The following is a 72,089-nucleotide window of genomic DNA, read 5'->3' on the forward strand; positions in this document are numbered from 1 at the left end:
TCTCTTAGCATCCTCCTCACAACTCACAATGCCACCCAGCTTAGTGTCATCTGCAAACTTGGAGATATTGCATTCAATTCCTTCGTCCAAATCATTAATATATATTGTAAATAGCTGGGGTCCCAGCACTGAACTTTGCGGCACCCCACTTGTAATTGCCTGCCATTCTGAAAAGGACCTGTTTATTCCCACTCTTTGCTTCCTGTCTGCCAACCAGTTCTTTATCCACGTCAATACATTACCCCCAATATCATGTGTCTTAATTTTGCACACTAATCTCTTGTGTGGGACCTTGTCAAAAGCCTTTTGAAAGTCCAAATACACCACATCCACTGGTTCTCCCTTATCCACTCTACTAGTTACATCCTCAAAAAACTAGAAGATTTGTCAAGCATGATTTCCCTTTCATAAATCCATGCTGACTTGGACCGATCCTGTCACTGTTTTCCAAATGTGCTGCTATTACATCATTAGTAACTGATTCCAGCATTTTCCCCACCACCGATGTCAGGCTGACTGGTGTATAATTCCCTGTTTTCTCTCTCCCTCCTTTTTTAAAAGGTGGGGTTACATTAGCTACCCTCCAATCCATAGGTACTGATCCAGAGTCCATGGAATTTTGGAAAATTACCACCAATGCATCTACTATTTCTAGGGCTACTTCCTTAAGTACTCTGGAATGCAAACTATCTGGCCATGGGGATTTATCGGCCTTCAGTCCCATCAGTTTCCCTAACACAATTTCCTGGCTAATAAGGATTTCCCTCAGCTCCTCCTTTTCGCTGGACCCTAGTATTTCTGGAAGGCTATTTGTGTCTTCCTTAGTAAAGACAGAACCAAAGTATTTGTTCAATTAGTCTGTCATTTCCTTGTTCCCCATTATGAATTGACCTGATTCTGACTGCAAGGGACCTACATTAGTCTTCACGAATCTTTTTCTCTTCACATATCTATAGAAGCTTTTGCAGTCAGTTTTTATGTTCCCTGCAAGCTTACTCTCGTACTCCATTTTCCCCTTCTAATTAAACCCTTAGCCCTCCTCTGCTGAATTCTAAATTTCTCCCAGTACTCAGGTTTGCTGCTTTTTCTGGCCAATTTATATGTCTCTTCCTTGGATTTAACACTATCCCTAATTTCCCTTGTTAGCCACGGTTGAGCCACCTTTCCTGTTTTATTTTTACGCCAGACAGGGATGTACAATAGTTGTAACTCATCCATGTGATCTTTAAATGTCTGCCATTGCTTATCCACCGTCAAACCTTTAAATATCATTCGCCAGTCTATCCTAGCCAAATCACGCCTCATACCATCGATGTTTCCTTTCTTAACTGTGTCGCTCTGCATCTTAATGAAGAATTCTACCATATTATGGACACTCTTCCCCAAGGGGCCACGCATGACCAGATTGCTAATTAATCCTCTCTCGTTACACAAGACCCAGTCTAGGATAGCTTGCTCTCTAGTTGGTTCCTCGACATATTGGTCTAGGAAACTATCCCTTATACACTCCAGGAAATCCTCCTCCACAGTATTGCTATCAGTTTGGTTAGCCCAAACAATAGGTAGGTTAAAGTCACCCATGATAACTGCTGTACCTTTATTGCATGCGTCCCTAATTTCCTGTTTGATGCCATCCCCAACCTCTCTACTATTATTTGATGGTCTGTGCACAACTCCCACTAACATTTTCTGTCCTTTGGTGTTTTGTAGCTCTACCCATATAGATTCCACATCATGCAAGCTAATGTCCTTACTTACGATTGTGTTAACCTCCTCTTTAACCATTAACACTACCCCACCTCCTTTTCCTTCCTGTCTATCCTTCCTGAATATTGAGTTCCCAGCCTTGGTTATCCTGGAGCCATGTCTCTGTAATCCCGTTAACTGCTATCTGCGCAGTTAATTCGGCCACCTTATTACGAATGCTTCTCGCATTGAGACTCAGAGCCTTCAGGCTTGATTTTTTAACACTCTTTGTCCTTTTAGAATTATGTTGTAATGTGGCACATTTTGATTTTTGCCCTTGATTTCTCTGCCCTCCACTCTTGCTTTTCTCCTTCTTACCTTTTGCTTCTGCCCCCTTTTTACTTCGCTCTGCCTCCCTGCATAGGTTCCCATCCCCCTGCCATATTAGTTTAACGTCGCCCTAACAGCACTAGCAAATACTCCACCAAGGACATAGGTTCTGGTCCTGCCCAGGTGCAGACCATCCGGTTTGTACTGGTCCCACCTCCCCCAGAACTGGTTCCAATGCCCCAGGAATTTGAATCCCTCCCTCTTGCATCATTCCTCAAACCACGTATTCATCTGAACTATCCTGCAATTCTACTCTGACTAGCACGTGGCACTGGTAGCAATCCTGAGATTACTACCTTTGAGGTCCTACTTTTTAATTAAACTCCTAGCTCCCTAAATTTTGTTTGTAGGACCTCATCTCATTTTTTACCTATATCATTGGTACCTATATGCACCATGACACCTGGCTGTTCACCCTCCTCCTCCAGAATGCCCTGCAGCCACACCAAGACCTCCTTGCCCCTTGTACCAGGGAGGCAACATACCATCCTGGAGTCTCGATTGCAGCCACAGAAACGCCTATCTAGTCCCCTTACAATAGAATCCCCTACAACTATAGCTCTCCCACTCTTATTCCTGCCCTCCTGTGTAGCAGAGCCACCCATGGTGCCATGAACTTGGCTGCTGCTGCCTTCCCCTGATGAGCCATCTCCCCCAATAGTACCCAAAACAGTATATCTGTTTTGGAGGGAGATGACCGCAGGGGACCCCTGCACTACCTTCCTTCCATTGCCCTGCCTGATGGTCAACCATTCCCTATCTGCCTTTGTAACCTTTACCTGCGGTGTGACCAACTTACTAAGCGTGCTATTCACGACATCCTCAGCATCGCTGATGCTCCAGAGTCCGGAGTGAATCCATGCACAGCTCCAGTTTGCAATGCGGTCTGTCAGGAGCTGCAGCTGGACACACTTTCTGCACATAAAGTAGGCAGGGACACTGGTAGCGTCCCTGACTTCCCACATAGCACAGGAGGAGCATGACACAGGTCTGGGCTCTCCTGTCTTGATTTAACCCTTAGATTAACTTAATTTGGCAACAATGCCAAAGGTTTCTTACTGATAAGAAAAGAAAAAGATCGCGAAAAAATAAAAACTACTCACCAATCAACCAGCCAATCACTTACCCGCTTGGCTGTGACATCACACTTCGATTTATTTTTATTTTTTTGTTTTACCTTCAGCCTTGATCTCCCGACTGCCGCCGCCGCTCCTCCTCCCGAAATCTGCGCCCTTTTTATGGGCCTCGATCTCCTGACTGCCACCGCCAGGAGCAATGCTCAAATGTGACATTTATACCATGCGCAGCACACCCACTCAACCTTGTGGGGAAAAACAGTGCCGAATGCAGCCCAGTGATCATCAGATTTTTTGACATTGTACAAAAGTTGGACACTTTTCTCTCTGAATCGACATATCGCTGGCGACTGCTTTATGAAAAACTAAAGCCTTTAGGTCTGTCTATCGTAAAACAGCTTTCTGCTACTCGATGGTCAGCAAGGTATGAAGCAGTGTCAACCCCTGCTCAAAGGTTACACTCCCATATGTGAAGTGTTGGAATCCCTGGCAACTGACGTGGAACAGAAAGTTGAATGCCGAAATGAAGCTCAATTGATCCTTCAAATTGGGCAAGCTGGATTCAGCTATTCGCATTGTTATTTGGAACACAGACTTGAAGCACTTTCAGCTGACCAATCTCTCGCCTCAAGAGACCGGCTTGGATTTGAATGTCATGGGGCCCGAACTTGGTCGACTCTAAGGCCCGCCCATTTCTCGGCGGTCTCCAGGCGGCACATACCATTTTTCCACCCGCTGCCGCTGGGGCCAGTCGGGAGCGAGTTTCGCCGCAGTTGTGTCGGCGGCAGCGACAAGCAATGGGAATCGGCGGCCGAGAGCGGGCATCAACACGTGGTGGCAGCAATGAGCAGTTTGTGCAGCCCTCTCAAATTGGATGACTTCGGAGGCCGTGTACCGCGCATGCACAAGACTTGTTGTTTTTTGTAGTTTCATTTGCAATCTGATGTCATTGTTGAGGCGAATCAGGCTGATGGGACATCTGCACGTGCGCTTAAATGCAGCTCACTCCTTTGCACCTGCCAGTTGGAGAGGGGAGAGTGTTGGAAATAGAGAGTAACAAAGTATTCAGCAGCCATCCATCTATGGAATTAAAATGAGTGGACAAAAAGCTTCAAGGAAGACTGTTAAAACCAAGCCCAGAGCTCCCTGGTTTAATGATGAAGAACTGGAGGAGCTTGTGTCAGAGGTGGAGCACAGGTATAAAGACCTCACCCGGGAGGGTTGTGGAAAGCCTCCACCACCCCAATACAGACACATCTGGAGTGAGATTGGTGAGGCAGTGCCATCAATGGGCAACATTTCATGGGATGGAGACCAGTGTAGAAAATGCTGGAACGATGCGTTGACGGCAGCAAGAGTGAGTTACCATTTACTGAAGCCCTCCCGTACAACTCCAAATGGTTCTGTGCCAGATGTGTGTGAGTGTGTGTGGGGCATGAGCAAAAGAGGTCAAGGTTGCAACGTTTCTTTGCACAGAAGAAAAAGATATCCAAGACAGCAAGCCTGAGAGCCACAGGTGGGCAGGTGGGGGCCCAGCAGAGGTCATAGAGTCAAGCAGCCTGGAGGAGCGTGCCTTGGCTTTGGTGAGTGAGCAATGCCGTGCAATCACAAAGGGTCATGCAGATCCCATGATAGAGCATGGTAAGCTTATACTAATCTCCGGTGTGCGTGAAGCTCATGTCATGAAAGATCATGCAATCTTAAGTCAAAAGCGTTTTCACGCACACTGTTTCGGCCATTCTTGATGTGCCCATGTAGCAATGGAACTCCTTGATGACACAATGTGAGATTTGATGGCTCACCTGTCATCCTGACCAACCCCACCCCCAGCTATGGAATGAAATGTTGTCCTCTACTTGCAGATGGTGAGTCGGACAGCAACGAACAATGCACACCATCCATCTCTGGCACACAAAGGAGAAGTGTTATCCCAAGTTCTCCCACCCCGACGTTGTCACCAGCCCAAGACAGCGGCTCCTTCATTCAACCACCCCTGCCACCCCTCCAAGATCACCCACGTCCACCGTACCCACCTCCGCCACCCAGAGTCAGGAAGGCCAGGAGGGAGAGGAGGGAGAAGGGCCCATGGTGGAGCCAATTGAGCTCGAGGGGCTGCAAGAGGAAGACCTGTGTGTCACCTGTCCGGAGAGCCTTGGCATCAGGATCCGAATTCATGGGGTTCGAACTGGACAAATTCGGAACAAGTGCTGATAGGCGCAGAGGCTGTGGTATTAAACCAACCACGCCGCATTCACCCACACAGACAATCACCTGAAGATGCAGGACGGCTCGTGACCATTAACGAGATAATCCAGCTATCGAAGACGAACGCCGAGCTAGGTCGCGATCTGCTGCAGACCATGGCTGGGATAGCTGCCAGCATCGCGACCTTTGCTCAACACCATACTGACAGCATGGAGCGGCTCATTAGTGCGGTGGAGCGCAACACCGAGTCTGTTGAGGCGATGAGGCAAGCGATGGCTTCTGACCAGGTCGTGTAAGCCCCCGTGCCGGCTCCATCAATCATTCCCTCTACCTTCTCACCAAAATGGACATGCCTACAGAGATTCAGCTGCCCTCCTGCACAAGCTGATCAAGCAGAGGTGGTGAGGGGCAGGGGTGCGGCATGCTGTGTTGAAGGCAGCGCAAAGAAGAGGATGTTGGGCCTCACATCGAGGGGGGGGATGGGGAGAGAGGTGCTGGTGGCAGGTAGAGGGGTGGATGTTGGTGGTGTATACGCTCATTAATGTTATGATGTTCTGTCACTTTTGGAATGCTGCACTTCTCAATAAATTCACACTGTTCACCCACTCTTGGTCAGTGTCTCAAATTTACATAATGTGTGGTGCCTTCTGAGAAAAACACAGCTCTCTCTCTGGTGTTCTGCTGTATGAGGGATATCTTGCCCTCCACCTATGATTCTACTGTATAATGGGGCCTGCCATCAGGACATCTCGCCACGACAAGGGTCACCAATGCAGGAAGGCTTCAATTCAATGAGAGTCAGTTGAACTACCTGCAGGGCACACATTAAGGCTTGCACTTCACCCAACTTGTTTCTCACGCCAAGCATCCCTGAGATGACATGTGCATCAGTGAAATTGCAATCCATTATATGTATTTTTCCATCTTCCATACCTAATGTCATCACTATCACATACCGAGACCTGCCAGAACTTTACATCTTCTAACGCTTGCCTATTTTCTCTGACATAAGATCATACATACCATCTGCGCAGTCACAATCTGTCACTAAATATCTTCTGCCTGAAATGGTTTCAAGACTCTTGTACAGCATCTCCATTGAGACTTTATCATCGTTCAACACTCATTGCCACTTCCTCTACCACACCTTCCATTCAACGGTGTAATCTGGATTTACATATCGCAACTCTTTCTGTGCGGTTTGATGTCCATCACATTACTATTTCTGTGCCACTGTAAATGCTGCTGCATGTGCACGATACCCGGGAAGTGAAGCGCTGCAGCACTCTGAGCGATTTTCCCTGCTGCCCGACTCACAGCCAGCTCAGACCAGCTTTTTGCTAGCGGTCCTTCTGGTGGGCGGCAGGGCGATCTTAGTCTATGGTTCCTGAAGAAAATCCCAGATTTCCAGCCTCCGGCATGGACAGGCAGAGTTTGCAGCTAGGGCCCTTCCCTTTAATTAAGCGCCATGCGGCCCAGTGTGTAGCGCTGCGCCCCACTCCCGACACGTCCGCCCCAGAAAGGAAATGGTGCACTTCGTTTAGCGCTCCAGTTCCTTTCGGGGTCGGTAGCCCCAATTTCTTGCAAGAAGCGAAAATTCTGCGCCTGCCACAAAGTCTCACGCCTCGCGATTGGTACCGTCCAAGGTCAAGGAAGGTGGTGGTAAAGGGGAAAAACTATCATAAATATATAAAATATGAATTAATAGGGGTAAACAGAACTGTCATTTCAGAATGTATCAAGAGAGTAGCGCCAGAGTCCAGAAATTAAATAGAAGTTAAAAGTAAAAAGATTTACATTTTTACAGCACTGTTCACAACCTCAGGATGTCACAAGGCACTTTACAACTGATTAAGTTCTTTTTGAAGTATAGTCACTGGAATAAAGTAGGAAACATAACAGCCAATTTGCACACAGCAAGGTCCCACAAACAGCAATGTGATAATGACCAGATAATCTCTTCTAGTGATGTTGGTTTTGAAATAAATATTGACCAGGACACCGGGAGAATTCCCTGCTCCTCGAAATACTACCAAGTCTCTGGAGTGGGACTTCAACCCACAACCTTCTAACTCAGGGGTGAGAGTGCGACCACTAAGCCATGGCTGATACCTTGTGGAAAAGTGAAAATTTATCAGGAAAAGTTTGTTTATTGAAACAGTAATAAATGTTTGGAATAATCTACCAAGCAAAGAAACGGGCAAAATCCTTGGGTAGAATTAGATGTCACAATGGAAGAATGAATGGGATGCATTTTATTCCCTGCTGTTCCTTATTATCTTATGTTTACCATTGCAGAAATCACAATGGCCTGGATTTTGCGGTCAGTGGTGAATGAATGGTGCCAAAGTGCTCTCCAGAAGAATGGTCGTAGTGAAGTGTGGCTGGCTCATGAAAGGAATGATGGCGAAAGGGGACATGAAAGTCGGAACTCCACTTAAAGTGCTTCCACTTCACACACATTGCTTTCCCCTCCTCAGTCGAAAGCCCACATGCTGCTTCATCCCCCGATGGCTAAAACTGCCCCTGCAAAGGTGCAGGTGGAGCAGTCTTTGTCGGGGTCCTCACAGGGACCAAAACTCACAGGTTGTCAGCCAAGTGCATTTCAGTATTCGGATGAGGGATCTGACCAGCCTGCTTCTACTTCTGCTCATGCCACATTGGTGGCACCACGTAGGAACGTAAGGAAAATGAAGACTAAAGCTTTGTAGTTACACAAAGGTATGCAGATAGGTGTATGAGAAAATGTTATGCTGTGAAGTTTCTGTTCTTTAGTAGAATCACATAAATGTTATTAGTTTGCACCACTTTCCCGTCTTGCCCATTCTTGATTGCTGGGTGGAAAATCACCTTTTAACTTGCTTGATGGTGAATGTGAAGGCATGAATTAACGGGACCAATGGGGCAATATGCAAGGGGTGGTTTTTTGTTTGCAAGACTGCTTTATATCTGCGGTATTGGCAGGAGACGGAAAACGTGGCTGTTGCACGTACTTGTGACACGGGTCCACTGGTGCAACTGAAGTGAACCTTGCATTAATAAGGGCATTCCTGGCATCCGGGACATAATGTGAGCAGCTGGTGCTGCATTTCCCTTATCAGCTTCTTCCTCCTCGTCTTCTTCCTCCTCCTCCTCCTCCTTCTCCTCCTTGGAATCGTCTGGAGGTCATATGGCATTCATTGTAGAGCTATTGAGTTTCATTGGTCACCTTTCTGATGGGTGGCAGCAGCCAAATTTGAAGTGGGTATGCCTTGTTCCCTAGCAGCCACCCCTTAAATGTGTGTGCAAATCTAAAAGTGTCAGAGAATTAGGACTGCCGCAGGATGAAAGCATGACAGCTCCCGAGAACCTTGCACACACCTGCAGAAATATCTTTCTGTGATTGCACACCAGCTGCACATTGATGGAGAGAAATCCTTTGCAGTTCACAAATACTCCTGGTTGATCTGGGGGTGCCCGGATTGACACGTATGTGGAGTCGATGACCCCTTCCACCTGTGGGAACCAGCCTGAGATGCAAACCCAAGCGCAGCACCCCTCTGCTGGCCTCCCCTCTGCTGTCCAGCTGCAGGTCTCTAAACAGGAGGCTTGTGCTGGTGCTGGTCAAATTGCTCCTCATCCAAGATCCAATCGCAGGCAGCCAAGGCTCCACCCATCCTGAAGTGATTCAGAAAACCTTCAAAGTGTAGTATGTAAACTCTCAGCAAAAACTGTGACCAAACCCTTTCCCACTAGCATATAAGAAAGCAGCTGTGAGTATTGAGTAATTATTGCAGTTTTTCTACAGCTGCCGTTGTGTTCCCGCCTTACCTTCAATGGCGAGTTCAGGAAGCTCTGCACTGGGTGAGCAAATTCCTAAAGCAATCCTTATCTTATCCTCAATTCTTTCCTATATTACAACAGTGACTACACTCCAAAAGTAATTAACTGGGTGTAAAGCGCTTTGAGATGTCCGGTGGTCGTGAAAGGCGCTATGTCAATCCAAGTCTTTCTTACTTGTTTCTTACAATAGAACTGAGAGATTCTATAATATACCTATTAGGAAATATTGAACAGGTGCTAGAAAAGAGAAGGATGATTGGTGACCTGATTTAAGATAAATTTTTAAGATTATGATGGGATTTGCTAGGGGAGAGGTAGAGAAAATGTTTCCACTTGTGGGGAGATCAAAACTCGTGGTCATAAATATAAGATAGTCACTAATAATTCCAATAATGAATTCAGGAGAAACTTCTTTACCCAGAGAGTGCTGAAGTAAAAGCCACCACAAAAGAAACATTCCAATCCAACTTTGTACGTTAATCCATCCAATATTACATAGCAAAGTCAGCTACTCATTCCCTTAATGCTTGTCTTCCATGCGCCTTTCTCTGTCTTAGTGCTCCTACGAAGAGCTCCCCCAGTGGCTGCAGCAGTGGCTGTGGAAGGCTGCTGACTTTCAGTGGGGGAGAATGCAGATGGTCTTGCAGGATGACCGTGACCACTTCTGGGCCTCGATGGCCTGTCTGCACCACCTCAGCATGGGCGGCAGCAATCTGGATAGGCTGGCTGACAGACAACAACAAGGGCACCGGCTGAGTGGCAGTAGTGGGAAGACAAAGGCTGTCATTCTGTGAGAGGACAGCAAGTTTGTGCTCTACGGACCCACTGCCACTCCCCCAAGTGGCACCTCAGCATTACTAGTAATCTGTTGGAGGACAGATTGATGGACTGCTGTGACACCCTTCAAGCTCCTTTCCACACTGGTAAATGCAGCAAAGATGGAAGCAGTCTGAGCTTGCATTGCAGCAGTCTGAGCTTGCATGACAAAAGTCTGAGTGTCCACTACAGCACTCAGACGTTGGGTGGCTTGTGCTTGTGCTACAATACAAGCTGAGACATCGGCCATCAGAAGCTGCATCATGGTTGGGTCCACAAGTGCTTTAATTGAACAAAAGAACATAAAAAATTAGGAGGAGGAGTAGGCCATTCGGCCCCTCGAGCCGACTCCGCCATTCAATGAGATCATGGCTGATCTTCTACCTCATCTCCACTTTCCTGCACTATCCCCATATCCCTTGATTCCCTTAATATCTAAAAACCTATCGATCTCTGTCTTGAATATACTCAAAGACTGAGCCTCCACAGCCCTCTGTGGTAGAGAATTCCAAAGATTCACCACCCTCTGAATGAAGAGGTTTCTCCTCATCTCAGTCCTAAATGGCCGACCCCTTATTCTGAGACTGTGACCCCTGGTTCTAGATTCCCCAGCCAGGGGAAACATCCTCCCTGCATCTACCCTGTCAAGCCCTTTAAGACTTTTTTTCATCTTTCAATGAGATCACCTCTCACTCTTCTAAAATCTAGAGAATTGAGTCTACTCAATCTCTCCTCATAGGACAATCCCCCCCATCCTAGAAATCAGTCTAGTGAACCTTCGTTGCATGCCCTCAATTGCAAGTATATCCTTCCTTAGGTCCAGGAGACCAAAATGATACACAATACTCCAGATGCGGTCTCACCAGGGCCCAATATAATTGCAGTAAGTATAGGATTTGGCCGGTACCAACATCAATGTGCATATGGGTCAGATGGACTTTTGGACTTTTAAAATGGATCTGCACCCTTTTAAAATGGAGACGCACATGGGCTGCGTTTCAAAATGGAGTTTGAACATTTGGACTTTAAAAAGGATTGGTCCCATAGCAAGTTGCCATGGGGCCAGTCTCAGCAAACGCTGACGCCATGAAAGGCAAAGGCCTTTTCCTTTGGAACTTTGTGTGATTTGTGGAAAAACACTTTTGTCCATGAAGCCAGTATGTCTGGATGAACAATGAGGTTTGCAGGCCAAATGTAACACCTCTGGACTCTTTCATTGAAGGAGCAGTCAAGAACTCAACAAACAGTTAGCACTTCGAAAACTGCTCATCTACAGAAATGGCCTACCATTGTTTCATCAAGTTAACCAATCCAGGACAGAGACGTCACCAGGAATACCAACTAGCATCTCTGCGACCATGGTAACCAGGAATCGCCAGCCAGTTTTGTGTATTATACGGGGTATAAAGATGCTGAACTTTGGGGGATTCAGGGCTTACTTTCTTCCACCATCTGGAACGGGGTTCCCTGCATGGCTACGCGTCCATCAACTCTCCAGGAACGCCCGAAGTGAGTGCCTCACCGTACCACCTGAACATAACTCTCTAGGCCTCATCGCATGCCTCGGTTAGGCATGGTTTTGTCTTTAGAGTCGAACGGACCCGGGATCGTGTGAATCAATGACAAGGGCTGGAATTATATCCAACATACACCTCTGGAAATCCCCAAGACCACCAGCGTGTTCAGCTGCTAAGGAACTGCAAGTGTCCAAGATGCAGGTGTGTGTGTGAGGAGGCTTCTAAGTGTGGGTTCTGACCAAGCGGGAGAGGGATTTAGTTAGAAGGGTTTCCATTATCTAGGCTTAGATTCTGGGAAGGGGGTTGGTTCGGCGTAACCGACAGGGTGGGTATTTAGTCTAAGGTTTTAAGCTGGTGTCTACAGTCACCAAGCTTTAAGCCGTAAGCGAGGGGATTAGGGGTTGTCATTTTGTGAGTGTAATAAAAGGAATCGCTCTTTGACCAATCTGAACCGTTTTGTTTTCTCTGAGTCAATTATAATCTATCCATAGTAACTCTCGGTTGGGTTACACAGTAATCCTGCTGGGGACGCTGCGCATCGGGCATAGGAGAAGACCTATATGTCCTTGGTCTCTCTCTCTCTCTCTGTGATTACCCACTAATCGACGGGCTAGACAGGAACTATTGGCAAAAGCTCCTGCCGTGCAAAGGGAAACAACCCGAACCGGGGAGTTTTAAAGCACAGGTGGACTCAAGGGAGAATCATAGAGACACGGGGCACACAAAACACCTACATAAGACATACTCTTATACTCAAATCCTCTTGTAATAAACACCAACATACCATTTGCTTTCTTAATTTCTTGCTGTACCTGCATGTTAACTTTCAGTGATGTGTACAAGGACACCCAGGTCCCTCTGAACACAACATTTCCCAATCTCTCACCATTTAAAAAATACACTGCTTTTCTATTTTACCTACCAAAGTGAATACCTTCACATTTCTCCACATTATATTCCATTTGCCATGTTCTTGCCCACTCACTTAGCCTGTCTATATCCCCTTGAAGTCTCTTTGCATCCTCCTCACAACTTACATTCCCACCTAGCTTTGTATCATCAGCAAACTTGTATATATTACATTTGGTCCTCTCATCTAAATCATTGATATAGATTGTGAATAGCTGGAGCCCAAGCACCAATCCTTGCGGCACCTCACTAGTTATAGCTTGCCAACCTAAAAATGACCCGTTTATTCCTATTCTCTGTTTTCTGTCCATTAACCAATCCTCAATCCAAGCTAGTATATTACCTTCAATTCCTTGAGTCCTAATTTTGTTTAATAACCTCTTGTGTGGCACCTTATTACATGCCTTCTGAAAAACCAAATACACCACATCCACTGGTCCCCCCTTATCTATTCTGCTAGTTACAACCTCAAAAAACTCTAATAGATTTGTCAAACCTGAGTTGGCCATCACTTCCAGGCTGGAAAACATGGGCTTCAAGCTCTGTGCAAAGCCCTGTGCAAGATTGGTGCCAGACTCCGCCATGCTCCTTGACATTGCACTCAGGCTTTCTGGAAGGCCTGCCAATATACCATGCATTTCATTATGCATACCCATCAACGTTCCTCTGTAGGCTGCCCCATCAAAGTCTTCATCTAAGTCCTCTGCAGCAGAACTCTTGTACGACCTTGACCTCTGGGGAACTGGCACCTGCGCATCCCTTTCCCTCTGCCCTGGCTGCAGGCCACTCATGCCCGGTGACTCACCACATGCAGATACCACCTCATATCTATCTTTTAAAATAAGTGGGGTGTCATCATTTGAGCTGATGACTGTGAGGGTGAAATCGAGTGACAGTGCTGTATCTTCAACATCAGTGCCTTGGTGTTCTTCTATTGCATACTTCTTTATTTGTGCCGATAGCAGGTGTCAGTTCTTGGCTATCTGAAAGGAGAAAGGCACAAGGGTAAGGTTGTGGTCAGGTGACAGGTAGCGAGGATGGGGGAGGGGCGGGTGGTGGGGGAAGCAAGAGGTGCAAGCTTACACAAGGTGCAGCTTGTAAATCAGAAGAGATTGTGGGATGAGGTGGAAGTGGGATGTGATAAGGAGGAGTTATGTGTGAGGATAACTGCATCTTGTATTCTTTTAGCCCCACCACTGAAGGTGAGGTGAAGGTATAATTGTGAGGTATGAGTCGTGTTTGGTAGAGATTGTTGGTAGGTGAGTGATAGGGGTGGGTTCATTGAGCAGTGTGTGAGGCTATTGGTGCAGATAGTGGGATATGGCATGTAAAGATGAATTCACTGACCATGAACATTCATGAGCAGTGCAAGGAAGGTAGTGCAGGGGTCCCCTGTGGCCATCCCCCTGCAAAACAGATACACTGCTTTGGGCACTGTTGGGGGGGATGACTCATCAGGGGAGGGCTGCAGCAGCCAAGTTCATGGCACCGTGGCTGGCTCTGTTGCACAGGAGCGCAGGAAAAATAGTGGGAGAGCGATAGTGATAGGGGATTCAATTGTAAGGGGAATAGATCGGCGTTTCTGCGGCCACAACCGAGACTCCAGGATGGTATGTTGCCTCCCTGGTGCAAGGGTCAAGGATGTCTCGGAGCGGGTGCAGGACATTCTAAAAATGGAGGGAGAACAGCCAGTTGTCGTGGTGCACATTGGTACCAACGACATAGGTAAAAAAAAGGGATGAGGTCCTACGAAACGAATTTAAGGAGCTAGGAGCTAAATTAAAAAATAGGACCTCAAAAGTAGTAATCTTGGGATTGCTACCAGTGCCACGAGCTAGTCAGAGTAGGAATCGCAGGATAGCGCAGATGAATACGTGGCTTGAGCAGTGGTGCAGCAGGGAGGGATTCAAATTCCTGGGGCATTGGAACCGGTTCTGGGAGAGGTGGGACCAGTACAAACCGGACGGTCTGCACCTGGACAGGACCGGAACCAATGTCCTAGGGGGAGTGTTTGCTAGTGCTGTTGGGGAGGAGTTAAACTAATATGGCAGGGGGATGGAAACCAATGCAGGGAGACAGAGGGAAACAAAAAGGAGACAAAAGCAAAAGACAGAAAGGAGATGAGAAAAAGTGGAGGGCAGAGAAACCCAAGGCAAAGAACAAAAAGGGCCACTGGACAGCAAAATTCTAAAAGGACAAAGAGAGTTAAAAAAACAAGCCTGAAGGGTTTGTGTCTTAATGCAAGGAGTATCCGTAATAAAGTGGATGAATTAACTGTGCAAATAGATGTTAACAAATATGATGTGATTGGGATTACAGAGACGTGACTCCAGGATGATCAGGGCTGGGAACTCAACATCCAGGGGTATTCAACATTCAGGAAGGATAGAATAAAAGGAAAAGGAGGTGGGGTAGCATTGCTGGTTAAGGAGGAGATTAATGCAACAGTTAGGAAGGACATTAGCTTGGATGATGTGGAATCTATATGGGTAGAGCTGCAGAACACCAAAGGGCAAAAAACGTTAGTGTGAGTTGTGTACAGACCTCCAAACAATAGTAGTGATGTTGGGGAGGGCATCAAACAGGAAATTAGGGGTGCATGCAATAAAGGTGCAGCAGTTATAATGGGTGACTTTAATATGCACATAGATTGGGCTAACCAAACTGGAAGCAATACGGTGGAGGAGGATTTCCTGGAGTGCATAAGGGATGGTTTTCTACACCAATATGTCGAGGAACCAACTAGGGGGGAGGCCATCTTAGACTGGGTGTTGTGTAATGAGAGAGGATTAATTAGCAATCTCATTGTGCGAGGCCCCTTGGGGAAGAGTGACCATAATATGGTGGAATTCTGCATTAGGATGGAGAATGAAACAGTTAATTCAGAGACCATGGTCCAGAACTTAAAGAAGGGTAACTTTGAAGGTATGAGGCGTGAATTGGCTAGGATAGATTGGTGAATGATACTTAAGGGGTTGACTGTGGATGGGCAATGGCAGACATTTAGAGACCGCATGGATGAACTACAACAATTGTACATTCCTGTCTGGCGTAAAAATAAAAAAGGAAAGGTGGCTCAACCGTGGCTATCAAGGGAAATCAGGGATAGTATTAAAGCCAAGGAAGTGGCATACAAATTGGCCAAAAAAATAGCAGCGAACCCGGGGACTGGGAGAAATTTAGAACTCAGCAGAGGAGGACAAAGGGTTTGATTAGGGCAGGGAAAATGGAGTACGAGAAAAAGCTTGCAGGGAACATTAAGACGGATTGCAAAAGTTTCTATAGATATGTAAAGAGAAAAAGGTTAGTAAAGACAAACGTAGGTCCCCTGCAGTCAGAATCAGGGGAAGTCATAACGGGGAACAAAGAAATGGCAGACCAATTGAACAAGTACTTTGGTTCGGTATTCACTAAGGAGGACACAAACAACCTTCCGGATATAAAAGGGGTCAGAGGGTCTAGTAAGGAGGAGGAACTGAGGGAAATCCTTATTAGTCGGGAAATTGTGTTGGGGAAATTGATGGGATTGAAGGCCGATAAATCCCCAGGACCTGATGGACTGCATCCCAGAGTACTTAAGGAGGTGGCCTTGGAAATAACGGATGCATTGACAGTCATTTTCCAACATTCCATTGACTCTGGATCAGTTCCTATGGAGTGGAGGGTAGCCAATGTAACCCCACTTTTTAAAAAAGGAGGGAGAGAGAAAACAGGGAATTATAGACCGGTCAGCCTGACATCGGCAGTGGGTAAAATGATGGAATCAATTATTAAGGATGTCATAGCAGTGCATTTGGAAAGAGGCGACATGATAGGTCCAAGGCAGTATGGATTTGTGAAAGGGAAATCATGCTTGACAAATCTTCTGGAATTTTTTGAGGATGTTTCCAGTAGAGTGGACAAGGGAGAACCAGTTGATGTGGTACATTTGGACTTTCAGAAGGCTTTCGACAAGGTCCCACACAAGAGATTGATGTGCAAAGTTAAAGCACATGGGATTGGGGGTAGTGTGCTGACATGGATTGAGAACTGGTTGTCAGACAGGAAGCAAAGAGTAGGAGTAAATGGGTACTTTTCAGAATGGCAGGCAGTGACTAGTGGGGTACCGCAAGGTTCTGTGCTGGGGCCCCAGCTGTTTACACTGTACATTAATGATTTAGACGAGGGGATTAAATATAGTATCTCCAAATTTGCGGTTGACACTAAGTTGGGTGGCAGTGTGAGCTGCAAGGAGGATGCTATGAGGCTGCAGAGCAACTTGGATACGTTAGGTGAGTGGGCAAATGCATGGCAGATGAAGTATAATGTGGATAAATGTGAGGTTATCCACTTTGGTGGTAAAAACAGAGAGACAGACTATTATCTGAATGGTGACAGATTAGGAAAAGGGGAGGTGCCACGAGACCTGGGTGTCATGGTACAGCAGTCATTGAAGGTTGGCATGCAGGTACAGCAGGCGGTTAAGAAAGAAAATGGCATGTTGGCCTTCATAGCGAGGGGATTTGAGTACAGGGGCATGGAGGTGTTGCTACAGTTGTACAGGGCCTTGGTGAGGCCACAGCTCGAGTATTGTGTACAGTTTTGGTCTCCTAACCTGAGGAAGGACATTCTTGCTATTGAGGGAGTGCAGCGAAGGTTCACCAGACTGATTCCCGGGATGGCGGGACTGACCTATCAAGAAAGACTGGATCAACTGGGCTTGTATTCACTGGAGTTCAGAAGAATGAGAGGGGACCTCATAGAAATTTTAAAAATTCTGACGGGGTTAGACAGGTTAGATGCAGGAAGAATGTTCCCAATGTTGGGGAAGTCCAGAACCAGGGGACACAGTCTAAGGATAAGGGGTAAGCCATTTAGGACCGAGATGAGGAGAAACTTCTTCACCCAGAGAGTGGTGAACCTGTGGAATTCTCTACCACAGAAAGTGGTTGAGGCCAATTCACTAAATATATTCAAAAAGGAGTTAGATGAAGTCCTTACTACTAGGGGGATCAAGGGGTATGGCAAGAAAGCAGGAATGGGGTACTGAAGTTGCATGTTCAGCCATGAACTCATTGAATGGCAGTGCAGGCTAGAAGGGCCGAATGGCCTACTCCTGCACCTATTTTCTATGTTTCAATTTTTCTATGTTTCAATTTTACTATGTGAGGTCATTGAACTTCTTCCTGCACTGCATCCATGTCCTCAGGGCTATGCTGCTGCCATTCACCACAATAGCTCCCATTGGATCTTAAGCATTTGCCTGGAGGGCCTCCTGGTCCCCTGTGGACCTCCCTCCTGGATTTGTCCTCCTGCACCAAGGCCTCCAGAGCTGCATCAGAGAACCTTGGTGCATGCACTCTCCCCTCCTCTCACTCTCTTCCGCAGCTAGTTGAATGAGCTGCTGCGTGCAGAATGCAGCTCCCTTTTAGGAGGTGTCGACTGCCTTTAATAGTGCAGGTTACCTTTAATTAGTGCTAGCCTCACACAAACTTGGGCCCTCTGCTGAGCATTCAACCACTCAGCAGCGCATTCAACGCTGGGCTGAATTCCACAATCATGAACATGAGCAGAAAGCGCAAAGTTAGCATGCTGCCAGCATTCCTTTGAATGGATGCAGGGCCCTGCGCCATTTTCGGTAGCAAACACATTTTTAGCCCTGTATCTTTAATAAAAAAGGAAATCTGTGTGGCAGTCCAGGAAAATGGGCCACTCTTTTCAGCTGTCATGAAAATATGCTTGATTGATTGACCGATCTCCCCAGTGTGATTTCAAGCCTCGCTGGCAATATGCAGCAATGCAAGGGATTCCTGAGGTCAAACCCACTTAATTTGTTTTGCTATTTTTAGCCACCTCACTACATGAATGCCATGCTGAATTTTCAACTGAATTATTCATGGCTCAGCAGAGGGGGGAGCCTGTGTTCCTCTGACATTTGAAAGTAATGATAACAGGAGCTCTAGAAGATTGCAAAAGATCCTCCTCGCTGTCAGTCAGCAATTCACAATATCATGGAAGTGGTGAAGGGTTTGGAACAGGACTGACGAGAGCAGTGACAGCAATGTACAGGCTCGAAGTGATGATTAAACTGATAGGCGCATTGAACTCCTTGCCAGGGTTGAAGACTGCAGCCAAGTTTACACATATGAGGCTGCGTTCAATGCAAATCATCAACATCTGAGGTGATGGCATTCTCTCAGCGTGTGCCCTTACTATCTTCCCAATTCCGATGGTGTGCAAGGATAGAATTAAAGGGGTGTTGATACATGCAAGTCACTTTAGCATGATTAGCATAAATAATGACCTATGAGGAGGCATTGTGCCAGGAGATAGAAATGAGTTATTTTAAAACTGTAGATTAATAAAGAGAAAAGATAAGAATCAAAGATAAGAATCAAAGGAAACTAGTTTGAAATCTTGTATTCTGCAGAAATGACAGCCTGCTGCACTCTTTCTAGCAGTTAACACCATGACAACAACAACTACTTGCATTTAGATAGCACCTTTGTTGTAGTAAAACATCCCAAGGTGTTTCACAGGAGCATGATCAAACAAAATTTGACACCGAGCCACGTGAGGTGGTAATAGGATACCAAAAGCATGGTCAAAAAGCTTTTCAAGGAGTGTCTTAAAGGAGGAGAGTGAGGTAAAGAGTTGGAGAGGTTTAGGCAGGGAATTCCAGAGCTTAGGGCCTCGGCAGCTGAAGGCACGGCCACCAAAGGTGGAGCAATGAAAATTGGGGATGCGCAAGAAGCCAGAATTGGAGAAGCACAGAGATCTCAGAGAGTTATAGAGCTGGAGGAAATTACAAGGAGGGGCGAGGCGTTGGAAAACAAGGATGAAAATTTTAAAATCAGGACATTGTCGGACTGGGAGCCAATGCAGGTCAGCGAGCACAGTATCTGAGGGGAGTGAACCCTTTACATTATCAGCTAGCTTGAGGGCCAGGAAGGGAAGTTACAAGAAAGAATAACAAGAATAAAACTGGACGGTTCACCCGGCATCGACCTCGGCACTGGCTACGCACACGACAACAGCACACCCCAGCTCAGTCAACCCTGCAAAGTCCTCCTCACCAACATCTGGGGACTTGTGCCCAAAATTGGGAGAGCTGTCCTACAGACTGGTCAAGCAACAGCCTGACACAGTCATACTCTCAGAATCATACCTTTCAGCCAATGTCCCAAACTCCTCCATCACCATCCCTGGCCCACCGGCAGGATAGACCCACCAGAGGTGGTGGCACAATGGTATACAGTCGGAAGGGAGTGGCCCTGGGAGTCCTCAACATTGACTGTGGACCCCATGAAGTCTCATGGCTTCAGGACAAACATGGGTAAGGAAACCTCCTGCTGATTACTACCTACTGCTCTCCCTCAGCTGATGAATCAGTACTCCTCCATGTTGAAGACCACTTTGAAGAAGCTCTGAGAGTAGCAAGGGCACAGAATATACTCTGGGTGGGGGACTCCAATGTCCATCACCATGAGTGGCTTGGTAGCAACAATACTGACTCAGCTGACCGAGTCCTGAAGGACATAACTTCCAGACTGGGCTGCAACAGGTGGTGAGAGAACCAACACGAGGGAAAAACCTACTTGACCTCATCCTGACCAATCTACCTGTCGCAGATGCATCTGTCCATGAGAACATTGGTAGCAGTGACCATCCATCTTCACACTGAGGACAACCTCCATCGTGTTGTGGGGCACAACCATCGTGCTAAATGGGATAGATTCAGAACAGATCTAGCAGCTCAAAACTGAGAATCCATGAGGCACTGTGGACCATCAGCAGCAGCAGAATTGCATTCCAAAACAATATGTAACCTCATGGTCCTGCATAGCCCTCACTCTACCGTTACCATCAAGCCAGGGGACCAACCCTGGTTCAATGAGGAGTGTAGAAGAGCATGCAAAGAGCAGCACCAGGTGTACGTGAAAATGAGGTACCAACCTGGGGAAGCTGCAACACAGGACTACATGCATGCTAAATAGCAGAAGCAGCATGCCATAGACAGGGCTAAGCGACCCCACAACCAACGGATTAGATCAAAGATCTACTGACCTGCCACATCCAGTCGTGAATGGTGGTGCTCCATTAAACAACAAACGGGAAGAGGAGGCTCCATGAATATCTCTATCCTCAATGATGGCGGACCCAGTACGTGAGTGCAAAAGACAAGGCTGAAGCGTTTGCAACCATCTTCAGCCAGAAGTACTGAGTGGATGATCCATATCGGCCTCCTCCCGAGGTTCCCGCCATCGTAGCAGCCAGTCTTCAGCCAATTCGATTCACTCCAAGTGATATCAAGAAATGGCTGAGCGCATTAGATACAGCAAAGGCTATGGGTCTGGACAACATCCCAGCTGTCATGCTGATGACATGTGTTCCAGAACGAGCCACACCTTTACAGTTCCAATACAGCTACAACACTGCCAACCATTCGACAATGTGGAAAATAGCCCAGGTATGTCCTGTCCACAAAAAGAAGGACAAATCCAATCCGGCCAATTACTGCCCCATCAGTCTACGCTCAATCATTAGCAAAGTGATGGAGAGTGTTGACGACAGTGCTATTAAGCGGCACTTACTCACCAATAACCCGCTCGCTGATGCCCAGTTTGGGTTCCACCAGGACCACTCATCGCCAGACCTCATTACAGCCTTGGTCGAAGTATGGACAAAAGAGCTGAATTCTAGAGGTGAGCTGACAGTGACTGCCCTTGGCAAGCATTTGACCCAGTGTGCCATGAAGCGGCCTAAGAATACAAACATAGAAACATAGAAAATAGATGCAGGTGTAGGCCATTTGGCCCTTCGAGCCTACACCGCTATTCAATAAGATCATGGCTGATCATTCACCTCAGTACCCCTTTCTTCCTTTCTCTCCATACCCCTTGATCCCCTTAGCCGTAAGGGCCATATCTAACTCCCTCTTGAATATATCCAATGAACTGGCATCAACAACTCTCTGCGGCAGGGAATTCCACAGGTTAACAACTCTCTGAGTGAAGTAGTTTCGCTTCATCTCAGTCCTAAATGGCCTACCCCTTATCCTAAGATTATGTCCCCTGGTTCTGGACTTCCCCAACATCGGGAACATTCTTCCCGCATCTAACCTGTCCAGTCCCATCAGAATCTTATATGTTTCTATGAGATCCCCTCTCACCCTTCTAAATTCCAGTGAATAAAGACCCAGTTGATCCAGTTTCTCCTCATAAGACAGTCCAGCCATCCCAGGAATCAGTCTGGTGAGCCTTCGCTGCACTCCCTCAATAGCAAGAACGTCCTTCCTCAGATTAAGAGACCAAAACTGAACACAACATTCCAAGTGAGGCCTCACTAAGGCCCTGTACAACTGCAGTAAGAACTCCCTGCTGCTATACTCAAATCCCCTAGCAAATCCCATTTGCCTTCTTCACCGCCTGCTGTACCTGCATGCCAACTTTCAATGACTGATGAACCATGACACCCAGGTCTCGTTGCACCTCCCCTTTTCCTAATCTGCCACCATTCAGATAATATTCTGCTTTCGTGTTTTTGCCCCCAAAATGGATAACCTCACATTTATCCACATTATACTGCATCTGCCATGCATTTGCCCACTCGCCTAACCTGTCCAAGTCAGCTTGCAGACTCCTAGCGTCCTCCTCACAGCTCACACCGCCACCCAGTTTAGTGTCATCTGCAAACTTGGAGATATTACACCCTATTCCTTCATCTAACTCGTTAATGTATATTGTAAAGAGCTGGGGTCCCAGCACTGAGCCCTGAGGCACTCCACTAGTCACTGCCTGCCATTCTGAAAAGGACCCATTTATCCCGATTCTCTGCTTCCTGTCTGCCAACCAGTTCTCTATCCACGTCAGTACATTACCCCCAATACCATGCGCTTTGGTTTTGCACACCAATCTCTTGCGCAGGACCTTGTCAAAAGCCTTTTGAAAGTCCAAATACACCACATCCACTGGTTCTCCCTTGTCCACTCTGCAAGTTACATCCTCAAAAAATTCGAGAAGATTCGTCAAGCATGATTTCCCTTTCATAAATCCATGTTGACTTGGACTGATCCTGTCACTGCTTTCCAAATGCACTGCTCTTTCATCCTTAATGATTGATTCCAATGTTTTCCCCACTACTGATCTCAGGCTAACCGGTCTATAATTACCCGTTTTCTCTTTCCCTCCTTTTTTAAAAAGTGGGGTTACATTAGCTACCCTCCAGTCCACAGGAACTGATCCAGAGTCGATAGACTGTTGGAAAATGATCACCAATGTATCCACTATTTCTAGGGCCACTTCCTTAAGTACTCTGGGATGCAGACTATCAGGCCCGGGGATTTATCGGCCTTCAATCCCATCAATTTCCCTAACTCAATTTCCCGCCTAATATGGATATCCTTCAGTTCCTCCTTCTCACTAGACCCACTGTACCCTAGTACATTCGGAAGGTTATTTGTATCTTCCTTCCTGAAGACAGAACCAAATTATTTGTTCAATTGGTCTGCCATTTCTTTATTCCCCATTATAAATTCACCTGAATCCGACTGCAAGGGACCTATGTTTGTCTTCACTAATCTTTTTCTCTTCACATATTTATAGAAGCTTTTGCAGTCAGTGTTTATGTTCCCTGCAAGCTTCCTCTCGTACTCTATTTTCCTCTTCTTAATTAAACTCCTCTGTTGAATTTTAAATTTCTCCCAGTCCTCAGGTTTGTTGCTTTTTCTAGCCAATTTATATGCCTCTTCCTTGGTTTTAACACTATCCTTAATTTCCCTTGTTAACCACGGTTGAGCCACCTTCCCCATTTTATTTTTACTCCAGACAGGGATGTAAAATTGCTGAAGTTCATCCATGTGATCTTTAAATGTTTGCCATTGCTTATCCACCGTCAACCCTTTAAGTATCCTTTGCCAGTCTATTCTAGCTAATTCACATCTCATACCGTCGAAGTTACCTTTCCTTAAGTTCAGGACCCTAGTTTCCAAATTAACTGTGTCACTCTCCATCTTAATAAAGAATTCTACCATATTATGGTCACTCTTCGCCAAGGGACCTCGCACAACAAGATTGCTAATTAGTCTCTTCTCATTACACATTACCCAGTCTAGGATGGCCAGCTCTCTAGTTGGTTCCTCGACATATTGGTCTAGAAAACCTTCCCTAATACACGCCAGGAAATCCTCCTCCACCACATTGCTACCAGTTTGGTTAGCCCAATCAATATGTAGATTAAAGTCGCCCATGATAACTGCTGTACCTTTATTGCACACATCCCTTATTTCTTGTTTGATGCTGTCCCCAACCTCACTACTGTTTGGTGATCTGTACACAACTCCCACTACCGTTTTCTCCCCTTTGGTATTCCGCAGCTCCACCCATACCGATTCCACATCATCCAGGCTAATGTCCCTCCTTACTATTGCATTAATTTCCTCTTTAACCAGCAACGCCTCCCCGCCTCCTTTTCCTCTCTGCCTATCCTTTCTAAATGTTGAATACCCCTGGATGTTGAGTTCCCAGCCTTGTTCACCCTGGAGCCATGTCTCCGTGATGCCAATTACATCATATCCGTTAACTGCTGTCTGCGCAGTTAATTCGTCCACCTTATTCTGAATACTCCTCGCATTGAGGCACAGAGCCTTCAGGCTTGTCTTTTTAACACACGTTGCCCCTTTAGAATTTTGCTGTAATGTGGCCCTTTTTGTTTTTTGCCTTGGGTTTCTCTGCCCTCCACTTTTACTATTCTCCTTTCTATCTTTTGCTTCTCCCTCCATTTTATTTCCTTCTGTCTCCCTGCATAGGCTCCCAACCCCCTGCCATGTTAGTTTAACTCCTCCCCAACAGCACTAGCAAACACTCCCCCTCAGACATTGGTTCCGGTCCTGCCCAGGTTCAGACTGTCCGGTTTGTACTGGTCCCACCTCCCCCAGAACTGGTTCCAATGTCCCAGGAATTTGAATCCCTCCCTTTTGCACGACTCCTCAAGCCACGTATTCATCTGAGCTATCCTGCAATTCCTACTTTTGAGGTCCTACTTTTTAATTTAGCTCCTAGCTCCCTAAATTCGTCTTGTAGGACCTCATCCTGTTTTTTACCTATATTGTTGATACCTATATGCGCCACGACAACTGGCTGTTCACCCTCCCTTTTCAGAATGTCCTGCACCCGCTCCAAGACATCCTTGACCCTTGCACCAGGGAGGCAACATACCATCTTGGAGTCTCGGTTGCAGCCGCAGAAATGCCCATCTATTCCCCTTACAATCAAATCCCCTATCACTATAGCTCTCCCACTCTTTTTCCTGCCCTCCTGTGCAGCAGAGCCACCCACGGTGCCATGAACTTGGCTGCTGCTGCTCCCCCCTGATGAGTCATCCCCCTCAACAGTACCCAAAGCGGTGTATCTGTTTTGCAGGGGGATGACCGCAGGGGACCCCTGCACTACCTTCCTTGCACTGCTCTTCTTGTTGGTCACCCATTTACTATCTGGCTGTGTACCCTTTACCTGCGGTGTGACCAACTCGCTAAACATGCTATTCACGTCATTTTCAGCGTCGTGGATGCTCCAGAGTTCATCCACCCGCAGCTCCAGTGCCACAATGCGGTCCGTCAGGAGCTGGAGGTGGATGCACTATCCTCACACGTAGTCGTCACCGGAGGCGTCCTTGACTTCCCACATAGTACAGGAGGAGCTTAACACGTGTCCGAGCTGTTCTGCCATGACTTAATCCTTAGATAAACTTAATTTATAAACAACAATGATAAATATTACTTACTGATGAAGAAAAGAAAAAAGAAAAGCTACTTACCAATCACCAGCCAATCACTTACCCCCTTGGCAGTGACGTCATCTTTCTATTTCTTTCTATTTCTTTTTTGCCTTCTCTCCCCACTGCAGCTGCACCGGCTCGCCTCTCCTTGCTCTCCCCGCGCTGCCTCCACCGACTTGCGAACTCCCGAGCCTCTCCTCTGCCGCTAGGCCTTTATAGGCCTCACCAACGCCCCGAACTCCCGCCTCTCTGACTCAGAAGACCCTGTTGCCCTGGTTACTGCTGCATTGGCTTCTCTTCCTGCCTCTGCATTGTTACCTCTGGTGTCCCTCAAGATCTATTCTTGGCCCCCTCTTATTTCTCAGCTACATGTTGCCCATAGGCGACATCATCCAAAAACAGTGTCAGTTTCCACATGTACGCTGATGACACCCAGCTCTACCTCATTACCACTTCTCTCAACCCCTCCATGGTTTCTAAATTGTCAGACTGCTTGTCCAACATCCAGTTCTGGATAAACAGAAGGGTTCTCCAATGGAATATCGGGAAGACCGAAGCCATTGTTTTCCGTCCCTACCACAAACTCCATTCCCAAGCCATTGACTTCATCCCTCCCCTCATCTTCTGTCTGAGGCTGAACCAGACTGTTTGCAACCTTGGTGTCATATTTGACCATGAAATGAGCTTTCGTTCACATATACGCAGCATAACTAAGACCGCCTATTTCCAGATTTGTAACATTGCCCATCTCCGCTCTTGCCTCAGCTCATCTGCTGCTGAAGCCCTCATCCATAACTTTGTTATTCTAGACTTGAGTATTGCAACGCACACCTGGCTGGTCTCCCACATTCTCCTCTACGTAAACTAGAGGTGATCCAAAACGCGACTGCCCATGTCCTAACTTGCACCAAGTCCTGCTGACCCATCACCCCTGAGTTCACTGACCTACATTGGCTTCTGGTTAAGCAACGACTTGATATCAAAATTCACATCCTTACTTTTAAATCCTTCCACAGCCTTGCCCTTTCCTATCGCTGTAATCTCCTCTAGCCCCACAATCCACCGATATGTCTGTGCTCCAGTAATTCTGCCCTCTTAAGCATCACTGATTATAATCACTCAACCATTGGTGACCATGCCTACTGTTGCCTAGACCCCAAGCTCTGGAACTCCCTGCCTAAACGTCTCTGCCTCTCTACTTCTCTTTTCTCTTTCAAGACGCTCCTTAAAACATACCTCTTTGACCAAGCTTTTGGTCATCAACGCTAATTCCTACTTATGTGGCTCGGTGTCAAATTTTTTATCTCATAATACTCCTGTGAAGTACCTTGGGACATTTCATTACATTAAAGGTGCTATATAAATGCAAGTTGTTGTTAATCTTGTAAAATTGAACTCAATGGAAATCAGGGGAAAAACTCCGCTGGCTGGAGTCGTACCTAGCACAAAGGAAAATGGCTGTCGTGGGTAGAGGTCAATCAACACAGCCCCAGGACATCACTGCAGGAGTTCCTCAGGGCAGTGTCCAAGGCCCAACCATCTTCAGCTGCTTCATCAATGACCTTCTCTCCATCATAAGGTCGGAAGTGGGGATGTTTGCTGATGATTACATTGTTCAGTGCCTTTCGCAACTTCTCAGATAATGAAGCAGGTCATGCCTGCACGCAGCATTCAGGCTGAGGAGTGGCAAATAACATTCGCATCACAAAAGTGCCAGGCAATGACTATCTCCAACAAGCAAGAGTCTAAGCATCGCCCCTTGACATTCAACGATATTACCATCACCGAATCTCCCACCATCAAAATCCTGGGGGTCACCATTGACCAGAAATTTAACTGGAACAGCCACATAAATACTGTGGGTACAAAAGCAGGTCAGAGGCTAGGTATTCTGTGGCGAGTGTCTCACCTCCTGACTCCCCAAAGCCTTTCCAACATCTACAAGGCACAGGTCAGGAGTGTGATGGAATATTCTCCACTTGCCTGGATGAGTGCAGCTCCAACAACACTAAAGAAACTCAACACCATCCAGGAGAAAGCAGCCCGCTTAGTTGGCACCCGATCCACCACTTTAAACATTCAATCTCTCCACCACCGACGCACCTTGGCTGCAGTGTGTACCAACTACAAGATGTACTGCAACTCACCAAGGCTTCTTTGGCAACACCTCCCAAACCTACGACCTCTAGAACCTAGAAGGACAAGGGCAGCAGGCACATGGGAACACCATCACCTGCAAATTCCCTCCAAGTCACACACCATCCTGACTTGGAAGTATATTGCAGTTCCTTCATCGTCGCTGGGTCAAAATCCTGGGACTCCCTCCCTAACAGCACTGTAGGAGTACCTTCACCACATGGACTGCAGCAGTTCAAGAAGGCAGCTCACCACCACCTTCTCAAGGACAATTAGGGATGGGCAATCGATGCTGGCCTTGCCAGCGATGCCACATCCCATGAACAAATTTTTTTAAAGTTGGGTCATCAGCTGTTCAGTAGGAATAGGGTCAAGAGAGCAAGAGGTGAGTGTCATGGACAAGATGAACTCGGAGAGGACATGAGGGCTTCATAGGAGATAAACTAGAGAAAGATGAGAGTTTAAGGCTAGAGTAAGTGGGGAGCCTCAGAGAAAGTTTGGCGCAGTGGGCAAGGGGAAGGGAGGGAAGCGGCAGGGGCAGTTGACTGGATGGTCTCAATCTTAGTAACAAAGATGTCCATGGGCTCCTTGGAGCTGAGGGTGGAGGAGACAAGGAAGAGGTTGTTTAAAGAGACAGTGCCTGCTGCAGACACTTTCCAGCAGTTAACACCATGCCTGCTGTTCTCGGTTCTTCACCTGCCTTAATTTGAAAAGCTCCAACCACAGCTGTTGTGTTACTTTAAATTACCAGCGTCCGAATGCTGTGTGTGATGTTTATTTGTAGCATGAACTTAGCACATCAGCCCCAAGTAAACTCTCTGGACAGTTTCATTCCAAACTGAAATTGGACTAAACTCTTCAATATCTATGCTCGAAGTTTGGATCAAAATATACTTCTTGGATCACTAGGCTGGCTGAATTTCCAACGCTGGTGACACATTCTGCTGGTTTTAAAATCCAATTATGTTGGTTTCCTATTTATTGCAGGTGTTGATCATTCAAGCACTCAGGCCTGTTCAGCCTTTCAATTAGATCATGGCTGATCTGTACCTCAACCCAATTTGCCAGTCTTAGCTTGATATCCTTTGATACTCTCACCTAATAAAATTCGAAAGCTCCAATTGTATCTGTTTGAGCATTCCCAACATGAAGTATCGAAAATCAGAAATGCATTTCAGGAAACCATAGCATTCCTGATTTAATGGATGCAATATCAGGGCTGGACAAATATGATTGCTCTCAGTGGGCAAGGCATGTTAAAGTGAAAAATTTACCCTATGGAAGTCTTTCCCCCAAAGAACACCAGTCACCACCTTGTGATTGGAACCGTGGCCGCTAATTTCCGCCACCGTAACTTCACCAAAAGTGCACCGGAAACCGAATTGACGCATGTTAAATGGGATTTCCGCTGTACATCTGGTTAAAGTTACATCAGTAGAGTGAGAGCAGCTCCAAGAAAACTCCTGGCACTGAGACATATTCCAATGAATTAGTACAGTTAAAACAGATGTGTACTGTCTGGCTGTAATGTAACCGAGCTCCTTGAGCTGAACAGCTCCTCTGGTTTAACAGCTAGATGGGTCTGAAAAGCAATTAATTTGGGCAGGCATTCAGTTCCTAGTGGGTACGAGTTCTCAGCACACAACTGATCATAATTTGGCACTAAGTTAGCAATCTCACTCGGAGTAAGTTTAAAAATTGATTGACATGGCAAATGGAAGTGCTCCACTTACTCAGCAGAGGGTACGGGGCTGATATTGATGGATTAGAAGGGAAGGAGCTACATTCCACATTGAATCCATGTTATACTTCTTCTCAGTGGTTACTTAGACCAGGGGAAACAATCAGCCTCGTTACTATGTGTAGTCAAGTAGCAAACACATCAAGGCCGATTTTTGTCTCGCCCCGTACAGGATGAAAATTTTCAAAATATATCAATTGTCGATTTGGCACTGGAGGTCTGCTCATTCTGATTTATGGACACAGCTCTTTTTCATTTGTTCATGGGATGTGAGCATCGCTGGCAAGGCCAGCTTTTATTGCCCATCCCTAATTGCCCTTGAGAAGATGGTGGTGAGCCACCTTCTTGAATCGCAGCAGTCCATGTGGTGAAGATACTCCAACAGGGCTGTTAGGGAGGGAGTTCCAGGATTCTGACCCAGTGACTATAAAGGAACAGCGATATATTTCCAAGTTGGAATGGTGTGTGGCTTGGAAGGGAACTTGCAGGTGGTGGTGTTCCCATGAGCCTGCTGCCCTTGCCCTTCTAGGTGGTAGAGGTCGCGGGTTTGGGAGATGCTGTCGAAGAAGCCTGGGTGAGTTGCTGTAGTGCATCTTGTAGATGGTACACACTGCTGCCATGGTACGTCAGTGGTGGAGGGAGTGAATGTTGAAGGTGGTGGATGGGGTGTCAATCAAGTTGCTTTGCCCTGGATGGTGTTGAGCTTCTTGAGTGTTGTTGGAGCCGCACTCATCCAGGCAAGTGGAGAGTATTCCATCACACTCCTGACTTGTGCTTTGTAGATGGTGGAAAGGCTTTGGGGAGTAAAGAGGTGAGACACTCGCCGCAGAATAACCATTTAGTATTCTTGCCCGAAACAGGCAGCAGCTTCATTAATATATTGGAACAGGGGGCGATTGACACCGTTAGGACACCAATGCAATTTTTGTGTCACCACTGCTCAGTCAGCCGGTCGATATCTAATCCATGTTATACTTCTTCTCAGTAGGTGGTACAGTTGGGAAACGGCTAATTGGAGTAAAGTTGGAAGCAAGTACGGTAATGGCATTTTCTGCATTATTTTTGGCACCATAGACCCTTAAATTGCTTACTATTTGGTATGCTCTTTACATTTTAGTGCCGTTTAAATATGCTGCTCCGTTGACCTCCCAATCATTGGCTCATCAGCTGCTGAAGCCTCATCCATGCCTTAGTTACCTTTAGACTTGATTATTCAAACACACTCGTGGCTGGCCTCCCACATTCTACCCTACGTAAATTAGAGGTGATCCAAAACTCAGCTGCAGTGTCCTAACTTGCACCAAGTCTCATTCACCTATCAACCCTGTGCTTGATGACCTACATTGACTTCCGGTTAAGCAATGCCTCGATTTCAAAATCTAATTTTTATTTTCAAATCCCTCCATGGCCTTGCCCCTCCTTATCTCTGTAATCTCCTCCAGCCCCACAACCCCCCGAGATGTCTGTGCTCCTCTAATTCTGCCCACTTGAGCATCCTTGATTATAATCGCTCTATCATTGGTGGCCATGCCTTCTGTTGCCTAGGCCCCAAGCTCTGGAACTCCCTGCCTAAACCTCTCTGCCTCTCTACCTCTCTTGCCTCCTTCAAGATGCTCCTTAAAACCTATCTCTTTGACCACGTTTTTGGTCACCTGCGCTAATTTCTACTTATGCGGCCAGGTGTCAAATTTTTTATCTCATAATACTTCTGTGAAGCGCCTTGGGTCGTTTCACTACGTTAAAGGCACTATATAAATACAAGTTGTTTTTGTTGTTGTTTTTAGCTGCTGCAGGCCCACATCAGTCTAAGCCCCTCCAGATTTCCCGACCTCCCAAACGGCAAGCTGCCTGTAATCAGTGGAATTAGGCTTCTATTTAAATGAGGCCTGACCACAAAAATTGATCAGGCCTCCCGTCAACCTCATCAGGTGAGAGCATTTATCCTGCCCGCCCACTCTGATAGAAAAATCAACCCCATTCTTGTTGATATATTTCCAATGTACACATTGTCAGTGACAACCCTCAGAAATTGAAAATAGGCTGTAGTTTTGGCAAACACACCTTGATGAGTACAAAAATCAATTAAACAACAACAACTTGCACTTAGAAATATATCAGAGAGGCATAATCAGTCGAAAATGGCCACCGAGCCAAGGAGGAGTTACTGGGAGGGGGGACTAAAAGCAGCCAAAGAGATGGGTTTTAAGGAAAGCCTTAAACACAAATAGAGAGGTGGACGACGAAGGGGTTTAGGGAGGGAACTCTAAAGTATCGGGCCTTGACTGCTGAAAACACAGCCGCCAATGGTGGGGGCGAAGAGAGTGAGGGATTCAGAAGAAACTAGATTTGGAGGGGGGTTTGTACAATGGGAGGAGATTACAAAGATGGGGATGGGCAAGACCATGAAAAAATTTAAACATGAGGACGAAAACTTTAAATTGGATATGTTGAGGGACTGAGCACCAATGGCGGTCAGTGAGGATAAGGGCAATGGATGAGTAGGACTTGGTGCAGGTACGGGCTGCTGAACTTTGGATGAGCTGAAGTTTATGGAGAGTGGAAGATGGAAGATCAGTCAGGAGAGAATTAGAATAGTTGAGTCTTAAGGTGAAAAAGGCATGGATGAGAGTTTCAGCAGCAGATGGGCTGAGGCAGGTGTGGTGAAGGGCAATGATATGGAGGTGGAAGTAGGCAGTCCTTGAGACGGAGAGATACGAGATCAGAAGCTCAGCTCAGGTCAAATAGGATGCCGAGATTGCAACCAGTTTCAACCCTAAAGCAGTTGCCGGGAAAGAGGATTGAATCAGTGGTAAGGGTACGGAGTTTGTGGTGGTGGGGGGGGGGGGGGGGGGGGGAGGGGCAAATGTCTTCAGTCCTTCCAATGGTTAGTTGGAGGGTTTGTCAGTGTGATAATACAGAGGTAGCGGAGAAGATGAGAGAGGGGGTGGGTGGCGTAAGCATACATGTTAAACCAAATGCCATGTCTGTGGTTGAATATTGATCCTGTACAGAGGGACAGCACAATTTGCCACACGAGTAGCTGGAACATGGCAAGAAAAAGTGTGGCTGAGGCTGCGATCACTCAGGGTGATGCCACTTCTACCCAACCCAACCAGTCCCCTCAGAGGACTGAAGAAGTGGCAGGTAGCAGATAGGAGCAGCCAAGCAGCATGGGGGCATGTTTTTAGCAGTTCCAGGACCATCTGAAGACTCGGCACAAAGGGGAACAACACTACCACCCTGTCATGAGGCTCCGATTGAGGGGCAGTACGCTGCCACCACCACCACAGTTACTTCTCCCACTGAGATAGTACTTAGAAGGAGCACAAGATTAGGTAAGAAACACTACACATCATAAACTTTCACCAAGGACAAGCACCAGGGAAGCAAATGCACATACACACAACAGCAGTAGGGGAATAAACTGGTTAGACCTTCTTTGGTATGTAGTGTGGAGACATATTTTCAAAAGGAATGCAGGAGGTTCTACCTCACCACTATCTCTCCTCTGCCTTTTATTTGTCAGAATTGGATCAGCAAAAATTTCCTTCAATTAAATATTGGGAAGACCGGATTCATTGTCTTTGGTCATTGCCACAAACGCCATTTCATAACTACCGACTCCAACGCTCTCTTGCCACTGTCTGAGGCTAAACCAGATTGTTCACAACCTTGGCATCCTATTTGACTCTGAGCTGAGATTCTGTCCCCATAGCCTCTCCATCTCCAAGACCACCTATTTCAACCTCCGTAACATTGCTTGCTCCGGCCCTGCCTTAGCCCATCTTCTGTTGAAACCCTCTTCCATGCCTTTGTTATCTCTAGACTCGACTATTCCAATGCTCTCCTGGCCGGCCGCCCATCTTCCTTCCGCTGTAAACTTGAGCGAATCCAAAATTCTGCTATCCATATCCTAACTCGATCAAGTCCCATTCACCCATCATCCCTGTTCTCACTGACCTACCTTGGACAACGCCTCAATTTGAAAATTCTCATCCTTGTGTTCAAATGCCCCCATGGCCTCACCCATCCCTATCTAAAACTTGCAGATGACATGAAACTCAGAAATGTAGTAAAGAGTGAGGAGGATGGTAACAGACCAGGAGGACATGGACAGACTGGTGAAATGCGCAGACACATGGCAGATTAAATTTAACACAGAGAAGTGTGAATTGATAAATTTTGGTAGGAAGAATATGAACTAAATGGTACAATTTTAAAGTGGGTACAGGGACAGAGAAACCTTGGGTTTATGTACAGAAACATTTGAAGGTGGCAGGACAATTTGAGAAGGCTGTTAAAAAGGAATATGGGATCATGGGATAAATGGAGGCATAGAGTAAAAAAACAAGGAGGCTATGCTAAACCTTTATAAAACACTGGTTAGGCCCCATTTGGGTATTGTGGTCAATTCTGGGCACCACACTTTAGGAAGGTGTCAAGGCCTTAGAGAGGAGATTTATTAGAATGGTACCAGGAATTAAGGACTTTAGTTATGTGGAGAGACTAGAGAAACTAGGATTGTTCTCCTTAGAGCAGAAAAGGTGAAAGGAAGATTTGATAGAGGCATTCAAAATCAAGAAGGGTTTTGATAGAGTAAATAAGGAGAAGAGTCAGTAACTAGAAGTGGCAGGAGGGTCGGTAATCAGAGGACACAGATTTAAAGATAATTGGCAAAAGAACCAAAGACAACATGAGGAAATATTTTTTTACATAGCGAGAGATTGTGATCTGGAATGCATCGCTTGAAAGGGTGGTGGAAGCAGATGCAACAATAGCTTTCAAAGGGGATTTGGATAAATACCTGAAGGGAAAAATTTACAGGACTACAGGGAAAGAGCAGGGTGTTGGACTGCTTTCTTGCTCTTTTTCATTTTGTTGCTTTAAACATCAGATTACACACACACTCAGTTGTAGTAATGGTTGATCAGGTCTTTATTACAAAACCAGTATGTGTTACTTAGACATGAACTTCACAAAACTAGTGTATGCTTTCTGCTCTTGAGACATACACCCCAATTCTAGTGTGAGCTGCTAAAACACTGTTTCCTTACATTTCTTGTACTATTTTTTGCCATTTATCACTACATTCTACACATGCTACAAATAAATCATGGTATGTCAAGGATGCATACAAATACCACAGAATAACAACTTAAACTAAACAACCAGACACTCAATCCTCCTGAAATTGTTTTATTGCTGCAATAAAACCTTCCACCCCTTGTAAAAAAAAGAACAGCAATAATCATGGATGATTTTAACCTCCATATTGATTGGACAAATCAAATTGGTCAGGGTAACCTTAAGGAAGAGTTCACAGAGTGTATAAGGGACGGGTTCCTTGAGCAATATGTAACAGAACCAACTAGGGAGCAGGCTATCTTAGAGCTGGTCCTGTGTAATGAGACAGGATTAATAAACAATCTCCTAGTAAAGGATCCCTTGGAATGAGTGATCATAGCATGATTAAATTTCAAATTCAGATGGAGGGCGAGAAAGTTGGATCTCAAACCAGCGTACTAAGCTTAAATAAAGGAGACTACGAAGGTATGAGGGCAGAGTTGGCTAAAGTGGACTGGTAAAATAGATTAAAGTGTAGGACGGTTGATGAACAGTGGCATACATTTAAGGAGATATTTCATAACTCTCAAGAAAAATATATTCAAGTGAGGAGGAAGGGTGTAAAAGAAAGGATTGTCATCCATGGCTAACTAAAGAAATAAAGGATGGTGTCCAATTAAAGACAAGGGCATACAAAGTGGCCAAAACTAATGAGACAGAAGATTGGGAAGCTTTTAAAAGCCAGCAAAGAATGACTAAAAAAATGAATGAGAAAAGGAAGATAGACTATGAATGTAAACTAGCACGAAATATAAAAACAGATAACAAGAGATTCTACAGATGTATAAAAAGGAAAAGAGTGGCTAAAGTAAATGTTGGTCGCTTAGAGGACGAGACCAGGGAATTAATGATGGGGAACATGGAGATGGTAGAAACTTTGAACAAATATTTTGTATCAGTCTTTATGGTAGAGGACACTAAAAATATCTCAACAATGGATAGTTAAAGGGCTATAGAGAGGGAGGAACTTAACACAATCACAATCACTCAGGTACTCAGTAAGATAATAGGACTAAAGGCAGATAAATCCCTTGGACCTGATGGCTTGCATCCTAGGGTCTTAAGAGAAGTAACGGCAGGGATAGTGACTGCATTGGTTGTAATTTACCAACATTCCCTGGATTCTGGGGAGGTCTCAGCAGATTGGAAAACTGCAAATGTAATGCCCCTATTTATAAAAGGAGGCAGACTAAAAGCAGGAAACTATAGACCAGTTAGCCTAACATCTGTGGTTGGGAAAATGTTGGAGTCCATTATTAAAGAAGCAGTAGCAGAATGTTTGGAAAAGCATAATTCAGTCAGGCAGAGTCAGCATGGATTTATGAAGGGGAAGTCATGTTTGACAAATTTGCTAGAATTCTTTAAGGATGTAACAAACAGGGTGGATAAAGGGGGGGGGGGGGGAACCAGTGGATGTGGTTCATTTGGACTTCCAGAAGGCATTTGACAAGGTGCCACATAAAAGGTTACTGCACAAGATAAAAGTTCACGGGGTTGGGTGTAATATATTAGCATGGATAGAGGATTGGCTAACTGACAGAAAACAGAGAGTCGGGATAAATGGTTCATTCTCGGGTTGGCAATCAGTAACTAGTGGAATGCCGCAGGGATCAGTGCTGGGACCCCAACTATTTACAATGTATATTAACGACTTGGAAGAAGGGACTGAGTGTAATGTAGTTAAGTTTGCTGACAATACAAAGATGGGAGGAAAAGCAATGTGTGAGGAGGACACAAAAAATCTGCAAAAGGACATAGACAGGCTAAGTGAGTGGGCAAAAATTTGGCAGATGGAGTATAATGTTGGAAAGTGTGAGGTTATGCGGCAGAAAAAAAATCAAAGAGCAAGTTATTATTTAAATAGAGAAAAATTGCAAAGTGTTGCAGTACAGCGGGACCTGTGGGTCCTGGTGCATGAAACAAAAAAGGTTAGTATGCAGGTACAGCATTTGGTCAGGAAGCCCAATGGAATTTTGGCCTTTATTGCAAAGGGGATGAAGTATAAAATCAGGGAAGTCTTGCTACAGTTATACAAGGTATAGGTGAGGCCACACCTGGAATACAGCATACAGTTTTGGTTTCAATATTTACGAAAGGATATACTTGCTTTGGAGGCAGTTCAGAGAAGGTTCACTAGGTTGATTCCGGGGATGAGGGGGTTGACTTATGAGGAAAGGTTGAGTAGGTTGGGCCTCTACTCATTGGAATTCAGAAGAATGAGAGGTGATCTTATAAGATTATGAGGGGGCTTGACAAAGTGGATGCAGAAAGGATGTTTCCACTGATAGAGGAGACTAGAACTAGAGGGCATAATCTTAGAATAAGGGGCCACCCATTTAAAACTGAGATGAGGAGGAACTTCATCTGTCAAAGGGTTGTAAATCCGTGGAATTCACTGCCTCAGAGAGCTGTGGAAGCTGGGACATTGAATAAATTTAAGGCAGAGATAGACAATTTCTTAACTGATAAGGAAATAAGGGGTTATGGGGAACGGGCAGGGAAGTGGACCTGAGTCCATGATCAGATCAGCCATGATCGTATTAAATGGTGGAGCAAGCTCGAGGGGCCGTATGGCCTACTCCTGCTCCTATTTCTTATGTTCTTATGTTGTAAACAGAGTTATCAAGTTGACACAATCGAATATGGCTGAATGACTCTTACACATTCTACCATTTGAACTTTTAACCCAGCATGTGTTATCTCACAGACTGCGCAGAGAGCAAGGTATTTGGGTAATACGGACTTTTGCTCCCACACAGAGGAGTGGAACTAATTGGATGGCTCCTTCTGTGATGTATAAATCTATGATTGTATGATCTCTGTAACCTCCTCCAGCCCTACAACCTACCGAGGTCTCTGCGCTCCTCCAATTCTGGTTTCTTGTGCGTCCCCAATTTCCTTTGCTACACCATCAGTGGGCATGCCTTCAGCGGTCTAGGTGTTCAGCCTCTGGAATTCCCTCCCTAAACCTCTCCGACCTCTCTACCTCTCTTTCCTCCTTTAAGGCACCTACCTACCTCTTTGACGAAGGTTTTGGTCACCTCTCATAATATCTCTTTATGTGGCTCGGTGTCAAACTTTATGTGATAGCACTCCTGTGTAGCATCTTAAGACGTTTTACTATGTTAAAGGTGCTAAAGAAATGCAACTTGTTGAGGTGCTTCATCGATATTCATGTCTGGTAGTAGAGCAAATTATGGTTATGCAGAGCTCTGAAATTCACCCCTAAACCACTCTGCCTTTCTACCTCGCTCTCCCCCTTGAAGCATCTTGGGACTATGTAAAAGGCACTATACAAATGCAAGTTGTTGTTGTGCCGGTATATTAAGCTCAAGACCATTGGGTGTTCATGTAGGGCCACATTTACACAGTTAAGTAAAAATATTGTCATTCAATGATTACACACCAGCTTTGTTGGCTGCACATCGCTCTGAATCATTTTTACTTTGTCCTTCCCCCTCATCTGTCAAACTTCCTCAAAGTCAGTGAGTTCACTTTTGTCTGGAGTCCCCTGCCAGTGGTTGGCCTCTTCCAGGCCACCTTTTCCTCATGCAATATTAACAGCAGTGAGTGAATGTAAGCAACTGAGAGATGTCTCCCAGATGGCAGTAGACAGCAGATGCAACAGGGAAGACAAGTGCTAGAAGGACCCTGTAACATGAGAAGTTGGAGGCCACATGAAAGAAGGACTTGTGAGGGGAGTTCCAAACACAAGTTGCAGGTGGAAGAGTTCAAGAGCCATTGAATCAGGGTGCATTGTCATAAGAACATAAGAAAATAAGAAAGAGGAGCAGGAGTAGGCCATCTGGCCCCTCGAGCCTGCTCCGCCATTCAATAAGGTCTTGGCTGATCAATGAAGTCTTATGCCTCATTTTGGATCAGTGGAGCAGATCTCATAGTGCCAAAGGAAAAAGAGGAAGGTGAGTTTTCTTTTAATATAAGAACTGAAAATACTGGAACTACTGACCAAGGCAGGCAGCATCTGTGAAGAGAGAAACAAAGTTAACATGTCAGGTCAATGACCAACATTAACTTTGTTTCTCTTTTCACTGATGCTGTCTGACCTGTTGAGTATTCTGTTTTTATTTCCGATTTCCAACATCCGCAGTATTCTGCTTTTGTATTTGTCCAAGTTTTCTTATCTTTTTCACCTCATCAGGTCATTGTACTTTTTCCAGCACTGCTCTCCTATCTGTGGGCTGAGAGAGATGCCACTCAGCATGACAGCCTCCATTCCTGTGAGGCCCGAAAGCAACCTTTCCTCCAGCCCATCTCATGCTGAATGACTTGTAAGTCCGGCTCAGAAAAATTCTGGGCTCACCATGTTCTAGAAACATAGAAGAAACATAGAAATTTATAGCGCAGAAGAAGGCCATTTTGGCCCATTATGTCTGCGCCGGCAGCCAAAGAGCTGCACAGTCCTTGGTCAGCAGCCCAAAGGTTGCATATAAACTTATGAGCAATGATGGAAAGGCAAAGAGCACCCAGCCCAACCAATCCGCCTCACACAACTGCGGCACCCCTTATACTGAAACATTCTACACTCCACCCCAACCGGAGCTATGTGATCTCCTGGGAGAGGTAAATATCAGATAAAAACCCAGGGAGAAATTTAGGGAGAAAAAATCTGGCAAAATTCCTCTCCGACCCATCCAGGCGATCAAAACTAGTCCAGGAGATCACGCTAGCCGTATTCTATTCCCTGCAGTACTTACCATTATATCTGCGCCATCCAATAAAAGGTCATCCAGTATAATCCCAATTACCAGCTCTAGGTCCGTAACCCTGCAGGTTACTGCACTTCAAGTGTCCATCCAACCATCTCTTAAAAGTGGTGAGGGTTTCTGCATCCACCACTCTTCCAGGCAATGAGTTCCAGATCCCCACAACCCTTTGCCTAAAGATGCCCCCCCTCAAATCCACTCTAAACCTTCCGCCAAGCACCTTAAAACTATGCCCCCTCATTATAGACCCCTCCACCAATGGAAATAGGCCCTTATTATCCACTATGTCCAGGCCCCTCAATATTTTGTACACCTCAATGAGATCTCCTCTCAACCGCCTCTGTTTCAATGAGAACAAACCCAGCCTATCCAATCTGTCCTCATAACTAAGATTCTCCATCACAGGCAGCATCCTAGTAAATTTCCTCTGCACCCTCTCTAGTGCAATCACATCCTTCCTATAATATGGCGACCAGAACTGCACGCAGTACTCCAGCTGTGGCCTAACCAAAGTATTATACAATTTAAGCATAACCTCGCTGCTCTTATATTCTATGCCTCGGTCAATAAAGGCAAGCATTCCGTATGCCTTTTTAACCACCTTATCCACTTGGCCTGCTACTTTCAGGGATCTGTGGACAAGCACTCCAAGGTCCCTTTGTTCATCTGCACGATTAAGTGACCTACCGCTTAATGTGTATACCCTTTCCTTATTAGCCCTACCAAAGTGCATCACCTCACACTTCTCTGAATTAAATTCCATTTGCTACTGCTCTGCCCATCTGACCAGTAGATTGATATCCTCCTGCAGTCCATGACTTTCCTCTTCATTATCAACCACACAGCCAATTTTAGTGTTGTTTGCAAACTTCTTAATCATACTCCCTATATTCAAATCTAAATCATTGATATATACCACAAAAAGCAAGGGACCCAATACTGAGCCCTGTGGAACCCCACTGGAAACATCCTTCCAGTCACAAAAACATCCATCAATCATTACCCTTTGCTTCCTACGTCCAAGCCAATTTTGGATCCAACTTGCCACTTTGCCCTGTATCCCATGGGCTTTAACCTTCATGACCAGTCTACCATGTGGGACCTTATCAAAAGCCTTGCTAATTTTCTGCCACCACTTTTCTGAAGCCTTCCTCAGGATCCTCCAGTGCCTGATGTGGAATCCACAAAGTCTTGAGAAAGCACAAGGAATCCTTTGGTAAGAAATCATTGAGTACCCTTGTCAAAAGGTGGAAGAGAAAACAAGCAACACTTGACTTCTGTGTCTCTAGGAACTGTCCCCTTACCTTGCTGCAAGCTTTTAAAATCCCCAGCCATTTACTCCCTTGTTCGACAGGAGTTGGGCCGAGGCCCACTTATCCATAATTTAACTTCCAGAGGGGTTGGTGACGAACTTGCAATGGGGCAGAAGCCCTCCCTGCATAACTGCGGCATAAACTGTCCTGCAGATTTTTGGCCCGTAGATTATGAATAATTTCATTTGTTCTGTATTAATTATGTTAGAAATTTTACTTTTAGCAGCATACCTTTGGGTTAGTCAGATGGCAGTTGAAAGCACTTACACAAAATGTGTTGAGCATTTTTGATTGTATTAGTGACTTTTTCCCATTTGTTGATTGACAGCTTTCCTGCTGGTTCAGTTAGATTTGAGTTGGCAGTGATTTGTTGCTTTTTATGAATACTGTATTTGAACTAATCAGGATTTCACGTACTACGAACCTATGTGAGATGTTTTGCAAGTGCCCATAGGCACTTTGTAAGTGTGACACTTTGAGATGTGACAGAAATATTTGCGTTCCTTAAAGATGCACACAAGGCACAGAATTGTAATTATATATAATTATCTGTGCTGTAACCATTCTATGATTCTATACAGGGTTACGGGAAAGGGGCAGGGGAGTGGGACTAGCTGAGAGTCGCCATGGGCACGCAGGCCCAAATGGTCATCCGTGCTGTAACTATTCCATGATTCTATAATTGAGGAGGCTACAATGGTCATAGCTTTCACACACCTTACTCTCTTATGGCCCGTTGGTTGAGGGAATAGAATGTTCAAAGCCTCTTTCAAAATGATCAAATATAGATGCTTCAGCCAGCTCAAACAACAGGGGGCTCCCGAGCTCAGCAATAGACAGAGCTGGACCACAAATAATACAGCTCCTTGAAAGCAGCAGGGCATTTTCAAAAACGGTTTCTGTCGCCATTTGAAATTCCTATTAAATAATGAGGAGTAAAAGATCACTGTAAATTCAGTGAGAACTTTGATAAGCGATGTATTTTACTGGACAGTCAAGATCCCCGATTTCACTGACCGCCCCCGCCCCGCCCCCAATTTATCAGGCCCGCCATTTCACAGCCGCCGCCCGGTTTCAGACCCCCCCACTCCCGGTTTCAGACCCCCCCACTCCCGGTTTCAGAGACCACCCCCCCCCCCTCCCCGCCCCCACTCACAGTTTCAGACCGGCACTCCCGGTTTCAGACGCCCTATCCCAGTTTCAGATCCCCATCCCGGTTTCAGACCCCCACTCCCGGTTTGAGAGACCTCCACTCCCGGTTTGAGAGACCCCCACTCCCGGTTTCAGACCCCCACTCCCGGTTTGAGAGGCCCCCACTCCCGGTTTCAGACCCTCACTCCCAGTTTCAGACCCCGACTCCAGGTTTCAGACCCCGACTCCCAGTTTCAGACCTTCTATCCTGGTTTCAGACCCCACTCCCGGTTTCAGACCCCACTCCCGGGTTGAGAGACCCTGACTCCCGGTTTCAGACCACAACTCCCGGTTTCAGACCCCCACTCCCAGATTCAGACCCCTACTCCCGGTTTCAGACCCCCTATCCCGGTTTGAGAGACCCCCTATCCCGGTTTGAGAGATCCCCTATCCCGGTTTCAGACCCTCTATCCCGGTTTGAGAGACCCCCAATCCCAGTTTCAGACCCCCACTCCCAGTAACAGACCCGCTATTCCGGTTTCAGACGCCCAGGCCCGGTTTCAGACCCCCTATCCCGGTTTCAGACCCCCTATCCCGGTTTGAGAGACCCCCTATCCCGGTTTCAGACCCCCTATCCCGGTTTGAGAGACCCCCTATCCCGGTTTCAGACCCCCACTCCCGGCTTTAGACCCCCTATCCCAGTTTCAGACCCACTCCCGGCTTCAGACCCCCTATCCCGGTTTCAGAACCCCTATCCCGGTTTCAGATGCCCACTCCCGGTTTGAGAGACCCGCATTCCCGGTTTCAGACCCCCACTCCTGGTTTGAGACCCCCACTCCCGGTTTCAGATCCCCATTCCCGGTTTCAGATCCCCTATCCCGGTTTCAGACCCACATTCCCGGTTTCAGATCCCCATTCCCGGCTTCAGATCCCCATTCCCGGTTTCAGATCCCCTATCCCAGTTTCAGGCCCCCTATCCCGGTTTGAGAGACCTCATATCCCAGTTTCAGACCCCCACTCCCGGTTTGAGAGACCCCCTATCCCGGTTTGAGAGACCTCCTATCCCGGTTTCAGACTCCCTATCCCGGTTTGAGAGACCCCCTATCCCGGTTTCAGACCCGCTATCCCGGTTTGAGAGACCTCCTATCCTGGTTTCATACCACCTATCCCAGTTTCAGGCCCCCTATCCCGGTTTGAGAGACCTCCTATCCCAGTTTTAAACCCCCTAACCCGGTTTCAGAACCCCTATTCCGGTTTGAGAGACCCCCTATCCCGGTTTCAGACACCCACTCCCGATTTCAGAGACCCTCATTCCCGGTTTCAGACCCCCACTCCTGGTTTGAGACCCCCACTCCCGGTTTTAGACCCCCATTCCCGGTTTCAGACCCACCACTCTCGGTTTCAGACCCCCAGTCCCGGTTTGAGAGACCCCCTATCCCGGTTTGAGAGACCTCCTATTCCGGTTTCAGACCCCCATCCCGGTTTGAGAGACATCCTATCCCGGTTTCAGACCCCCACTCCCGGTTTGAGAGACCTCCTATTCCGGTTTCAGACCCCCACTCCCGGTTTGAGAGATCCCCTATCCCCACTGGTCTCCGCTCTCACCGGGTGCCGGCTCTGAGCAGCAGCCGGTGACGAGCTCCGCGGGAAATGATTCAGTTTAAAATTAACGCTGTTTAACCTCGTTCGGACTCCCAACTCCAGGTTAACATAGTCAACCTTTTTTTGCAGTGCCTCACATAAGTGTCTGTTTTTTCATGTTAGCGTACTGTGGCGGGTGATTTAAAGCACTGATCTACCGGACTGCTGGTGGCAGCGATGGAGATAGGGAGCCCCGATTGCGGGAGACTCCCGGTCATTCCGGGAGGGTTGGGAAATCTAACCATGTGCAGGAAGGGCTGGACATATTGCTGTAGATTTCATCGCATAACCTTCCACTTCTAAATACCCGCTCCCCACGCTCCCACCATTGTGCGCCCGACATCCTCGGACGCAGTGCCTTCCCACACCAACTGGAAAGTGAACAGACTCTTCATTATCCGATTGCTCAGTCAAACAGCCCTTTTTTCCCAAACTCCAATATATTTATAACTAACAAGGGAACAATTTTTATCGATGCCCCTTTGATTTATCTCTCTGGCTGCTAGCAACAATGTCTGGGAGATTAATCGATACTCACACTCAACAAGCTCCCTGCTGGAGTGGAGCTAACTATGGAACCAGTGGGAACCTGTTCAACCTTCACCTCCAGGCCAGGTCCAAGACTGTCCCATCCTCTGTCGTCGATCCGCGGACGACACTTGCGTCTTCGCACAATCAGAGGCTGAACTCCAAGCCATTGCTGGTTGCCAGCTGTAAGCACAGGTCAAGAAACTGTGGCTCTGACCACACATGCAACTTTCGTGCTGCGCCCAGTTTTCTGACAGGCAAATTTGATGGTTTAAAGTTGCCATTCTTCAGGCATGCAAAATCACACTTATTATCGCAAATTTATTCAAATGAGATGCCATTCCAAAATTATCCATGTTGCATTAAGCTCTGCCCACAAAGCAGTTATCAGGCCTGCGATTTCACCCAAAAACCTGGGGGTTTGGGGGTAAATGGCCTAGCTTGCTAAAATGAATTGCTTAGAGGGAGGTTGAATTTGCCTACACATGTCTGATTTTTCCACTGTTTTGGTTGACAGACAGTCTTTGTGCTGTGGCATTGCACTTTATGCATGCTTGTGCAAATTTCCCTTTTGCTTGTGTTCGCTGAAGTTCGAATCTTAACAGTCCATTGCCCACGACCTTTGCCACTACTGCAGGTACACAAGGTAGGAAGATGGGATTCAAATAGGTCTGCTTTAACTGGAGAAAGTGGGTGAACTTATAATGAGATGGGCCCCCCTCCTATCCTACCTCCCCTCTTCCCATCGCAGGATTACCTTAGGACTGATATTGGAAGGTCCCTTTGGAGGCACGACAAGTGTACTGGCAGCTCACCCCAATTATTCGGATAAGGCCCCAGAACCAATTTTGGATGATCCTTGGGCCGGCCTCTTCTGGCATGAGCACCGTTGGTTTGCGCCTGTAAACAAGCCTAGATAAACTTCTAGGCAATAGTTTCTTCAGGAATCTCAGAGGTCTAATCAATAGCACCATCTGTTACATTTAATGGTTGCGTACGTAATCCTCATCAGCTGTCAACATTCTTGGCCTCACTATCAGACAGGTGCACTTGCATCTCAGGCATCTGCCGCTACCCGTAGGTGGCACGGGAATTGCATGATATGAGCTAGTCATACTATGTCATAAAGCCAGCAATGAATTTCTTTTGAAGCACAGTTTGCAAATACAGCAGCCAATTTTGCAACCAGTAAGGTTCCATAAACAGTAAATCAGGTGAAAATGATACTGTTTTCAGTGGCATTGGTTGAGGGAGGACTGTTGAGCAAGGGACCTGAGAACTCTATTACCTTTTTTTTAACTAGTATCCTGGGATCTACATCCACCTGAACCAGCAGACAGAGCCTCAGTGTAATGTCTCTCCAAAAGCCAGGGGGGCCGAAATTAAGCCTCCCGAAAATGCCCCTTACTGCCGGAAAGCGGCGGCCAAGCGACAGAGTCCAGTTGCTGCCAATTTGCGGTCGAATGGCTGCCGCCAGTGAAATTCACCTCAGGGGTTTTTGCAGCGGTGTTCACTTCCTCCCAGCTGCTGCCGACCCCTCCTAAGTGTGTATCAAAGCGCGCCCCGCCGATCTCCCGCATCTCCAGCGAAATTCACCGAGGAAAATCTTCGACCTACCATGTGGTGCCCCCAACAGCTTTTTCTGTCAGTGCACTTTATTTTCAGTGTATGCGACATGGCTGTGCGGCGGTTATTCAAGGGGCGGGCGCACTGCCAGGTCGGGCCGACAGTTATGCCCCCAGGTTCGGCCGGACCGCCAACAGACAGCCTGGCACCTCCTCTTGGGTGCCAGACCACTGGCCCGGCCGAAACCCTCCCTGGTGGCCCAGTGGACCAAACTAGAATAATGGCAGCGGCTCTCCCCTTTAAGTGAAGGGGAGAGACCTGGTGACGCACATGCTTCATGACATCATCAACACCAGGCTGATGATTGACAGCGGCAGAGACTCCATCCCGCCTCCACGTCCGCCCCGCTATTGTGCTCACCGCCACACTTCCGCCCCCATTATGACTGGCTTCCGGCCCGCTCCAAAAAAATGGCCAAAGAGCTGAATTTCGCACAAGAGACTACTTCATCCACAGCAGCGGAAAAAACACTTCAACAGTGGTAGGTGCGACCTGATTCGGGTGGACCTGAATTTCTACCCCTGACAATGTACCAGCACTCCCCTTAGTACTGTACTGAAGTGCCAGCCAGTGTAGATTGCCGGCAAAATTCTCCCAAACACCAAGCCACTGGCAGGGCCTTGCAAGCAGCAGGCAGCTTATTGCGAAAATCGCAAGATAATTGAAAATTTTGGCCAAGTGCTCAGTCCTGGAGTTTGATCCCACAAACTGACTCAGCGATGACAATTAAGCCAAGTTGATACTAACAGCAACCATCTCTCAGTCATGAAGCTTGGCCTAAATTTACCCTTAAAAATGGCACAAAGTACTACTTTGCATAATATACATGGACTCATTTACATAAGTCCATGTAACTCATGACAGTCATTTTTTCCTGTATTAAACCTTCATATCAATCAGCGGATTTTAGCAATTGATTTTAAAATGTGCACAGATGCATCGGCGTAATATAATTAATTAATTCAGACAAAGTTCATTTACTTCTGCACAACATGGGCTATCGTTCATCGAAACATAGAAACATAGAAAATAGGTGCAGGAGTAGGTCATTCAGCCCTTCGAGCCTGCACCGCCATTCAATGAGTTCATGGCTCAACATGCAACTTCAGTACCCCATTCCTGCTTTCTCGCCATACCCCTTGATCCCCCGAGTAGTAAGGACTACATCTAACTCCTTTTTGAATATATGTAGTGAATTGGCCTCAACAACTTCCTGCGGTAGAAAATTCCACAGGTTCACCACTCTCTGGGTGAAGAAGTTTCTCTTCATCTTGGTCCTAAATGGCTTACCCCTTATCCTTAGACTGTGACCCCTGGTTCTGGACATCTCCAACATTGGGAACATTCTTCCTGCATCTAACCTGTCTAAACCCGTCAGAATTTTAAACATTTCTATGAGGTCCCCTCTCATTCTTCTGAACTCCAGTGAATACAAGCCCAGTTGATCCAGTCTTTCTTGATATGTCAGTCCTGCCATCCCGGGAATCAATCTGGTGAACCTTCGCTGCACTCCCTCAATAGCAAGAATGTCCTTCCTCAAGTTAGGAGACCAAAACTGTACACAATACTCCAGGTGAGGCCTCACCAAGGCCCTGTACAACTGTAGCAACACCTCCCTGCCCCTGTACTCAAATCCCCTCGCTATGAAGGCCAACATGCCATTTGCTTTCTTAACCGCCTGCTGTACCTGCATGCCAACCTTCAATGACTGATGTACCATGACACCCAGGTCTCGTTGCACCTCCCTTTTTCCTAATCTGTCGCCATTCAAATCATAGTCTGTCTCTCTGTTTTTACTACCAAAGTGGGTAACCTCACATTTATCCACATTATACTTCATCTGCCATGCATTTGCCCACTCACCTAACCTATCCAAGTCGCTCTGCAGCCTCATAGCATCCTCCTCACAGCTCACACTGCCACCCAACTTAGTGTCATCCGCAAATTTGGAGATACTACATTTAATCCCCTCGTCTAAATCATTAATGTACAGTGTAAACAGCTGGGGCCCCAGCACAGAACTTTGCGGTACCCCACTAGTCACTGCCTGCCATTCTGAAAAGTACCCATTTTCTCCGACTTTTTGCTTCCTGTCTGCCAACCAGTTCTCAATCCACGTTGACACACTACCCCCAATCCCATGTGTTTTAACTTTGCACATTAATCTCTTGTGTGGGACCTTGTCGAAACCCTTCTGAAAGTCCAAATACACCACATCAACTGGTTCTCCCTTGTCCACTCGACTGGAAACATCCTCAAAAAATTCCAGAAGATTTGTCAAGCATGATTTCCCTTTCACAAATCATGTCACCTCTTTCCAAATGCGCTGCTATGACATCCTTAATAATTGATTCCATCATTTTACCCACTACCGATGTCAGGCTGACCGGTCTATAATTCCCTGTTTTCGCTCTCCCTCCTTTTTTAAAAAGTGGGGTTACATTGGCTACCCTCCACTCCATAGGAACTGATCCAGAGTCTATGGAATGTTAGAAAATGACTGTCAATGCATCCGCTATTTCCAAGGCCACCTCCTTAAGTACTCTGGGATGCAGTCCACCAGGCCCTGGGGATGTATCGGCCTTCAATCCCATCAATTTCCCCAACACAATTTCTCGATAATAAGGATTTCCCTCAGTTCCTCCTTCTCACTAGACCCTCTGACCCCTTTTATATCCGGAAGGTTGTTTGTGTCCTCCTTAGTGAATACCGAACCAAAGTACTTGTTCAATTGGTCTGCCATTTCTTTGTTCCCCATTATGACTTCCCCTGATTCTGACTGCAGGTGACCTACGTTTGTCTTTACTAACCTTTTTCTCTTTACATATCTATAGAAGCTTTTACAGTCCGTCTTAATATCCCCTGCAAGCTTCCTCTCGTACTCCATTTTCCCTGCCCTAATCAAACCCTTTGTCCTCCTCTGCTGAGTTCTAAATTTCTCCCAGTCCCCGGGTTCGCTGCTATTTCTGGCCAATTTGTATGCCACTTCCTTGGCTTTAATACTATCCCTGATTTCCCTTGATAGCCACGGTTGAGCCACCTTCCCTTTTTTATTTTTATGCCTGACAGGGATGTACAATTATTGTAGTTCATCCATGCGGTCTCTAAATGTCTGCCATTGCCCTTCCACTGTAAACCCCTTAAGTATCATTCGCCAATCTATCCTAGCCAATTCACGCCTCATACCTTCAAAGTTACCCTTCTTTAAGTTCTGGACCATGGTCTCTGAATTAACTGTTTCATTCTCCATTCTAATGTAGAATTCCACCATATTATGGTCACTCTTCCCCAAGGGGCCTCACACAACGAGATTGCTAATTAATCCTCTCTCATTTTACGCCACCCAGTCTAAGATGGCCTCCCCCCTAGTTGGTTCCTTGAAATATTGGTCTAGAAAACCATCCCTTATGCACTCCAGGAAATCCTCCTCCACCGTATTGCTTCCAGTTTGGTTAGCCCAATCTATATGCATATTAAAGTCACCCGTGATAACTGCTGCACCTTTATTGCATGCACCCCTAATTTCCTGTTTGATGCCCTCCCCAACATCACTACGACTGTTTGGAGATCTGTACACAACTCCCACTAACGTTTTATGCCCTTTGGTGTTTTGCAGCTCTACCCATATAGATTCCACATCATCCAAGCTAATGTCCTTCCTAACTATTGCATTAATCTCCTCTTTAACCAGCAATGCTACCCCACCTCCTTTTCCTTTTATTCTATCCTTCCTGAATGTTGAATACCCCTGGATGTTGAGTTTCCAGCCCTGATCATCCTGGAGCCACGTCTCCGTAATCCCAATCACATCATATCTGTTAACATCTATTTGCACAGTTAATTCATCCACTTTATTACGGATACTCCTTGCATTAACACACAAAGCCTTCAGGCTTGTTTTTTTAACACCCTTTGTCCTTTTAGAATTATGATGTAGTGTGGCCCTTTTTGTTTCTTGCCTTTGTTTACTCAACCTCCTTTTTACCTTTCTACCATCTGTTTCTGACTCCATATTACTTTGCCCTGTCTCGCTGCATAGGTTTCCCATCCCCCTGCCATATTAGTTTAAACACTCCCGAACTGCATTAGCAAATGTTACCCACAGGACATCAGTTCCAATCCTGCTCAAGTGCAAACCGTCCCTTTTGTACAGGTCCCACTTCCCCCAGAACTTGTTCCAATGTCCCAGGAATTTGGATCCCTCCCTGTTGCACCACTGCTCAAGCCACGTATTTATTCTAACTAACCTGCTCCCTCTACTCTGATTAGCACGTGGCACTGGTAGCAATCCAGAGATTACTACCTTTGAGGTCCTACTTTTTAATTTAACTCCTAGCTCCCTAAATTCAGCTTGTAGGACCTCTTCCTGCTTCTTACCTATATCGTTGGTACCTACATGTACCACGACAACTGGCTGTTCATCCTCCCTCTGCAGAATGCTCTGCAGCCATTCCTTGATGCATCCTTGACATTTGCACCAGGGAGGCAACATACCATCCTGGAGTCTCGGTTGCGGCCACAGAAACTCCTATCTATTCCCCTTACAATAGAGTTCACTTCTGCGCGGCAGCCCCGACCTGCAAAGACCATCAACAGGTCGGGGCCATCAAAGGAGAAGTGTGGCGGCCCGACCCGGCATTCAGCACGCGGCCCCAACCTGCAACACCAGGCAATAATTAGCCATTCACCAACACATTGGATCCTCTTCACATCCATGAGGTTTTACAGTCTTTAAAAGTGCTTTATGTAAATTATTGCAGGTCAGGGTCAAGTGGCCTTGGTTAATAAATTCAAGAGCAGTATCCTACCAAAATAGTTAACAAGTCTACAACAAGGCCAGTGCAATATATATATATATCTCCACCCAGTGGACTACTGTGGTAATGCAGCCATTGCTGTTTACAACAATAAAGAGGGAACAGGTCACCTGAGGTTCCTTAAGTTATCAGTCATCTTAAAACCTGTGTGTTTGTGAGGTCATACAAAAGATAGCACATTGACGACAAAGGATTGGTTTTCTGGATAACCTAGCTGAAATTTTTTTGGTGGATGATTCAGCCAACTGACAGACACTTTGAGAGCTTCTCTGTTTTGATTAACAACTAAAAATCCAAGGTAAATTACAAGCACATTTGTCTGAACTCCCAGAGTCCAGATGGCCGCATCTAGGAATAATAGGGTGCTTCAGTAAGCTTCAGCGCGACCGTGAGACTTTCAGAGCATATGTGGAGCAGCTAGAAATGTTTTTCATCGTGAATACTATCATCGAGGTCCCCGATGATGAAAGCCGTAACCAGGTGGTGTTGGAAAGAAATCGGGCTATTTTCTTAACTGAAGCAGGCCCCAAGGTGTATGAAACCCTGAAAAAATTGCTTATGTCTGTCAAGCCAAAGGACACATCACTGAAGCAGATAACTTAGAACAGTACTACAGTCCTGAGCCCCTGGAAATTGCTGAAAGTTATTGTTTCAGTATACGAGATCAGTTAACAGACAAAAGTATCAGTGAGTACATTGTAGCATTAAAAAAGTTATCTATTCACTGTCATTTTGGAAACTTTCAGGATTGAGCATTGTGTGACCGCTTTGTGGGATGGAAAATGAAGTAATCAGTCAAGGTCACAATACATTGAAGTTGTGCTATTGATGTATGGTACAACACATTGCTCAAAGTTGTCCATATGTGAAGGTAGAGTGTTGCTTCTGCAGAAAAACTGGGCATCTTGCAAAGGCATGCCGACTGAAAAGTAAACCAACTTTCAAGGCTATAAGTAGAAATCCCCAGAGACTACATAGCATGGAAGAAAAGTAACAGGATGAGGAGGTTTTAGAGCTACACGTCATCAGGAGCACGAGGGTAACTAACAGCGATTCAAAAAGTATCATCATCCACATAGATGTTGCAGGAATCAAGATACCCATGGAAATCGACACTGGTACATCCGTGAGCGAAGTACTGGAATTGCTATATCTCGACAAATTAAGTGATTTCCCATTGGAGAAATTCACGGTAAAGCTGCGAGGCTACCAAGAGAGCAAACCCCTGTGGTAGGTCGTATCACCGTACTTGTGAAATATAAGGTTCAATTTTAGAACTTGCCTCTCTTAGTAGTGGCGGGAGACAAGCCTGCCTTACTAGGAAGAAATCGGTTGGGATCACTGAAGCTGGATTGGAGTGAGATTTTTTGTGCTACAACGAGATTTGCATCAAAGGATGATGTCATCAAGAATTATCCAAAGGTGTTCTGCAAAACAGGCAGTCCAATCCAAGACTTCAAGGCAAGTGTCAGGGTACAGAAGAACGCTAGACTAGTTTACTACAAGCCATGTCCCATACCATATGCACTCAAGGAGAAAGTTGAGCAAGAACTCAAAAGACTAGAGACTGAGAACATTATTTCTAAGATAGATCTATGAAATTGGGCTACACCCATTGTTGTTGTACTTAAGTCTGATGGTAAGGTAAGGTTGTGTGGTTATTACAAAGTAATTGGAAACCAGGTTCTAGAGGGAAATCTCCCCAATACATTGCCAAATGTAGAAGATTTGTTCACAACACCGACAGGTGGTCAGATCTTCTCGAAGTTAGATCTCACAAATGCCTACTTACAGCTTGAACTAGATGAGGAGTCCAAGTCATGCTTGACTATAAGTACTCATCTAGGCCTATATCAATTTAATAGGCTACCATTTGGTGTGTCTTCCGTCCCCGCCATATTTCAAGGGGTGATGAACCAGATTTTGCAAGGCATTGAAAGGGAAGTATGTTATTTAGATGACATACTCATTTCAGCAACAAACAGGCAAATCCATAATAACATATTGAATGAAGTCCACAAACAGCTGGCGAAGCACAGAGTATGAGTGACTGCTCGCAAGTGTGAGTTATTTCAAAACTCAGTGGAGTACTTAGGGCACAGAGTAGACAAATATGGTTTACATCCAACCAAGGGAAAGCTGGATGCAATCAGAAATCCACCCACTCCCAAGAATGGCACTGAACTTCTTTTTGGGTCTTTTGAACTATTATGGGAAGTTCCTACCAAATTTGGCTACAATGTTACATCCACTGAATGTTGAACATGTTGAAAAAACAGGTCCATTGAAAGTGGTCAGAAGAATGCGACATAGCATTCAAGGAATGTAAAAGCCAATTGATAGAGAGCACCATGTTAATTCACTATGATGTACCTAAGGAGATCAAGCTAGCATGTGACGCCTCTCCATATGGAGTTGGGGCAGTGATCTCTCATTTACTACATAGTGGGGAGGAAAGACCAATTGCTTTTGCTTCACGCATCTCAGTGCTAGTGAGTGTAATTATGCGCAAATCGAAAAGGAAGCTTTGGCATTAATTGTTGGCGTCAAGAAGTTCCACAAATACTTGTATGGTCGTCAGTTTATCATCGTTACGGACCATAAGCCTCTGACAGCAATCCTCCATCCAAAGTCCCCAGTTCCAACATTAGCTGCAGCCCAAATGCAGAGATGGGTTTTGATTTTGTCAGCATATACATATGATATTGAATACAGATTATCAGCTGATCACAGTAATGCTGGTGCAATGTCTAGATTGCCTTCCCCATCACAAGTTGCATTTGATAGGGAAGAAGTGTTCTATTTTTCATACATTGATGAACTGCCAGTCACAGCTGAAGAGATTGGTAGAGCAACCAAACGTGACCCAGTTATGTCAAAGGTGTATGATTCATCATCATCGTAGGCAGTCCCTCGAAATCGAGGAAGACATGCTTCCACTCTAAAAGTGAGTTCTTAGGTGACTGTACAGTCCAATACGGGAATTACAGTCTCTGTCACAGGTGGGACAGACAGTGATTGAAGGAAAGGGTGGGTGGGGAGTCTGGTTAGCTACACGCTCCTTCCGCTGTCTGCACTTGATTTCCGCATGCTCCCTATGGCAACACTCGAGGTGCTCAGCGCCCTCCAGGATGCTCTTCTTCCACTTAGGGCGGTCTTGGGCCAGGGATTCCCAGATGTCAGTGGGGATGCTGCACTTTATCAAGGAGGCTTTGAGGGTGTCCTTGAAACGTTTCCTCTGCCCACCTGGGGCACGCTTGCCACGTAGGAGTTCCGAATAGAGCGCTTGCTTTGGGAATCTCGTGCCGGGTATGCGAACGATGTGGCCCGCCCAATGGAGCTGGTCGAGTGTGGTCAGTGCTTCGATGCTGGGGATGTTGGCCTGATCGAGAACACTGACGTTGGTGAGTCTGTCCTCCCAGTGGATTTGCAGGATCTTGCGGAGGCACAGTGGTGTATGATTACATCGCAAATGGCTGGCCAAACCAGGTATCAGGGAAAGATATTCCTCCATTCTTCATTTGTATGAATGAGTTATCAGTCGATAAAGATTGTATCATGTGCAAGAGTGGTTATACCAAATAAATTCAGGTCCAAATTATTAGGAGATCTTCATGACCAGCACCTGGAAATGTGCTTGACCAAGAGTTTTGCACACAGTTACTAATGGTGGCCAGGTCTAGAAAAGATATAGGGCTAGATTTTCCACTTTTGTGCTTATCGCCCAAAAACGGGCGTTATTTCCGGCGTGGGCGTTAAAAAAGGGTTTTCAGATCGCTGGCTTCTCGTCCATTCTCAAAGCACGTAGTCTCCATTTAAAAAAATGGGCGTTACCACGAGCGATATGAAATGGGCGGTCGTGTTAAATCTTGCTGACCTGCCGTAAAGTGTCGCCGTCCTTAGCAACGGCATGGCAATGCTCGATTCCCGTGATTCAGGAGGTCAAGGCTCATCATGACATGTGCAGAAGAAGAGACAGAGAGAGAGGGAGCGCAGAGGGACTGAAGGCATGTGTGGGGTGGTGTGGCTGCATTGGGAGCAAGGAGGGAGACTTTAGAGCTCTACAGCAAACAGGGAAACAAAAATTAGCTGTTACCAGCCAGATATTTGCCCGAATTTGGCCTATAATGAAGGGAGAGAAGGAGGCATCACAGCACGCTGTGGAGACTGATGCTGGAGAGAGCAGCGAGGTGGGAGAGGAGCACATTGGATAGTGCAAAACAGCCAGGAGGTTCTCGGACGAAGCAAATGCCTCCCTCCTGCAGGAGGTCGAGTTACGCTGGGGTGATTTGACACAGGGAGGGCGTGGAAGCCCACCCCAAAGGCCTACCAGAAGATATGGATCGACATAGCGGAGGTGGTCTCGTCGGCGACCACGAGGTTCGTGAGAGCAACCAATGCCACAAACGATGGAACAACCTTGTGAGATCCGCAAGAGTAAGTATTACATTGATTTACATGTACTGATGTATTTATATAATTTGATTTGCAACAGTCATGAGTGACAATCAGCAGATATGAGGTCTTTCACTTTTACCGGGAATGGTTTACTCAAAGCCTGCGGTAATGGTGTACGTCTTTAAGGAAAGAATGATAATTTTCGTAATAATCATGATTACCTCTGTCGGTTATGTGTTGTATCAGCCTGTGTGACAGTACCTAGCAATGATGTCACGCAATGATCTCATGCCATGTCGTCCTGTCACCTTTTATAGATGAAGCAATCGATGATGTGGTCCGTGCAGAGGCGAACGGGTGGGGGACCACCAGTCCCCAGCGACATCACTGACATGGAGGAGCGGGTGCTCGCACTCATGGAGAAGCACACCCGGCTAGCCATGGAAGCATCTGCAGACCCTGAAGTAATGCCACGTGAGTAAAGCTTACACCATTGTGTAATGTAAAGTCAATAGATGCCACACCCACTCATATCTGAACAATCATAGATGATAGATGATTTCTAAAATTGTCATAGAAATAATGCTGGTCTAATGAAAATCATTGCAATGCAACATGTGTTGATGGTCATGAAATGTGATGTCTGTGATGATTTTGAGAGCAGTGGTGCTTTTGTCGTGCATATGCTGCGTGTAGCGCTGGACTAACCTTGTGACCCTAGCACCCCCTTCTCCTCTAATACTCTCATTGTGTTTTGCAGCTCAGCCAGCAGCGTGGCCCCAGGCAAGACCACAGAGGCCAGAAGGTGGGGGCATGGGGTCCAACTCTCCGGACGATCCAAGGGAAATTAAGGATAGTGTTAATTCCAAGGAAGAGGCATATAAATTGGCCAGAAAAAGCAGCAAATCTGAGGACTGGGAGAATTTTGTAATACAGCAGGAGGAGGACAAAGGGTTTAATTAGGATGGGGAAAATAGAGTATGAGAGGAAGCTTGCTGGGAACATAAAAACTGACTGCAAAAGCTTCTATAGATATGCGAAGAGAAAAAGATTAATGAAGACAAACGTAGGTGCCTTGCAGTCAGATTCAGGTGAATTTACAATGGGGAACAAAGAAATGGCGAACCAGTTAAACAAATGCTTTGGCTCTGTTTTCATGAAGGGAGACACAAATAAACTTCCGGAAATACTAGGGGACCGAGGGTCGAGTGAAAAGGAGGAACTGAAGGATATCCTTATAAAGCGGGAAATTGTGTTAGGGAAATTGATGGGATTGAAGGCCAATAAATCCCCAGGGCCTGATAGTCTGCATCCCAGAGTACTTAAGGAAGTGCCCCTAGAAATAGTGGATGCATTGGTGATCATTTTCCAACAGTCTATCGACTCTAGATCAGTTCCAATGGACTGGAAGGTAGCTAATGTAACACCACTGTTTAAAAAAGTAGGGAGAGAGAAAATGGGTAATTATAGTCCAGTTAGCCTGACATCAGTAGTGGGGAAAATGTTGGAATCAATTATTAAAGATGAAATAGCAGCGCATTTGGAAAGCAGTGACAGGATTGGTCCAAGTCAGCATGGATTTATGAAAGGGAAATCATGCTTGACAAATCTTCAGAATTTTTTGAGGATGTAACTAGTAGAGTGGACAAGGGAGAACCAGTGGATGTGGTGTATTTGGACTTTCAAAAGGCTTTTGACAAGGTCTCGCACAAGAGATTGGTGTGCAAAATCAAAGCACATGGTATTGGGGGCAATGTGCTGACGTGGATAGAGAACTGGTTGGCAGACAGGAAGCAGAGAGTCGGGATAAACGGGTCCTTTTCAGAATGGCAGGCAGTGACTAGTGGAGTGTCGCAGGGCTCAGTGGTGTGAACCCAGCTCTTTACAATATACATCAATGATTTAGGTAAAGGAATTGAGTGTAATATCTCGAAGTTTGCAGATGACACTAATCTGGGTGGCGGTGTGAACTGTGAGGAGGACGCTAAAAGTCTGCAGGGTGACTTGGACAAGTTGGGTGAGTGGGCAAATGCATGGCAGATGCAGTATAATGTGGATAAATGTGAGGTTATCCACTTTGGGGGCAAAAACATGAAGGCAGAATATTATCTGAATGGCGGCAGATTAGGAAAGGGGGATGTGCAATGAGACCTGGGTGTCATGGTTCATCAGTCATTGAAAGTTGGCATGCAGGTACAGCAGGCGGTGAAGAAGGCAAATGGTATGTTGGCCTTCATAGCTCAGGGATTTGACTATAGGAGCAGGGAGGTCTTACTCCAGTTGTACAGGGCCTTAGTGAGGCCTCACCTGGAATATTGTGTTCAGTTTTGGTCTCCTAATCTGAGGAAGGACATTCTTGCTATTGAGGGAGGTGCAACGAAGGTTCACCAGACTGATTCCTGGGATGGCGGGACTGACATATGAGGAGAGACTGGATCAACTGGGCCTTTATACACTGGAGTTTAGAAAGATGAGAGTGGATCTCATAGAAACTTACAAGATTCTGACGAGACTGGACAGGTTAGATGTGGGTAGAATGTTCTCGATGATGGGGAAGTCCAGAATCAGGGGACACAGTCTTAGGATAAGGGGTAGGCCATTTAGGACTGAGATGAGGAGAAACTTCTTCACTCAGAGAGTTGTTAACCTGTGGAATACCCTACTGCAGAGAGTTGTTGATGCCAGTTCATTGGATAAATTCATGAGTAAGTTAGATGTGGCCCTTACGGCTAAAGGGATCAAGGGGTATGGAGAGAAAGCAGGAAAGGGGTACTGAGGGAATGATGAGCCATGATCTTATTGAATGGTGGTGCAGGCTCAAAGGACCGAATGGCCTACTCCTGCACCTATATTCTATGTTTCTATGTTGCTATGTTTCTACATCTGGTGCTCAGGCGCTCCAATTCTCGATCGTCAATCCGCTGGGTCTGTTCTCCATGGATAAGAGCGCGGACTTCGAGGAACTTGCATCATCACGCTCCAGAAGCCATTCCAACCCAAGGCCATCTAGTGGTGCTCCAGTTTCGCTGACTGCCATAAAGTGTCGCCGTCCTTAGCAACAGCATGGCAAAGCTCGATTCCCGCGATTCAGGAGGTCAAGGATCATCATGACCGCAGAAGAGGAGACAGAGAGAGAGGGAGCGCAGAGGAACTAAAGGCATGTCTGGGTGTGGTGTGGCTACTTTGGGAGGAGGGAGGGAGACTTTCGAACTCTACAGCAAATAGGGAAACAAAAATTGGCTGTTACCAGCTACATATTTGCCCGAATTTGGCCTATAATGGAGAGAGAGGAGGAGGCATCACAGCACGCTGTGGAGACTGATGCTGGAGAGAGCAGCGAGGTGGGAGAGGAACACATTGGAGGGTGCAAAACAGCTAGGAGGTTCTCGGTCGAGGCAAATGCCTCCCTCCTGCAGGAGGTCGAGTTACGCTGGTGTGATTTGACACAGGGAGCGTGTGGGAAGCCCACCCCAAAGCCCTACCAGAAGATATGGACCGAGATAGCAGAGGTGGCCTCGTCGGCGACCAACGAGGTTTGTGAGGGCAAACAATGCCGCAAACGATGGAACGCCCTTGTGGAATCCGCAAGAGTAAGTATTACATTGATTTACATGAACTGATGTATTTATATAATTTGATTTGTAACAGTCATGAGTGACTATCAGCAGATATGAGGTCTTTCACTTTTACCGGGAATGGTTTACTCAAAGCCTGCGGTCATGGTGCACGTCTTTAAGGAAAGAATGATAATTTTCATAATAGTCATGATTACATCTGTCGGTTATGTGTTGTATCAGTCTCTGTGACGGTACCTAGCAATGATGTCACGCAATGATCTCATGCCATGTCATCCTGTCACCTTTTACAGAAGAAGTTATCGACGATGAGGTCCGTGCAGAGGCGAACGGGTGGGGGGACCACCAGTCCCCAGCGACATCACTGACATGGAGGAGCGGATGCTCACACTCGTAGGGAAGCACACCCAGACAGCCACGGAAGCATCTGCAGACCCTGAAGTGATGCCACGTGAGTAAAGCTTACACTATTGTGTAATGTAACGTCAATAGATGCCCCACCCACTCATATCCGAACAATCATAGATGATAGATGATTTCTAAAATTGTCATAGAAATAATGCTGGCCTAATAAAAATCATTGTAATGCAAATGCATTGATGGTCATTAAATGTGATGTCTGTGATGATTTTGATAGCGGTGGTGCTTTTGTTGTACATATGCTGTGTGTAGCGCTGGACTCACCTTGTGACCCTAGCACCCCCTTCTCCTTTAATAACCTCATTTGTGTTTTGCAGCTCAGCCAGCAGCGCGGCCCCAAGCAAGACCACAGAGGCCAGAAGGTGGGGGCACAGGGCCCGACTCTCCAGACGATCCTACATCTGCTGAGGAGTTCTGATTCTCACCCGTCAATCCGCTGGATCTGTTCTCCACGGATGAGAGCGCGGACTTCGAGGAACCTGCATCACCATGCTCCAGGAGCCATTCCACCCCAAGGCCATCTAGTGGTCCTCCAGTCATTCCGGCCTCCACTCTGGAGGTACTGGCCCCAAGCACCTCGCTACAGGGCACCCCATTTGTCCCCAAGACAGCGCCGACCCCGCGGAGGCCTCGTGGACGCGACAGCTCTGGTCCATGAGTGCCACATGAGAGCGGAGAGATGGTACAGTTGTCCAGGAGGACTGTAAACATTGGTGACCAGCTCATCGAAGCATTGGAGGGCATATCCCAACAGCTGGCCACCATGACTGCGAACATTCCACGGATGGCGGAAGCCCTGGATGCGATAGACAGGAACACTGCTGGCACAGGCCTCCCTGTGGTCCCAGAGCACGGCACTCCACTCCTAGGTTCCGCACCACCACTGCGAACAACAAATGAGAGCTGTTGTGTCCCTAGATGCGATAATAATGACTTCATGAGGTAATGTGTTGTACTTGAACTATGGTGACTTTAGTCCTTTATTTGATAACTCCAGAGTGAGGATCACACCTGGTGGCCTGCCTTTTATACTAGGCCAGGCACACATGTACAGTCTCCCACTGCTGTGCCCTCTGGTGGCACACCTTGTGATAGTACCAACAGTAGCCATGTAGGATACATGACATCACTCTCCCCCAAGCCTTTAGTGCAAATCGCCTCTGCATTGACTGTGCTCTGGGCTTAGCTCTATTGGTTGATCCTTGGCAGGTCGTTTCAATCTTGGGTGAGTGGTTGGTGCAGTAGAGTGCTGGTGGTTGCTGTTTGTGTGTGTGTCTGACCACTGCATTCTCCCCCTCCCACATATAGATTATGCCGGAGGCTCAGTGCATTCATATACATTCAAGTTCAGAAAAACAAGTTTGCATTCATTTGTGGTTCAGTTGTGAGACTGGTACGTTAGACTGGTGAGATACATTAATGGTGCGTGCTGGGGATCGGTGACCGGTACGTAAGGACAAACTAGTTCCAGAACTGCTGGGTTGTGTCCCTGCAGTCTGGTGGCGGCGTGGTGCCCAGTGCTGGCAGTGGGAACCTGGTTGGCTCAAGTTGCCTGCTCTTGGGGCTGTTGTCGTGATTCCTAGCGTCGGGCAGGTTCACAGATGCCTGTGACCTCCTGTCCTTTCTTTGCGCCCTGGGTCGCTGCTGCTCCTGAGGAGCTGTCATCTAGCAGTGCACAGGGAACTGCTGACTCGCTGGCCTGGGCGTTGTTTGGTTTGGGATCCTGGCTGGTCCAGGTCCCCTTTGGGGGAACTGTGGCAGGTGACCCTTCGTTTCCGGGTATGGCCTTGGTGGCGATGGGATCTGGGGGCTGCGCCTCAGTTTACTCTTTCAGGCTCATGGTAGTTGGTTCCATCGGATTCCTGAGAGGTGGAGCCGATCAGGGTCAGGTTATCGATACCGGTGCCTTTGCCCTGCTGAGCTCGCTTGCTCTGCAGCTCGTGTGTGTTGGCTGCTTGTGGCCACATTCCATGATGCATAACTCTGGTCCCAGGGATGCAGGCTACAGCATTGGGTAGCTCTCTGGACCTGTGTGCTCCCGATGGGTGTCTGCCCGCTGCATTGGCTGAGGGCAGTTGAAATCGTACATCGCACAACTTTTCATTACTTATTGTGGATACTCTGTAGCTCCGATTACGATCGCACGACTTTACCTCACTGGTTGCATGCACACAATTCTGATCATCAATTACACATTTTACATGATCGCGCGAGTTTTCCTTGCTTATTGCATGTACACAACTCTCAACATCAGTTACACATTTTATCTCTAACTCACAGTTGCTATTACATTGCTTGAGTGTGTGGAACTGTCCCTTTCATTGTGGTGGTTTGCAGGCCTCCTTTAAGAGAGCCTTGCTTGCTTTACCCCAATCCTCTTCTTCGCTTCGTGCCACGTGTTGCTCCATCAGCGCTGCACCTCGTGGTCTGGCCGCGGCCATCTTTTTCTTCAGAGCCTTACCTTGTGGTTTGGGTGCCATCTTTCCTCCATCCACGATGTTGACTGCGGTGATTCTCTTCTCCCCAGGTTCTACCACCGAAGCTGAGAAGTCGCCTCTGGATCCGATTTTCTTCCTCCGGGGTCCTGCCACTGGAGCATGGAAGGTGCGTTCGGGTCGTCTCAGCTGGATCATCTCCACGCAGTCGTGCTGAGCGGTCTGTGCCTCGGGTGCTGTGCTGGTCTGCTCTCTGGTGCCAGGTCCACCCTCAAGTGAGGGCTTGCTGTGCCTCTGAACGTGGAGGACGTCGATAGCTGGAGGGGTAAAGTCTTCCCACTTCCAATGGATCTTCTCCATCCACCTTCTTCCGAGTTGTCATGTACGTAACCATCATGCAACGATAATCTTCATGCAACTGTAACCTTCATGCAACTCCTGTACACTGTACTTATACCCTAGAAATGCACACCCTGACCACAGGGGGTGAACTTGTGGGAGACACTCCTCACCTGGGTTTCCAGGTATAAAAGGGGAGGTCCCACCCAGGGTCAGCACTCCTTGGTCCTGAGAATAAAGGTTAAGGTCACGTAGTGACTGTGTCTGCAGTACATGCCTCGTGTGAATTTGTAGTAAGTTGCAGGGACACCACATTTGGCGATGAGAAACGGGAATCACCAAACCACGAGGATGGCCACCTGTAGCACAGAGGAACGTTACTGTGTGGGTGAGGACTGGGACGACTTCGTGGAGAGACTCCAGCAGAGCTTTGTCACGAAGGACTGGCTGGGAGCAGCAGCGGCAGACAAGCGGAGGGTGCATCTACTGACCAGCTGCGGACCACAGACGTATGCTCTAATAAAAGACCTGCTCGCACCCCAAAAGCCAGTGGACAAGTCCTTTGAAGAGCTCAGCCAGCTGATCAGTGAGCATCTCAAGCCGGCGAGTAGCGTACACATGGCCCGGCACCGGTTCTACACACACCGGTGTCGGGAGGGACAAAACATCTCGGACTTCGTCGCGGACCTGCGGCGCTTGGCCAGTCTCTGTAAGTTCACAGACGCCTGCAGGGGGGAGATGGTAAGGAATTTCTTCATTGAGGGCATTAATCATGCCAGGATTTTCAGGAAGCTCACAGAGACCAAGGACTTGACTTTAGAAAGGGTGGCGTTGATAGCTCAGACCTTCATGGCAGGGGAAGAGGAGACCAAGCTAATTTACGCATGCAGCCCTGGTCCCAATGTGGCGATGGACCAGGGAGTTAACATGGTGAACACGGCTAGGGACCCCGCAGGCAGGCAAGGGCATTTCAAAACTGCCCAGGCAGCAACAAACTCTAGGGTGGGCCCGCAACAGGGACAATGGAAAGGGGATCGGCAATTCACGCCATCACGATGAACAATGAGTCCCGCGATGGGACCATTAACACCCACTATCAGAGTGCTTAGAAACAACCAAATGGGCAATCAGAGAGGAATGCCTGGTAATAGTCCTTTTGTTAACAACAATCTCAGCTCATGCTGGAGGTGCGGGGGTAGACATACTGCGAAAAGCTTCAGGTTTCAGCAATATACCTGTAGAATTTGTAACGTCAGTGGACACTTGGCCAGGATGTGCAAAAAGGCTGTAGCAAGGCTAATCTGCGAGACAGAGGAACCAGACGAGGGGTCTGCAATGCAGGATGATGCCTGGGGAAAAGTCATGGATGCTGAAGTTCAGCGGGTTCATGTGGCTGAGGTCCACGGCTCATACACTAAAACACCACTCATGATGATGAAAGTTTTATTGAATGGCATCCCCGTGCGCATGGAGCTGGATATGGGAACTAGCCAGTCACTTATGAGCGCCCAACAATTTGAGAGACTATGGCCACACAGAGCTAGCAGGCCCAAACTGGAACGCATTGACACGCAGCTATGGACAGAAATCAAAGAGATCATCCCAGTGCTAGGCAGTGCAAACTTGGTGGTAACACAGAATGGATCACAGAACCGGCTGCCACTCTGGATCATCCCGGGAAATGGCCCCGCGCTCTTGGGGAGGAGTTGGCTAGCCGAGATGAATTGGAAATGGGGGCATGTGCACGCCATTTCATCCGTAGAGCGAAGTTCATGCTCACAGGGCCTACAAAAATTCGAGTCACTGTTTCAACCCGGTGTCAGAACGTTCAAGGGCACCAAAGTAGTGATACGCATCACTCCGGATGCCAGACCAGTGCACCACAAAGCCAGAGCAGTGCCGTATGTGATGCCTGAGAAAATTGAAAGTGAATTGGACAGGCTGCTCAGAGACGGCATAATTACGGTCGTTGAATTCAGCGACTGGGCAAGCCCCATCATTCCTGTCCTTAAAGCAGATGGCTCGGTCAGGATTTGTGGCGACGTCAAAGCCACCATCAACCGAGTGTCGCTGCAAGACCAATACCCACTCCCGAGAGCGGAGGATCTTTTTGCCACGCTGGCAGGTGGCAAGCTGTACACGAAGCTGGACCTCACTTCGGCCTACATGACTCAGGAACTGGCTGAAGAATCCAAGCTTCTGACCACCATCATGACGCACAAGGGATTATTTATCTACAACAGGTGTCCGTTTGGCATTCGTTCGGCGGCAGCCATCTTTCAGAGAAACATGGAAAGCTTGCTCAAATCCATTCCTGGAATGATCGTATTCCAAGACGACATTCTTATAACGGGTCGAGACACCGAGGAACACCTCCACAACCTGAAGGAGGTGCTACGCCGACTGGACTGGGTCGGCTTGCAGCTGAAAAAGGCCAAGTATGTGTTTTTGGCCCCAGAGGTCGAGTTTTTGGGCAGGAGGGTTGCTGCAGATGGGATCCGGCCCATTGAATCAAAAACGGAGATGATCCGCCAGGCGCCCAGGCCCAGCAACACATCGGAGTTGCGATCATCCCTTCAGTACGGCCTATCGCGCCTCCTGCTGGCCTACAGGTCCCGCCCGCAATCACTCACGGGAGTCCCGCCAGCAGAACTCCTCATGAAACGCACGCTTAAAACGCGGCTGTCCCTCATTCACCCAGCCCTGGCAGACATTGTTGAGGGCAAGCACCAGTCCCAAACCGAGTTCCATGATCGAAACTCAAGGGGGAGGTGTATAGAAATGGATGACCCGGTATTTGTTCTTAACCATGCTTTGGGACCCAAGTGGCTTGAGGGCACAGTAATTGGCAAAGAAGGGAATAGGGTCATAGTGGTCAGACTAAACAATGGGCAGTTAAGCCGTAAACACTTGGACCAAGTAAAGAAAAGGTTCAGCATAGACACGGAGGGACCTGCAGAAGAGCATGAGATGTCACTCACACTACTGCCAGTGGACGAGCAACAAGGACAGTCCAAAGCATGCACAGTCCCTGCGGCCAGCCCGGACAGGCTGGAATCACCTCAGGTGACAGAGATGCATGCCAAGGCTCAGCCACCAGAGCCCCAACTGCGGCGCTCCACGAGAGAGCGTCGACCACCTGAAAGACTTAACCTTTGACACAAAAAGACGTAAGGGGGAAGGTGATGTCATGTATGTAAACATCATGCAATGGTAATCTTCATGTAACTGTAACCTTCATGCAACTCCTGTACACAAAAAAAAAGGGAATATTATTTGAACGGGGAGAAATTACAACATGCTGCAGTGCAGAGGGACCTGGGGGTCCTTGTGCATGAAACTCTTTTTGGAGTTTATCTGCAAAACAAAAACATTAATCGGTGCCACCCGACCTGGATGACACACCAGACATTTACAAGGCCCCTTTTTTTTTGTGTTTTCCTTTTTTGGGGTTTTTTTTTTTGGGCACTAAAATCACCTTTTTTCCCCAGTGCCCCCTATAAAAGGGAAGGGGACACTAAAAGCACCGGCAATTAAAACAAATTAAACTTTAAAACGTAAAATTAAATTAAAATTTGGTTGCCGGGCGTGATGATGCACTCCAGTCCCTCCGGTGCCCACCTCTCGCGGAAGGCCGCGAGCGTACCGGTGGACACCGCGTGCTCCATCTCCAAGGACACTCTGGACCGGATGTAAGAACGGAAGAGAGGCAGGCAGTCAGGTTGAACGACCGCCCGCTGCCTGGACCGGCTGATGGCACCCTTGGCCGTGCCCAGGAGCAGTCCTACGAGGAGGCCCTCGGACCTACCCGCTCCCCTCCGCACAGGGTGCCCAAAGATCAGGAGAGTGGGACTGAAGTGCAGCCAGAATTTCAGGAGCAGCCCCTTCAAATAATGGAACAGGGGCTGCAACCTCGTGCACTCAATAAAAACATGGAACACGGACTCCTCCAGACCGCAGAAATTGCAGGCGGCCTGGTAGTCCGTGAACCGGCTTAAAAATTTGTTGCACGGCACTGCTCCGTGCATCACCCTCCAGGCCAAGTCCCCGACGAATAGTGGGAGGACCCCTGCGTAGAGTGCCCTCCATCGGGGACCCCCGCCTCCTCCGGATGGCAAGATGGTACGCCATGGCGTGTCCGGACGGCCGGCGAGGATGGCAAAGTTGAGAGTGTGCAGGAGCAGCCCGTACAAGAAATCCCTCTGCGCGGAACTGAAAGGCACGGAGGGGATTTCCCCGAGGCGGCTCAAGTTGTGAGGCGCCGGCCCCCGAGGGAGGTTCCGGGGTTTGGCGCCGATGAGGAATTCCGTCCGGACGGGGGTCAGTTCGGACAGGATCTCCCCACGTGCTTGAGCCTCCTCGATGCACCTAACGGAGTCAGGGCCCAGAGCTGTTTTTAGCGACTCGATGGCATCGGCCGCGTGGCGGACGTTGGCAGAATTTAGGCGCCGCGCCAGCGTGTCTGGCGCCATCCAGCCCGCTCCTCCGCCATCGAGCAGGTCCCTGACCCTGGTCACCTCACCAGCCACAGCCCACTCTTCCGACCGCCACATAAAACCTCGGTCGTGGAGGTACGGATTCCTGAGCAGCGGCTCCTGCAGGACGGCCGCCACTCCAGCCGGCGGAGAGCTGCGCTTGGTGGAGACTTTGTTCCAGGCCCTGATGAGTTCCTTGTAAAAGACAGGCAGCTCCCGGAGGGCGGTCCAGACACCCCCCAAGTTCACAAACAGGAGCTGCGTGTCATAATTGAGGTCGCGCTGCTGGCGGAAGAAATACGTCGCCAGAGCACACCACCTAGGAGGGGGCTCGACGTAAAGGTATCTCTGCAGGGTCTGAAGACGGAAAGTCGCGAGCTGGGCGCTGACGCACACCAACGACTGACCGCCCTCCTCAAGCGGGAGACTCAAGACCGCGGCAGAGACTCAGTGCTTCCTGTTGTTCCAGAAGAAGTCCACCAGCTTCTTCTGTATCTTGGCGACAAACGCAGGGGGAGTGGTCAAAGTGACCAGCCGGTACCACAACATTGCGGCCACCAGCTGGTTTATGACTAGCGCTCGACCCCTGTAGGACAGCACTCAGAGCAGTCCTGTCCAGCGCCCTAGGCGAGCGGCGACCTTGGCCTCCAGCTCCTGCCAGTTCGCCGGCCAGGCTCCCTCGTCGGGGCTAAGGTAGACTCCCAGATAGAGGAGATGGGTCGTGCTCCAGGCAAAAGGCCTGAGCTCCTCCGGCAGGGAGTCCACCCGCCACTGACCCACCAGGAGTCCGGAACATTTCTCCCAGTTGGTCCTGGCGGAGGACGCGGCCGAGTAAATCTCCTGGCACTCACGCATCCTCCGCAAGTCAGCGGGATCCTCTACCGCGAGGAGCACGTCATCGGCGTAAGCCGAGAGGACGACCTCCACGCCCGGCCCTTGCAGAGCCAGTCCCGTCAACCTCGTCCGCAAGAGGCGCAGGAAAGGCTCCACGCAAACGGCGTATAACTGGCCGGACATGGGGCATCCCTGGCGCACCCCTCTCCTAAAGCGAAGGGGCGCCGTCAAGGACCCGTTAACCTTAATCAGACACTCCGCGGCGGCGTACAAAAGTCGGATCCGGGCGACGAAATGCGTCCCGAACCCGAAAGCGCGCAGAGTTCCGAGCAGATAGTCGTGATCCACCCTGTCGAACGCCTTCTCTTGGTCGAGGGATAGGAAGGCGACCGACAGAACAGCCTCCTGGGAACAATGGATGAGGTCCCGGACCAGATGGATGTTATCGTGGATTGTCCGGCCCGGGACCGTGTAGGACTGGTCGGGGTGGATCATGTGGTCCAGCACGGCACCAAGGCGAGCAGACATCGCCCTGGCGAAGATTTTGTAATCCGTGCTGAGGAGGGAGACCGGGCGCCAGTTCTTAAGGAGGCGGAGATCGCCCTTCTTAGACAGCAGGACGATGACTGCCCTGCGCCAAGAGAGGGGCATCTCCCCGGTCGCCAGACTTTCCCCCAGGACCCGCGCGTAGTCGCTCCCCAGGACGTCCCAGAACGCCCTGTGGAACTCCACGGTCAGCCCGTCCAGCCCCGGGGATTTTCCCCTCGAGAGCCGGTCGAGGGCACCGGTCAGCTCCGCCAGGCTTAGCGGAGCTTCCAGATTTTCGGCGCCCTCCGGGCTGACCTTCGGCAGGTCCTCCCACAAAACTCTACGCGCTTCCTCGCTGGACGGATCCGGAGAGAACAGAGCCCCGTAATATTCACGGGCCCTGTTGTTGACGTCCTCCGGATCCGAGATGAGAGAGCCGTCGTCAGCCAGCAGCGTCAAGTGCTGCTTACGGACACTCTGCCTTTTTTCCAGCGAGTAGAAGAAGGGGGAGCCGCGGTCCAGATCCCGCAGGAACCGGATCCGCGACCTCACGAACGCGCCTTGGGACCCGACGAGCTGCAGGTCCTTCAGCGCGGCCTTCTTCGCTTCATACACCGTCCGCAGGGCCGGGTCCTGGACGACTTGACCGAGACGGGATTCCAGGTCGAGCACCTCTTTTTCTAGGCGCCCGACCCTGGCCGCCCGCCTCTTGGTCGACCCCCTCGCGTACTCTTGACAGAAGACGCGGACGTGAGCCTTGCCCACGTCCCACCATAGCCTCAAGGAGGGGAAGCCCCCCTGCTTCCTTCTCCAGTCGGACCAGAATCAACGGAACGAGTTCTGGAACCGCACGTCCTCCAGCAGCTGGTTGTTAAAGTGCCAGTACCCGGACCCCGTCCTCGCGCGGAGCGAAGCGAGCTCCGCCCACACCAGGTGGTGGTCCGAACACGGCACCGGCCGCATGGAGGCCGCCGGGACACAGGAAACGTACGCCCGAGACATGTAAAGGCGGTCGACTCTGGACCATCCTACTCCAGGCCTCACCCAAGTAAAGGCGCTGGAGTCAGGGTGGAGATTTCGCCAGACGTCCACAAAGTCGAAGGACCCGACCAGGTCCCTCTACTTCTCCATCGCCGTCATGCACTGCGGGGCACCGGAGCGGTCCCTCGCCTCGAGGGTGCAGTTAAAATCCCCCCCGAGGACAATGCAGTCGCCGACGTCGACGGAGCCAAGAAGAGCGGACACCTCTTCAAAGAAGCGCGTTTGCTGCGGGCCGGGCTGAGGGGCGTACACGTTCACGAGATGGAGCGGCACGTCCCCCAGGCGAACCGTTACGTGCAGCAAGCGGCCTGGCACGGGCTCCTCGACCCCCAAGATCTCCGGCTGAAAATGCGGGCCCAGCAAGATGGCCACCCCACTAGAAGTGGCGGTGAGGTGGCTCATGCGGACCTCTCCTTGCCATTCCAGGAGCCACGTGGCTTCGTCTCCCGGAACGGTGTGGGTTTCTTGCAGGAAACACACCGCATATTTCCCCTCCCGCAGGAGCGAAAAATTGTTAAATCTACGGCGTGCCCCTCTGCTGCCGTTGATGTTGAGGCTGGCTATGGTTATCTTCATGACTAGAGCATAGTGCAACCTCTACCTAACCTATTGTGGGGGAGGAGTGGAGTCGTTTGTTGACCTCCACTCCTTCAGCAGCCCAGCGAGGAACTTTTTGAGCCGGCGCAGCTCAAGGCCATGAGCCTTTGATAAGGGCCCGCCCGCGGCCATGGTTTTAGCGGCGGCGCGGACGGACGCGACGAGCAGCCCCGGCTCGGACCATCTTTCCAGGGCCAGACGGGCTTGGTCGCGGCGACCCCGGCACTGGACCAAAAAGTCCCGGAGTTCCTCTGCGGGAATGAGGAGGGTCTCAGTGGCGGCCGCGAGCAGATCCACCGCCTCACTGGCGATGGACTCGAGATCTTCACCCGCGTCCTCCACTGAGTCCCCGTCCCCCTCCGGGAGGTCGCCGCTAGCAGCCGGCCCGTCGACCGCACGAGGTACGGCAAACGGCCCGGCCGCTCCATCTGGCCCTGGCTCTGCCCCGATCCCACCCCCAGGATCATCGGCAGAGGAGTCCCCACTGGGCTCTTTTAAAATTGGTGCTGAGTCGGGAAGCGACAGCGGAAGGGGTTCCCCCTCCGCCCCAGGAACCGGGGAACAGGGAGAGACCTGGTCAAAGTAATGTTCCAGGTCCTCCAATTCCCCCAGCTCCACAGTAGGGGGCGAGGGTTGTTGTTCTTCTCCCTCCCCGCCGCCACCCCCCAGCCCAGCGTGTACAGATTCAGTAAAAATTTTCATATTTCCAGTTTCTGCCGAGTCGAGCAAATCCCGGGGGAAGGTGGGTATTGGCTGGGCGGGCTCAGGTCCGGCCTTTTCGGCCCCGCCCGCCTCAGTCCCCGGGATGCTCGACCCGGCGGCTACGCATTCTTCCGCGGTCCCCACGCCCCCCACGACAGGCAGATCTTCCACGCCATCCCCAGGAGGCAGCGGCTGGGCAGCCTCGACTGCCTCACCCTCCCCGGGGACAGACTCCTCGCGCCTACAGCGCAATTTGGGGGCGCTGGTGGGGGACGCGGGACACGCGGCGGGCACCGCCTCCTCCGCGGAGGGATGTTGTTCCCCCTCCGCCTCATTGGGGCGGTGCCTCCTTTTGTTCCTGGGGGTGCGCGGAGGCAGGGAGACCTCCATGTCTGCCGAGGCCTCCCGCTCCGCCCCCCCCTTTTCCTTATCTTGCCCTCGCCCGAGCCCCTCTGCGGTATTGGTCAAGGGCTCGGGCACGGGCTCAGGGCACCCCGCGCTCGCCGGTGACTGGGTTGGGCTGAGCGCGGTGGTCAAACTTTCTGGCGCACTGAGGGGATCCGCCTCCAGATGTCTCGTCTTCTTCCGCGCCTTCTTTTCGATCGGACGCTCTCCCTCGCCCCCGCCGGAGGCCGTGAAAACAAAGGCCTCCGACGATGCCCGCGCACCTATGGCTCCCGGCATGCGGACGCATCTAGGGGGAGGTGTGGCGGCGGCGCCAGCCTTGGCCGCCTTCGGTGGTTTGGCGGCCTTGGAGGCGGGGCAGTTCTTGCGAATGTGCCCCACCTCTCTGCAGCCATGGCACCGCACGCCGTCCGACGTCCAAAAGACGCGGTAGGCAGTCTCCTCGTGCACCACATTAAAATAGCCCTCCGTCGTCTCTTCCCGCGCCAGCCGGACAAAGAGCTGGCGGCGGAAGGAGAACACATGGCGCAGGCTGCTCTCCCTGAGGCCGAGCGGTATGGGGTTGATCCCCGATCTTACCTCCCCCAGTTGTTGTAGGTGAGGGAGGAGGAGCTCAGCGGGAACAAAGGGCGGGACGTTCGATATGATGACCCTCTGCGCGGTGGCCTCGAGAGGGTCCACCGGCAGGAACGCCCCGCCCACCGTGAGCCCCTTTTCGAGGGCCAGGGACACCGCCCGCTCCGACCCCAGGAAGAATACAGCCTTCCCAGACATCTTGGAGGCTGTGACAATGGCCGAGGGGCCGACTACCCCAGCCATCGCCCGCACGCACTCCTCAATGCTCATTGTGGGGTGAGTGTAGCTCTTGACCCCGTGTTTTCTCGTAATTAATCTGAATGGGGGCAGGGCAGCGGGTGGCGCAGGAGGCACCGTGGATGTCGACGCCGCCTGCGCATATGTCTTTGCTGACCCCGCCACCGGCGTGGATGGAGTCGCCATCACGGGGTCCCTTTAAGGGCTACACCCACCCCAAAGTCACAGGCCTTAATGGTCTTTAAATGGCCTCGTTTAATAGACTGAGCAGAGGAGCTCTTAACGAGGCACACCTCTCCCCTAGTTGACAATTGGGGAGGGGCCTTGCTCCCTCTGCTCAGTTGTCTTAATTGTTTTATATTTTTCCAATCAATTTGGGAGGAAAAGGGCTCTCAGAGAGAGAGGGGAGAAACAGAGAGTAACAGAGAAAGAGAGAGGGGGGTGGGAAGGGGGGGGAACTGCGAGGGCAGGTCTCCCCTCGCAGCTGTGGGTGGGTGCAATCCCCAGATGGCAAAACACAAATAGTCTTTGGGGTGGTCTTCGGGTGAGGGGAGAAGATGTCTTCACCTGGGGCAGCTCGAGCCACCAGGCACACACTCCTAACGATGTTTAAATGGGTGATTAAGAAAATCTTCAGCCTGGTAGCTCCAGCTATCCCAGGCTAGGCAATTGGGGGGAGGTTCAATTGTGTGTGGGGCCTAGTTGTAAGCAAGGCCCCCACACACACTATCCACACACACACACCCCCCGTGATGTTCCGGCCCTCAGTGGTCTTCTTTCCTCCCCCCACCGATATAACAAAGTCTATCGAGGACTGCACCAATATACCCACCTGTAGAATGATAGAGTCTCCCTCCTTCCACACTGGATGTTGTTGTTGGTCTTTCCCCCTCTCTCCAACTCTTTGTAGAATGGTAAGTTGGTAAAAGTTTTCTGCTTCCCTCCTCTCCCTCTGGGTGAAAGTTGGTGGTGAAGCCCCTTCCTTCCTTCTCTTCCTGGGCTGTTCTCAGGGCTCTCCAGGCATTCCAAGGCAGGAGCTGCTCCTCTCTCAGCAGCTCAGCTCCAACTGATTAGGACACGCCTCCACTGCTCCACCATTGGTGCATGAAACTCTTTTGAGTTTACCTGAAAAAAAAACATAAACGTTAAACCGTGCCACCCGCCCTGGATGACACAGCAGACATTTTCAAGGCCCCTTTTTTTTTTTCCTTTTGTTGTGGGTTTTTTTTGTTTTTCTTTTTTTTTGGTTTTTTTTTTTGGGCACTAAAATCACATTTTTCCAAGTGCCCCCTATAAAAGGGGAGGGGGACACTAAAAGCACCGGCAATTAAAACAAATTAAACTTTAAAACGTAAAATCTAATTAAAATTTGGTTGCCGGGCGTGATGATGCACTCCAGTCCCTCCGGTGCCCACCTCTCGCGGAAGGCCGCGAGCGTACCGGTGGACACCGCGTGCTCCATCTCCAAGGACACCCTGGACCGGATGTAAGAGCGGAAGAGAGGCAGGCAGTCAGGTTGAACGACCCCCTCGACCGCCCGCTGCCTGGACCGGCTGATGGCACCCTTGGCCG

The sequence above is a fragment of the Pristiophorus japonicus genome, chromosome 1 (genome assembly GCF_044704955.1).
Source record: "Pristiophorus japonicus isolate sPriJap1 chromosome 1, sPriJap1.hap1, whole genome shotgun sequence".
Classification (NCBI taxonomy): Eukaryota; Metazoa; Chordata; class Chondrichthyes; family Pristiophoridae; genus Pristiophorus; species Pristiophorus japonicus.